Source organism: Xiphophorus couchianus, chromosome 23 (assembly GCF_001444195.1).
Source record: "Xiphophorus couchianus chromosome 23, X_couchianus-1.0, whole genome shotgun sequence".
Lineage (NCBI taxonomy): Eukaryota > Metazoa > Chordata > Actinopteri > Cyprinodontiformes > Poeciliidae > Xiphophorus > Xiphophorus couchianus.
The window spans coordinates 28,114,778-28,186,866 of NC_040250.1; the positions used below are offsets into that span (position 1 = coordinate 28,114,778).

The 72,089-nt window shown below is 38.8% G+C and overlaps 1 long non-coding RNA gene across 5 annotated transcripts; it reads left to right on the top strand.

Annotated features, from left to right (window-relative positions):
* The first annotated feature begins 19,158 nt into the window (after nt 1-19,158).
* Nucleotides 19,159-23,550, top strand: LOC114138741 (uncharacterized). 5 transcript variants are annotated; one of them, XR_003594284.1, is made up of 6 exons: nt 19,159-19,274; nt 19,458-19,571; nt 19,650-19,732; nt 21,584-21,692; nt 22,501-23,030; nt 23,292-23,550. It is a non-coding gene; the product is annotated as an uncharacterized LOC114138741 (long non-coding RNA). The 5 variants fall into 5 exon arrangements; XR_003594285.1 differs by having other exon boundaries at nt 22,501-22,659; nt 22,993-23,550; XR_003594283.1 differs by having other exon boundaries at nt 22,501-23,550.
* The last annotated feature ends 48,539 nt before the right edge of the window (nt 23,551-72,089 follow it).

A 72,089-nucleotide genomic window follows, 5' to 3' on the forward strand; every position in this document is an offset into this window, starting at 1 on the left:
ACTTTACATACAATATCTGGTAACTCTGAGTAAACGTTGTGAATATTTTAAAGAATTAGAACAAAAGAGATTTTAAATATATTTTCAGTTTCACAAAATATAGTTCAAATAAAGAGTTTAAAAGCCCTTCGGACTCCTGGACCGTTTGTTTCGCTCGCTGTCCAGGTTGTGCAGTAAAACATAACTGAGGGCAGAAAAAATAAACTGTTAAAACCAAAAAAAACTTCAGGCTTCTCAAACACGCGTGAGTAAAACTCCAGTTAAAGAGTCAGAATATATTTTAAGGAGCAGCTTAAACGTCTTTTTTTGCTATTTTCAAACTTTAACCAAACTTTATTTTTCCTCTATGAATTCAGTTTTAGTTCATATTAAGCAAAACTGGAATAAAATTAAATTCTCCCAGGACCAGACTATAGGTGTGATTGTAGTGAAATTAATTGATAATATTAATAGTAATATTTGGTGTATGTATGACTTTAATAAATGCTTAATAAATAAGAGGCTCTCTGTCCAGTTTCTGGATAGGTCTCGCTGACCTTTGCATACACGACTGATTTTTAATCAGTTCAGTGTTGCTAACCCACTGTGTTGGCAAGGTGGCCCAGCGGTTCCAGCTCTGTAATTATAGCTGCTTTCAATGTGCTGCTAATTATGTTAGCATGGACATCCAATGCACTGCTTTTAATTCGGATTGCCAGCTTCACTGGATTATAACCATTAGACCCAATTACCAGAGGAGAAGAGGCCACATATACATGTATCACAGCGATGATGGCAATGAGGAGGGGAGTGTTTTAAAACGCCTTACCTCGAAGTTCTGGTAGAGAGAGAGGAGAGTTTGGACAACTGTGATGCTGGAACTTGTACTCCATCAGTTGTTTATCCTGGCAAAGAAAGAAATAGATTTAAATCTGTATCTAAATGACCAACATGCTGGACGGACAAAACAGAACAAGAAAATGAGTTGCTAGCTCATTTTCTTGTTCTGAAAATGAACAAGAAAATCTAGCTAAACACCTAGTTTAGCTAGATGTTAAACTGATTCATCGTTCACTGATTTGCTGCTGCTGTCTGATACTGAAGGCCGAGTCTTCATGATACAGATAAATAATGTGACAGCAGTGCTTAAAGGTTAAATCTATACATGTATTATGTAAAAAATCATTTGCGAGGCTCTGCCTACAAAATGCTCAGGAGTGTTTTGTTTAGCAGCTCCTGTCTTCCTGTGAAGCTCTTCCTCTCTGTGGAGGCTGGACGTCTTCCTGATGCGTGGAACTCCCTGAGGTTTTCTTTCTAGTTAACGTGTGAATATGAATTCAATTATAAAGCATTCATTTGACTCAAAAGAGCCAGTAGTGGGTTATGCAATTATTACTCTGTACGTCATCCATCCTTGGTCATGGATCAATGTGGTATTTACTTTTAAGCAATATGACATCAGGCAGCAAAACCTTTTTATTCTCACCGATTTCACACCATCATGAACTGAAAAAAATGTTTCTTTGAACCAACTTTTAAAAAAATTACTCTAATTTGTTACAGCTAATTTTCTTAGTTTTGCTGAAGTTATAAATCCTGAAATTTTAATTATAGGCGTGAGCAAAGCTAATAATAACAGTAATTTTAAAAAAAGACTACATTTTTTAAAGTTGTTTCAAAGAAAAAAATTTTTTCAGTGTGTCATCGAGTGCAAGAATTTTTTTCAAACTTTTAATCACATGACTTTCTGAAACATTTAGACTAAAAACTTTTTAATACTCAAAAACTCAGACTTCTCCTCCACTCCACACTCCCACCGCTAGGTGGCGCTACTAAGCGTTTTGAATGATGCACTTCCTAAAAAGTTATACACCGCTTAGGTGTTTTACCCTTTTATGAATATATTATAACCAACAAAGTTTGGCGCTTTTTTTGACAAAAAGAATAAAAAACTCTGACATCTAAGTGTAAAATTAATTTCTACAAAATAATAAAAATTAAGTAAAGATAACATCTGGACTCATCATTTTAAAGGAGGGTGAATATGCAAACCCTTTTAATAATGTTATTTTTTTAATTGTCATTATTTTGCATGAAAAAAATATTGATCTTATTTTAAGAAAGTTTCAGTTTACTAACAGTCAACCTGTTAACCATTTAGTTCCAACAGGCGTGTCTTTTCTAAAACTCATCCCAAACCTTTAAAAGTATCTTTAAACAACCCTTCACTACTCTTTACCTTTTGATCAACTTCCCACCCTTTTTCACTTTCGGCTTGACTTTGCGTGCGTTGCTCACGGTTACGGCCAGGAGAAGCCATTGCCTTATATTCACCTCCAGGGCACAGAAAGCCTCTTGCTGCGAGAGAAAATTAGTTTACTTTCAATTAGCATATTACTCCAATTAGTGCATTAGTCTTGAAGTCATTATCGCCAAGGTCTAATGAACAAAGTCTAATTAAAAATTTATCAGCTTTTTTTTTTCTATGTTTGGTCTTCAAATGACCTTTGAGCACCAGCACAGGATAAAAGATTTAAGTTAAGGGGGAAAAAATTTAATCTTTAATTCTTTCAAAGTCGGATTATCATCCCACATGCAAGAAGAAGAACCTATAGAGCTGCAGTTCTGAGCGCCGGTTGAGAATTTCAGAGTTTCTGGACGTAGAAAGCCTGTAAGTTCATTGTGTCTTGCAGCAGGTCATAAACTTGTTAAAGCTTGTTGGTAACCTGGGCTGTGCTGAAGGACACATTCAGCAAAGGAGAGTTCTAAAATCAGCATCAGGAACAGGCAGTGATTTATGCTGAGCTTGTAAGAAAGAGATTTTATTTCTGAAGCTGACAGTAGGAAGAAGGCATCACCACTGTTTGTGAAAATGTTCCGATGTGATTAAGAAAGTCACAGTAATGAAGATAAAGTAGAGCTAATTGTGCAAACGAAGGCTTTGTTGAATGAAGCAGTAACGTACGAGCAACAAACACTCATTTTTACTGCACTTGTGGACACGTTTTATGTTATTGTTTACATCCAGAAATTTCCCGCATGCGCACAACGGCGGAGGGCAAAAAAGACGATTCTTTGACATGCCATCCATAGCCGCGCTGCCGCGATAGAACAACTCTGCTAAAATGAAACCTGGAGATGAAGGTATTATTAATTTAGTGCAATGCGCCACAGAAAAGGGAAAAATAACGTAGAAAAACAACTGGAGAACAACTCAAAACCACTGGATTCTTCCATTTTCTCGCTCTCTGTGTCGGCTACTGCACACAGACCTGTTGCCATAGCAACTGACTGACAACAGCTCCACAACTAAATAATTCAACACTAAAAAACATAACACTTTCCACACAAAGTGTCCATTACAGTCCGTTACAGTTTTATGTTTTCTCAATCGATGTTTATTCTGCAACTATTAATAAATGATCGTCTGAACACAGCGGTAGTTAATTAGTTAATTTAAACACCTGCTCTACTGAGAGTGGGTGAGTGGGTTGCCTTTTTCTTTAACTAAACTGAAACACTTCTTAAGCTACTAGCCCTACGACCCAACCCCGGATAAGCCGAAGAAAATGAATGGATGGATGGATGGATAAACAGAAGCACTGAATTCCACAGCACGTCTACATGTTAAGGTTTTCAGAGTCAAGCTAGCATAACCGACCTACTCACCCTCTTAGGCGTCACTCTTTTTTTAAATAAATCTTTTCACTGACCTGTGAGATGTGACACCTTGTCATCTAGTTGTCATAGTGTTGATCATTAGCAGTAAAGCACTTCGTCCCTTTTTCTTTTATATATCATACGAACATTTAAGATTTATCGAATTATGTTGATAACTTGAACAGTTTTGTTTTTACGTTCAGGGAGCTGTGGGTGGGGCCTGCGTGTGTCACGCCACGTTGCAACGTGTTTGTACATTCTAATGAAAAAAAAGTCTTGTTTTCCTGCTTTAGTTTTGGAGATATTTGTTAAAGTTCAAAGGTCACATACAGTCAGATATTTTGCTGGTTTAGTAGCAATCAAACATCTCTATTGAATCTTTACAGCACATATATTTCTCTGTATACTTTCCCCCTGCATCTGAACATTTTATTTTTATCCCTAATGCCTATCACTCCATCTCAACCCCTCTAGTTAGTTATCTATACTTGTCTCAGCTCCCAGTCCTCCCTCACTCCAATCATATTTTTCCAACTGTGCGTTTATTCATCCTTCCCTCTGGCCATCCATTTTTCTCCACCAGCAGTCCCCGATATCGTTCAGTCTAGAGATTATATATTGCAGGCTCTCGGCCCTAAGTGCGCATAAAACTTTGTGCAGAGTTGGAAATCTGCCCTGTAAGAGATAACGAAGAGGAATAAAATAAGATGTTTAGACCTGAGAAACTAAGAAAAACAACTATTGAGCAGCAGTGAAGAGTTAACAACACTGAGCTGAAAAGAGATAATAGGAAACACTGCAGGACAGACTGTGGAGATGTTGGTGCTTATTTTTATTCACTTTTTGCTACTATTGAACTTAATGGTGAAGCTTTTTGGAATGCTTCAGACTAAAATCCTGATATTTCCTAAAGAGGAAGCTAAAATATTATGTCTATTTGCTGCTGCTGTGATTTTGAAAGTATTCAGTGTTTAGTTTTTTTATAGTAAAGTTCTATAAAAGTTTTTCATTTTTAATCTGTTTTTTTTTTTTTTGCTGTTTTTTAAGTTTTTTTTTCACACTTGATAACACTGGGTTCTATTGGGGACCAAAATTTCAAAATTTGTTACATGTTCAGTTGTTGCAGTTCTCTTTCACACTGCACTGTCAAATGATCCAAACTCTTTGGAAAACCTGTTCCCTTCCTCCCCTGTGGGGGCGCTACACCAAGAACCACTGAAGAAAATGACACAAAAACTTAAGAAGAAAACACTGAGCACAACTTCCCTCCAGCCGGAATGTAAACAAGATTAGAGTTGGGTCAGATTTTAGCAGTTGTAGGATTTCGCTTTTGTCTTTGGTAAAAGACCTCAACTCATTTCTCCTGCTAGCGTTAGACACACAGGGAGCTGTGTGTTGGATTTACCCAGAATACTCTGCACTTTACTCCGCTTCCTGCTTTTGGAGTGGTATCCAGTCTGCTTGGTGTTCACATATGCATTCAAATCGAACCATGAGGGAACTACACCAATCACCAGAGTTCACTTCAACTGAATCAAGACTGAGGCGTGTGGGCAGACCAGAGTTCACTCTATTGGTCCGATGACTCATTCACACATCCCCAAGTGAACCAAACTTTCTACACAAATGAACTAAAACTGACTAAACTGACTAAACACAGCTGGTCTGAATGCAGCTTTACAATCTTTTGTCACAGTAAGGTAAGTGTATTCATTCATACCAAAGGGCTTTAGATGACATCAACAGAATGAGGGAAATAATGTTGTTTAAGGATATCCGTGAACAAATACATGTTAAAATATACATATTAAAGTAAAGTTTGAATTCAAATCTAAACTTAATTGTGAGTTTCACACTTTAAACAGACGGTTTATTGGGAACAACCTTTTGGCTGATTTATAGAAAACTGTTTTCGCACATCTCAGGTTTTCTAGGAGTTTTTTTTGTCATTTTCAGAGTTGAGGAGCATAAAGACAAAATGCTGCCTCCACTTCTTTAGATCTGCTCCTGGAAAAATCGTGAAGGGTCTACACCAGTCACACAAACCAATTCAGAAATGAATTTGACACTGAGACCATTTAGAGCTTCATAAAACAACAGTACAACTTTAAAATCTACTTCTTTACAAACAGGGAGCCGGAGAAATGACTAAAGAACAGGCGTGATTTGATTTTTACCAATAAACACAAACACAAATACAAAGCACATTTGCTACTTAAATGTGCAGCAAATACATTTCTTTTCTTCGACTCCTTGACAACAAAAAGTTGGAGAAAACTCCAAAGGACTCTCTAAATGAAACAAAGCTCAGATTTAAATGCAGCCAGTACGTTTTGCAGAATAAGCAAATGACCGGAAGCTGCTGATGGGACACTTCTCACATTATTATATCAGTTGTGATTTATAACTGGCTTCCAGGGGGTTTCAGGTGTACTGTACACTGCTGAGGCAAAATGAGCGCCGGCTTGACTTCATTACAATAAACTACAAGCACAATGGCACCGCCTTACAGGGATCGACTCCATGGGTCGCAGAAACAATTCACAGGAAAAAAATAATACGTGCCTGGATGAATTTGCTGCAATCTGTTCTGGTGTTACTGTGGGGAAGCTCGCAGTGTTCAGAAGGAACGAATGAAACTCTTCAAAACTTAATTCAGCTGCAGCAAATCTGTGGAGCGGTGTGGCTGGATAGGTCTGGCTTTAGTGTTGTCTCTCTTACGTTTATAGTGTCGTACTTGCAGCTGTAAAACTGTGCAGGAAGGAGATTCTACTGGAACACGGAGTGGAAGGGAAGTAAGGAAAGAGGCACAGAGAGGAAACAGATGGTCGTCAAACTGAATTTGTTTTTGTTTTTTTAGTTCGACAGACTGAGTGTGATCCTCTGAATTCTTCTACAGATCAAATGGCCTTAAGGAACCTAGAAAAATATGTATTATAGTTGTCCTGCGATGGGTGATTTTTAGCGCCCTCTACTGGTTGGCTATAAGTGTGATAGGAAACCGGAAATCCCCCAGTCTGTCTCGCGCTGTGCTCTGGTAAGTCACAAGACCGGCATTAGAACACCTGTTCTCTTCCGAATATTATAAAGTATGTTAAGAAGATAACGTGATATTTGTTCTAATACACACAGTCATGTAGCAACATTGGACATGCTAGCAGAGGAGCTAACCACATTGTTTGTGCTCTGAACCACTCATTTGCAGGTAATTGTGTTACACTAAATGTCAGTTATGACGTGGCCTGCTATATTTTATGTGAACCACCAGAGGGGGCTGTAGAGCAATTTAATAATTACGTTTGACTGCTGTCTGTATTTATTTTTGTAATTCTTTATATCAATTATAAAAAACAGATTGCATCAACTTCATTTTAAATATTTAATGTTAAAACCACTATATGATCACATGCTTCAAAGAATATTGTCAAAAGCTATTGTAAGAAGTATTAGGAAATTCTACACAGTTTGTCTAGCTGTCATGTAGCAACATTGGAGATGCTAGCAGAGCAGCTAACCACATTGTGCTCTGAACCACTCATTTGCAGTAAAGTACTACCTCATCCATCCCATTGGCCTCAGAGTACTTATGACGTGATGGATATACAACTGTTATATATATATATATATATATACATACAGAAATAAAAGAAAATATGGGTTAAGAAGCAATCTTATCATCATCCAGGAGATGAAAGATACAAATAAACTACTACTACTTTTACATGAGAAGTATTTGGAATCTGATGTTCATCTGTTTATTTCATACACCACTCTATACACTGCATTTCAGGAATAAACCTCAGCTCCCTGCTGTGAGGAAGATGAGCTACCAAATCTAACTTTGAAGTTAAGTGTTATGGGTGATGGCATAGTGGAAGTCACGGCACTAGGAAATCGGATCGAGCCAAAGAATCCCAATAGCAGGAATGAGTTGCTGCCGTCTTCAATGCAATGCATCTTCCAGAACAATCGTCGAGGCACAAACGCAAAAGAAAACACAATCTCTGAAAACAGACAGACATTTTTCATATTTTTCATTTCCTACTTCCATCTAATTCTTGCAACCAAGCCATGTAAGCAGCCCAATAATTGGAGGCAGTGCTTCCTCTAATAGCGTAAAGCCTCCCTTGAGTGTGTGACTATCTTTAGCTTTGACAATTGCAGGTGGGGACTGACTGATGCAAGTTTTCCCCTCAGGCTTAGAGGATGTGCTTGCTGCATGAGAAGCTGTTGATTCAGTTAAATAAGAATGAGGCGACTGGAGGCTCACTGGGGGTCTCTGTTAATTCCTGCTTGTGGTGGAGTGGAGGCTGGTAGAAGTAGTATGATATTGCAGCTAAAAAGGTATTGATGAGGGATGTTCTGTGTGATTGGCAAGCTATCATCAAGACGGATGTAATGGATGAGCTGAAGAACTGGGACAATGAGGAAGTCGGAGATGTTACGGGGTACAAATACCACATAACGGCAGGTGGACGAGGGAAAATGTCTTTTTATGGTACTTGGTGCTTCTAGGGTGAAATAGAAGCTAGTAATGGGTTGCATGGATGGTCAGAATTAGGGAATAACAGTTTTAACGTGCAGCCTGCTTTAATCACATTCTAGTTCATGTGCCTAGAAAGTCTGGTTCGTTCATGGAGGTGTGAATGTGTAATTGAACTCTGATGTGTGAACAAACCTCGGTCTCGGTTCAGTTCAAGTGAACTCTTGCGGTTTGAATACACATGTGAACGCCAAGTGGCGTAAATTGGTATTGCACCAGAAATTAGTCAAATCATCTGGTGAATACGAGTCAGTGCCACACAGCATAAACAATCAAAACACAATCAAATAAAACAAAAAATGTTGATGGAATTGACTTTAAATAGTTGGACAGTTCTTCGTTCCACATGTGCAGTAAACACTAAACAAAATGTTCAATGTCTCATCTCAGTCTTGTACATGTCTACTGTCTCCTCTAAACTGCAAACGGAGCCTCTTCTGACTTTCTCTAAACAACGACCTTCCTCTGGTCATTCCTTTAAATAGGCCATTTACCAACTGGGTTCTGAAGGTAGTGTACACTTCATTAGTCCCAGACTCCCAGCTTCCATCATGGGCAGAAGGAGATTATCTTGACCATTGCCTTTAAAGCCCTCTTTAATCTCACTCACAGCAAATCACAGGGAGTTATTAGGAAATTCAGCTGAGTTGTGTCCATTTAGAAGTAAGAACAAGAAGCAAACTAAACGACAACAAAGGTTTGTTTGATTTGTACCTGAGCCACCAGGTTTGTTTCCAGGCTGATTAATACAAATTTGTTCAAATTATATACGGACACCCTGTTTAGAGTCAAATAAATTCCAATAACAGCACAAATCTCTCAAAGAGCAGCAGATTTCCCTCTATCCTTGGGGTGTAAAACCAGAAGAGAATGCTGTGAAAGCAAGTCATTTGAATCTAGACTTTCTCGTTTAGAGATCGGATTACACTGCAGAATCCAATCTTGAGTCTTGAGCAATTTCCTCATTTGTAGGGTGAAGCTGAGCCCTGTGGGAGACCCGATTTGGCTCGGTGTAATGAATCAAGTCCACACACTTATTTGTTTGAGTGGGAATTAATCTATATGCACAATAACCATGTCATTGGGAAAGGCATTGTTTGTGTTGGGTGTTGTAGCAGAAGGTGGGAGTCTAATAATAGATGTTAAATGAAAAACCTTTAATTGGTTTTAGAGGTGAAAAGAGAGCAGGGTTAGGTAATAATGAATTTTAGGAAAGATGGCCGCCTTCACTGTGAAATCACTTAAAGGCACAGTGATGGCAAATCACTGAATTGACTAAAACTGAAACTGTATTGGCTAAAGCGTCATTACAATATAATAAACGATGTTTACACTACTTAACTGGGGGAGGAGGGGGGAGTCCCAAACACATCATACCCATTTTTGAAAAAAGAAAAAGGAAAGATCAAATTTACAGAACTGACAAAGATCTTTGTAGGAGTAATGAAAATGAAAGAAAACTGAATTAATGATAAAATGACACAGCAAATGTTTCAGAAGCATTAATTTAAAATCCTGAGTCTGTTCAGAGTCCAAATATTAGAATAAAATTGTATGAAATAACAGCAACAATAATTGAATAATAATCTAACTAAATAGCATATTATCTATGACAACGTAAATAAGGAAATAAAGTTAAATTCATAATTACAATAAAATAAGTATACTGAAATTATGATTAGACAAAAAGTATAGAAATAAGATGAAATTTGCAATAAATAATCTCACTAAAAGTCAGCCACCAACCATTAACAGAACCACTGAAGACATGGTCACCGTCTAGGTGGAGGGGATACTAAATATTTATCATGACATCATAGTTTTACCACAAAGCTACAATGTTTTGTGGTAATTTTTGTGAGATAGGAACCAAAGTGAAGATAAAATCCTGATTACAATTTCATTGCAGTATTTTTCATCCAAGTGTGTTGCAGTGATTGTGCACCGAAACAATCAGAGCTACACAAACACAAGCATTGCTCTTAAAAAAATACAAACTTTTCACCAGAACAACAGATGCATTTAAAGGAATTCAACTTGTTGACTCTAATCTGCAGACAGTAACAGCATCTGCTCATGTTTTCTAGTGTACTGGCATTTATTGATGCTCTAGTAGAACAAACAAGGAATAAATGGCATAAATAACAATTCTGATCTTTTTTTTTTGAGTTCCTAAAAATTAATTGAAATTCATCATTGTCTTAATAAATCAAAATTCTTCTTGTAGCCTAATGATAAAGAGCCATACCTAACACCATCTTTATATTTTTGTGAGAGTATTTTGGGTAGACAGTCGAAAATGAAACGTTAAAGATGCGAATGATTTAGCACAGCAATACAACGGTTAGCTGCTAACAATGCTAAAGTTAGCATCTGCTTTGTTGGTTGCAAACTAACAGTTAATTTCCAAGGTTATCCATGAATCTGAAGTTCGTTTGATTATCTCTAGTTCAAATGTTTTTAACATTCAAATTTGACCACAATGGAAATGTTATTTTGTTTGCGTATTTTCAGTGCTTTGTGGCATTTAGAGCACTTTGGTGTCACACATTTGATTGGGAGACAGAATATTGTCACTGCTTGCGACAAACATGAGACATACCAGTGTGTCACATTTGTCGTTGCACTAATATGATTCTATGTTAGACTTTTTAGGTTCCAGTTGGCGGCTGAAATGCTATCCTGACCATAAAATAGCGAACCGAACCGCAGGGTTGCTGCGTTTTCACCGCAGCAACCCGGTGAAAACGAGGCGTAATGATGTAATGATGAATGCATTTTAGAGCTGGAGGATGTAAAAGCCACTGACATTTTCCACATAACTATCCTGTAGTTTCAGTTTGAACACTGTAACAGCAGGTTTTACACAAAGAGAGGAACTGAAAAAAAATGAAAACGACAAACTTAGTAAATCTAACCCATATGTAAATAAATAATAGAAATTTTCAAGCCTGCCAGTGACGTTGTCAGCTCTGCTGTAGAAAATCAAGTTGCTCTCACTTACACTCCAGACTTGTGTTTGTGCATTCAATAAGCGTTCTATACAGAAATGGATACTCTTCCAATGGTAAAGCATTTAAGATGAGTTCATTTTCATTGCCTGGAGAATATTTCATACTTGCACACCCTCTATGTGAACCTAGAATGCACTCACTCAGCAAATACTATGGAATAAATGATGCATCAGTTCAGCAGAAGCATAAAACAACTTAAATTTCATTAAGTCGGAACTCAGAGAAACATTACAGCTACTGTAGGAAGATGAAAAATGTCAAACATAGGAAGTTTGAGTTGGATTACTTAAGATAAGTCAAGGCAGCCTGAGCAAAAACAATCTGGGAACGGCCTCAGGGGAAGAGTATTGTCAAAGGAGGTACGTTTGCTACAGCAAATAAAAGGTTGTCCTCAAGATTCTCTTCTGCATATTTGCATTTATTTTTCCCCCAACGATCTGATTTCTGCTGGCTTCTATTTGCCTTCAGAAAAGATCTATCATCTACCATCACAACATCAGCAGAGTTCGCAAGGGACACAAAGTTTTGAGTACACACAAGTCCCATTACAAAGTACCTGGCATTGACCCACAATTCCAGCCACTCGGTTCCGTCGGACCAATACAACCAATTCCCTTTGTGTCCCCATGCAGACCATGAACACCACACAGAAAATAAAACCTGATGGTTCTGTTGACTCCTCAGTCCCCGAACATCCGCGCAGACAGAGTCTCTTTGACCTGCTCCAAAGCAGAGCTGACAATCGCAAATGAAAGACAATGAAAGATGTGCTTGAAGAAAAAGTCAGTTTGAAAACGTGGTGTGAACGTGTTTAGGTCATGAAACGCTCTGCCAGACCACTGGAATTGGTTTGAAGTGCTTCACTTCCATTTCTTTCTGACTGGAGAAGAAAACCCAACAGTTTTTTACCCAACTATAACCCCCCTGCATGTTATTGTATAAATTTGAAAAATGTGTGCATGCATGCCACAGCAAATGTAAATGCAGAAATTATGTCCAATTCAACACCAAAAACCATTTAGGGATACATCTTTCCCACACAAAGAACAGAGTTACAGTGTCATGTTTTTATGTTTATTTTGTGATTATTAATAAGTGACTGCACAAGCCATGTACTAGTTTTGATTGTTGTCGTTTCCTGTTTCCATGGTGTTGATATTGGGACATCCTGTTAACTTTACCAACGTGTCTATGACCCAGTGAAATCAGATGGGACACAAATGAATGTACTCCAAATTCTTTATGCAATTTTTTCTGAATGAAACTTGACTGAAATTGGTAACCTGTGAATTAGTTTGTCCTAGAAAATATGTCTCAGTCTGAACCCTGACCCTGAACCAGGGGTCTTCAGGTCCAGTCCATGAGGGCCGGTGTCCTGAAATGTTTACATGTGTCCAATTCTCCGAACCCAGAATATATTATGCAACTCCTGCTTCCCCCAGTAAACACCTCTCTGTCTGAGCTCAGATGTTCCCGTACTCAATCTTGATTCCTCCATCCCTCTCCGGCCCACACCGCCCCTCCTCCCCCCCCACTCTTCATCATATTTGTTGCACAGCTTTCCCTTCATATGTCAGAGCTGATCTCCAATCACTTGCTGAGAAGCAGACAAAATGTCAAGCCAATTCCATATGTTCCTCCTTCCTCTTGCCCCGCTATTCCCAAATCCCAAGAGAAATCACTCTTTGTCATGCGTGTCTAAATAAAGGTGCGCCTAAAGAAAAAAGGTTGGGTTGAGGTTCAGGGGTTTGGCGTGGAATGAAAACGGTAATCTTTTCTGAACATGTGTGAGAGGCAGACTGAAGAATGTAGAGATGAGAGAGAGAAAGGAAGCAGGGCGAGTTAGGATGCAGGGCGTGATGGACAATCTGGGAGGCGACTGGAGAGGCGCTACGCCTGGGATCAGTCCTACTGCAGTGCTTCCTGAGGCTTCAATCATGGAACAACAGTGCCATCATGTGTCTTGTCAGGGTTTGACAACATTTCTCTGTAATATCAAAGACTGCAGCTTCAGGAAATGAAGAAATGGAGGATCTGGGAGGCTAAGTCTGGGAAGATGATCAGTTTTTCACGCTGCAGTCCCTCATTTATAACTACCCAGCTCACCTCCAGAGGACTGCAGGTTAGTTATCCAAATTATCAGATTCTGTTCACTCGAGATGTTAGTAGTGCAGAATTTTAAGGTGGAAGGAATTTTCGTGAATGCAAATTCTCTTTTAAGCAAGAGCTAAATCCAATGAAGTATTGGGGGTCGGACTTTAACAAGGCACTCGACAATCCTCTCCATACAATCTGAAGGAGCATGAGCTGTTTTATTTAAAGCTTGATCAAGACCTTCAGTCTGTAGATGTGTCCTCTGCTCCCAAAACAACTGCAGCTCTACATAAAGTGAAACTATTGATTCTGAACATAATGCAGATACATTATGTTCAGATTAAACAAATTAGATTAAAAAACTTTGCGTTATTGTTCTTCCTCTTCACTACTTTGTATGTCACATAAAAACATAAAATTCCAATAATACTGTTGTGCAAGTTTAAGGCAGGACCAGAATTCAGACAGGAGTTCAGAAACATCGTAGTAAAGGTCTTTTTTTTTTCTTTCAAGGGTTTTTCCAGCTTTAGTCTCCTTTACTCAATGGTCAGACAGGAAAGCGGGTTGAGAGAGAGGGGGAAGACATGCAGCATTGGTTACCGGGCTAGGACTCGAACCTGTGACCGCCGTGTTAAGGACTGAGGTCTCCATATAAGAGTCTTTCCCGCTGCACCATCGCCAAGCCTCATGGTAAAGGTTTCTTTAATAAAAAACAACAGAAACTTGCAGGTCTTGGTGTGTGAGCATAGAAATAGGCTTTGGACTGACAGGGAAACTCATCGTCTCATGGAAGGAACCAGCAACGACCAACGAAGCCAGAGAGAAAGAAATTACCTCAGGAAGGAGAGGAGAATGTCAGAGAGAGAATCCAGTAATTGGGAACAGCTGCCTATCTAGAATAAATGAAGAAACTAAATACACAGGAATGAACAGATATGGCAAGAATTTTTAAAGCAAAAATAATTAAATGAATATGGCAAGACAAGTTGGTCAGAAATAGAAGAACCAAAACATAAATGACACCCAAAAGAAAAAGGAAGGTTCTGGGGTATAATAGGATAAAGCAAGTGTACACTGGAATTTGTGATTATAATTTTGTAATGCTATAAGCACAAAATATATGACATATAGGTTGCATGATTTTGATGATGACATTTGTGATGTTTGTTACTACTTTCTCAAATTGGAAACTATGACATTTTTATTTGTGTGTTTTTATGATGTAAAGCACTTTGAACGACCTTGTTGCTGAAATGTGGTGTACAAATAAACTTGATTGATTGATTGAACAGAGGTATCTGCTACACCACAGAGCCTGATTGGATTTTCTGTTGGAATTAATTCCAAAAGTAAAATTCTTGCTTTTCACATCTTAGCTCACAAAAAGTTGTAATTTTAGCTGATCTTCATTTCAAATTCAAAAATACTTTATTGACCCCAAAGGAAAGAAATCAAATGTTGTTGTAGCTCATTAATTCAAAGTCTTCAAAGAGTTACTGTAGATAGTGATGGTTGTGACAGGAAACATCTCTTGTAGCAGTCGGTGTTACAGAGAATCTGAAGAAGCCTCTGACTGAAGATACTCTGTTTTCTCAAGACATTCTCATAAAGAGGATGTTCAATAATTTCCTTAATTTTATGAAGAATGCTCCTTTCCATCATCATCTCCAGAGGTTCCACAGTCGTCCCCAGAACAGAACCAGCCTTCTTTATCAGTCTGTTGAACCTTTTTAGGTCTCTGGCTCTGATGCTGTTGCTCCAGCAGATGATGAAGAGATGACGATCTCAACAGCAGACTTAAAGAAGATCTGCAGCATCTTGCTGCAAATCATAAAGGATCTCAGCTTCTTCAAGAAGTCCAGTCTGCTCTGTCTCTTCTTATAGACGGCTTCATTGTTGTGTCTCCAGTCCAGTCTGTTGTCAAGGCGTACACCGAGGTATTTATATTCCTCAACCACCTCCACTTCCTCTGCCATGATGGAAATAGGGTTTGATTTAATCCTGTTAATTCTGAAATCTACAATCATCTCCTTTATTTTGGTCACATTTAATATGAGATTATTGTTCCCTCCATGCCACAAAACGGTCCACCAGATCTCTGTACTCAGCTTCTTGTCCACCTGTGATGCACTCAAAAACTTCAGAGTAATCTGATGACAGAACTTAGACTTGTTGAGAACCTTCAACATCTTCTGGTTTATATTGTGAAATGCTGCATCACCAGGATGACCAGCAACATCATGTAAGAGTTTTAATTGCACGTTTATAATGTCAATAAAGTTGTTTTTTAGCAATCTTCACTTTAACTTTTGGCTTTTTTTCATCAAATGTTAATTTCTTATGTTTACTTTATACATCCAGTCTGTATAAACTACATTTTGTATTGGAGTTAAGCATTTCAGGTGATGCGTAAGGATTTAGAGAAAGACCAAGGAGATTGACCGCCTTTGTCAAAGTGTGCATAATTATTAGATATCTTCTTCTTGTAGGCTAAATTGATCACCACCAGGTGAAAGCACCACCAACAGGCAAGGTAGGCGAAGTGCCTTGCCTGAGGATACAATGATTGAGGCGGAAGGAGTGGAGACTCAAACCAGCAACCCGCTGATTACAGGAACTCCTATCACTATCATCGCCATTGTCCACAATCTTAAAATTGCTAAGATATTGGGACCTAATTAATTAACCCAGCCAATGTTTAGTTGAAATTAGTCAACTGGTCATGAGAAAGGTTTTGACGAAGATATGTCTTCAATAACTCCTAAAGATTTTAGAACAAACGAACAAGAAGCTACAAGGAACCTATTGTCCTCTAGTCCCATCACACTCCAGAACTTCAGTCTACCTGGAGACTGTAGCCAGAAGTACAAGGTGTTCAGGGTTCAGAGACATGGCCAAGGCAAGGGAGGGTGTAACTAGATCATTACTGAACAAGATACACAAGGTAAAACATCAACACTAGGCCAAGAAATATCCAAATACATAAAGATATTTACCAGCTTTTCTAACTGATGAGACTCTGTGGGTGAATCAGCAATGGGCACAGAGGTTGCTTCAAGCAGCATTGCAGGAAAAACCAACAATTTATCCATTGATTTCATCAAAATAGTACTCTGCCCAAAAGATGAAAAAATTAGGACATGGCATCCTTCTTCACCTGACCCAAACCTCACTGAGAACGCGTGGGCCCTTCTGAAACGGGGAAGTTAAGGTGAAAGAAAAGAGTTTGCATATTTGAATAGTATCTGGGAGGCTGTGGTTGCTGCAACACAAAGTTGATCAGTTTTGAATTGAATATAAAAGTGAATCTTGTCTTAAAGAGAGATGACAATGGGTGGATGAAACAAGTTGGAAACCAAATTCATATTTTCCTATGAATATCATTCTGAGCATGTTAAGACAAAGACGGCAAAGGAAGAAATGGGGCAGCTGAAAACACTTCTATTTGGCAATCATAAGGTCATTGGTGAGGTACTGATGAAGTTTTGTCTGTGTTAAATATTTGTTTAAGAGCATGGTTTTCAGAAGAAACACATGACAGATTACAGGCTTGTTCTTCTGTTTTAGAGAGTGAATTGGGGTCATGGTGGGCGGATGATAGTAAGAGACCGATGAAGGTTTTGCAAGTATCAATTCTTGATGTTAAAACACAGCAGATCGCATTTGTCTCGGTTAAGGTCAGTTTTTATGATTTAACAATAAAAATTTGACTGGCCTAAAATAGCCTCCATAGGAGTGTTCCAAGATAATAATAATAATAATAATAATAACAACAAAAAAACCAAACTTTGTGTTGATCCCCTGAAACAATCACTACTCTTCAGAACTAGGATCTTCAAACACCTTTAGGGATGAAGCAGGACAACAACCTAGAGGACACCAGCAAGTCCACCTCCACATGGCTTAAAAAGGATTTTGGCATGGCCTAGTCAAAGCCTAGACTTGAACCCAACACTTTTCATGTTGGAAAACCCTCCAGTATGGCTGAATAAAGACAATTTTACAAATACAGTGAACCAGAATTCATCAACAGAGATGTAAATGACTCACAATGTGTAAGAAAAACAGTTAGTAGGTTGGAGTAGAAGCTACTAAGCAGCTCAAATCTGGAAAAAAATGTTGCAATAACTTTCTCTTTAAAAAGCACATCTTGTTTTGACTCATGTTATCTTAGCATGTTATTAAATTGATCTGATACATGACAAAAAGCAAAAACAGAAGGAATCTGTACAGAACACTTTTCCTCTGCAGCACTTTAGCCTACATCGTTAACAAAGCCACAGGAACATGGCTGCATTGTTAAGTATTGAAAAACAGAGTAAACTCCGGAGTATCCAGCATAAGAAGCTGCAGGCAGTGTCAAGGACAGACTCCAGTAGGGAACAGTAGGTATTTTGGGATCACTCTTACAAGGCAAACATGACAAGAACGTGGCTGAGACTGTGAGAGCAGTACTATGATTTGGCAGCCGGCGGTCGGAAGCAGCCAGGTTCTGGTGAAGCAGGTGGGCGGTGAGCAGCAGCAGCTCACACTTTCACATTAGGCACTGCTTCTGCAAGTAAACACACTCAAAGAAGGAGATAAAGAGAGACGGACTGCCAAAGCAGAGGCAGTCTCCAAGACAACAGAATGCTCTGATGCTCTTGTGTGCCGACTTCACTGACTGTGTGTCCTGTGCAGAAGTTAAATATGGTCACTGTAGTAAAGGCACAATATAAAGGAAATGCATATTTCCTTTATATTGCTGTGTGTTAGCTTAAAAACACGGCATTTAGCTTGGAAAAACAAAGAAAGGTCTGATGTTGCTCTGGTGTTACTACGATGTATAACTGGAGGATGACATGAATTGGAAAATATTTGAGCTGCATGTTTGTTGTGACTTCAGTAATCTGCTGTGAAACATGATAATCATTTCTTAGAAGGGAATGTGGAACAGCAAAAATGATTTTAATTAGATCCACCAGTAAACACTGAAGACTCCCTCTAGTGGTGCATTGTAGCTTTCCATGGAAACGTAATTTGTGATTTAGTATTTGAAGTGATTAAAAGAGTGTTGGGGCGTTCTCAAGTCCCCAGCAGCTGCTGCTGCTCCTGGAAATGTCTCCTATGCGCGGCTTCATAGCAACTCCTGTTGCTCCGGTCTGTTGCCATGGATTACAACACATACTCTTGTGTTTTAAATAGAGAACAGAATAAAACTCCAATGGCATACGGGAGATCATAGACCTCCTGTAAACACAAGCTGATGAAGACGTATCCAGCTGACCTGTTGATACAGACAGCAGCTGCATTTCCATTACAAATGTGAGCAAATCTTTGCTTATATGATGATAAAAAAATGAAAAAGTCCATTTCGCAATTGCGGTGTCTCTGTTATTTAAGAGATGAAATTAAAATCACACATGAATAAGTTTGTTTATGTGATAAATCATTTAAATGATGATGGTGCTAGCACTCATCATCCGTCAGCCAATCAGAGGACACAACAGCGTCTAATTCAGGTGTTCCTTTAAGCACATATTGCTACATGTTTTCATAGCAGTGCATGGCGCTGGCGTCAGTGTTTGGATATAACTGCTGAAGACAGGTCTACAGCCCTTAGTGAGGTTACAGATAAAAAAATGTGGAGGAGGGCGTGCTGTGGTAGGGGATAGATCCACCCATATTTGGAGGCCTTGAGTCCTCGACGCTTTTCACCCACTCCGGTATAATTGACATTTCACATAAATGCAGCATCAAATCAAAGTGAAAGAATAAACAGACGTCTCTGTATCCTGATGCACATGAAGCTGTGAATTCTGACCTAGTTGAGTTTTAGTTTGTCACATTATTATATTTACTTTGAGTTCTGTTTACTTGTTCCTGTTTAGGCCCAAACCTCCTGGACAATAGGGTTCCTCTCCATCTTGGTCCCGCTGTGGGTGTCTTCAAACTGGACCTGACCAGTGGAGCTGTTCGGTTCCTGATCCATGGCGATGAGCTGGGTCAGTTCAGGTTTTCATGTTTCTGTGGTTTCTCCATCTTACATGCAGAATTAAATCATGATTAAATCAAGAATAAACTATTTTTTCCATTTTTGTGCCTGGATGCACGTTGAGCTGTGAATGCTGAGCTACTGTCACAATAAAAGATTTACTTTGGGTTTTGTTGATTTCTGCTTCATTCAGTCATCAGCCTTCAGGAAATTGGGGTTGTCCTCCATTTTGGTTCTGCTGCTGGATACATCAAATGGGATCCGACCCGTGGCGCTGTTCAGGTCACGGTCCAAGGTTTTCTGTCAGGTGAGTTTGGAGCAGAAACCTGATTGAGGAACTTTGACTCCTGAAATCTTTGTGCTGAAATCTGTCTGTGCTCTGCAGTTCTCCCTCTGCTGGACGGAAACAACACTGGGCTCATTTGGACCTTCTGAATAATTAGAAGACGGGCCAACCTGCTGCAAGAGGTGATAAATAATAGTTTAGTGTTTCTTAACAGAGGATGATGGGAAGCAAAATCTAAAAAAGCAGGGAGGTGATGTGATTATTTTGTGGGGATTTTACGTTATAAATGAACTGAACTGAATTGACAATTAAATTGACGGTATGGTTTACACCAAAAATGCAAAATATCAGTTTAAATATCAAACTATTTGCTAAAGAAACTGTGGTCTGTAACATATATCAGTCAGCTACTGATCTCCAACCTCCCATTCATCAGCAAAATGATTGAAAAAGCTGTTTAAACAGTTACACAGCTTCCTAACGACAACTGTCATTTGACGTCTTTCAGTCAGATACTTGAGACTGTCCTAGTCAAAGTGTTCAATGACAGCCACATAACCACAGTGCTGGTTCTGTTGGAGCACAGTGAAGCTTTTGACACTGTTGGCCGTGACATAAATTATTAAAGACTCTGGTCCAATTCTCATCTAATTCAAATCTTACTTATGGTGGGTTCACACCAAATGCGTTTTGCGCGTCTACATTCAAAGTCTATGTGGAGGCATGTTGAGGGAGCGTCAGATGCATCTAAATCGTTCTAGCCCTCATTTTCCATTGCCAGCCTATTTGTTCGAAGCGTTGGATGTGCTTGACGTGGGAAAAGCGCCATGACAGGCTCTCGACCCGCCTCCACATAGACTTTGAATGTAAACCAGATGCGCAAAACGCGTTAGGTTTGAATGCACAGTTAAAGAACAGGGATTTCTTTGTTTCAACAGGAAACTTCTTGTCGAAGCAGACAGAAGTCACATGCAGTGTACCCCAAGGTTCAATCCTTGGACCCCTCTTATTCAATATCTATATGCTCCACTATCTTAGAACGTAACAGAAAATAAGATTAGATATAATAACTACACAGATGACACACAGCTCTACATTACGATGTCACCAGGAGACTGAATCCATTCAGTCACTGAACAGATGCTTAGAACAGATAAATGTGTGGATGTGCCAAAACTTTCTCCAGAAGCAAAACTGAAGTTTTTATCTTTGGACCTAAAAAGGAACGATCTAGAGTCAATGCACAGCTACAAACTAGAGATCAGGCCTGAATGATGAGAGTAATGATGAACTCTGACCTGAACCTTCAGAGCCACATAAAGAGAGTTAAAGTCGACCTTCAATCAGCAGAAGAACATCTCCAGGGTTAGACGACTGATGTCTGAACGAGATCTAGAGAAACTCATTAATGTGTTTATCTTTAGTCGCATCGATTACTGGAACAGAGTCTTCACAGGTCTGACTAACAGATCAATCAGATGCAGAATGCTGCTGTTGACATTGTGACTAAAACCAGGAAGTTAGAGCACATCACCCAGATCTAAAGTCCCTCCACTGGCTCCCTGTAGCTCAAAGAATAGACTTTAAAATACTGTTAGTTTATAAATCAATGAACGGTTTAGCACCACAATACATTAAAGATCTGCTGTTGTTGTATCAACCTTCCAGACCTCTCAGGTCTTCCGGTTCTGGTTCTGCACACAGAATCAGAACCAAAGATGGAGAAGCAGCACTCAGCTTCTATGCACTACAAATCTGGAACAAACTTCCATACAACGGCTGAAACACTGAGTGCCTTTAGATCTAGACTAAACATGACTGAAACATAATCAATGAAACATTAATCAACAATCTGATGTGTAACGACGGCACTGAGCAAAATGTAATGTTTACTGGTTTACTGTGTGGTGTGTTCTATGACTATATTTCTGTTAACATGTGAAGCATTTTGAACTGCCTTGTTGCAGAAACATGCTGTACAAATAAACTTGATTGAAAACAGTCAAAAACTAATGAATTTATTTTATTTGTAGGTCAAACCCAAAGGCTGATTATTACCAGAGAACTCCAGGAAGATTCATGAAGCCGACCCGTCTTCCTCACCCTTAGTCACTCACTGTGAGCTGCAGCTCCTGAACATAGGTCAAATTTATAACTTTGAATTTGAACAGAATGTGTAGAAAGATGTTTCCAAGTCTGTGGAGTATTCACTATCAACTCAGAAAAGGAATTAGAACAAACTTAGAATCCGGAGAAACAACTTTACAGGACAGTTTATTTGTAAACTAAATATACTTCACTCCAAAGGACCTGTTCTTGTATGAGTATGGAGAATCCAGAGGAACCCCCCCATCTACCTTAGATCAACATTATTAGAACAAGAACATGATGTTTTGCATGTCAAAAAAAGCCTTTGTTTTCTATAACATTTTGCCTGTTTTTGAATTTAAAATCTGATTTGTTTTACAAACTTGTTTGATTAAATTACTACACTTCTGCTCAAAAGAATCTTTGATTTATTATTATTATTATTTCTGAGAATTCAATTTAAGAAACCAGTTATTGCGCTTTGATGTCTTACCGTTTCTGTTTCCTTAAATAATATTTTTGTGACACTTTAAACCAGTTTATCTTGTTACATCAGAACTAAATTTATTATTTAATTTCGGAGGTAAATCAAGTAAGCTGCATTTCTGATGGTTTTCTTTATTTTAATCAGCTTATTTTAATAATTTGATCTTGTTGATCATAGTTCTTAGTTTAAAAATGGATGAAATAATGACTATATTATTATTATTATTATTATTTTATTATTATTATTATATGACTAATCAAAAGTGAAATGTAAATGTTTTTCTTTTATTGGTAAATCTGTGTTATTTACACACATATATTTAGAAGTATCTGTAATTTTCCTTTTTTTGTACGGTTTGCAAATCATGTTTCACAGATACAACTGTCTAAAGTCACACACAAAGAGGCTTACACGGATTACAAATCCAGTGTTACGCACGCACAGGTGTTTTGAGACTATTTTCTCTCCATACAAAACAGTCAAGTCAGCATGTAAGTGAAGCCACTACTAAAAAACTGATTCCTGTTTTCACAAGTGGGTAAATGTGCACAGGTAGCAGATATGTAGCACTGTTAGCAGGGTGTCTGTTAAATTAAGTACTGTGTTTTATTGATATCTGAAATATTTCTATGTATACTTCTGTGTATTCTACCACCAGCTAAAGTGCTAACATGCTAATAACTGCCACTAGCCTAAATGCTAGCTGGCGTTAGCATGACCGTTAACCATTGTTAGTCAAAACACTATCAACAGTTAGCATATTTGCAGAAAAAGTTAATTTGGAATCGCCAACTGCTGTAAATCTAAAAACTATGAACTGTTAGCATCTTTGTTGAAGAAGTTTTATGGTTCTCCCTTTGACTCCAGGTTAGAAGGATGCTATGTGTATCTTGTATCCAAAACAGGTAAGTAATTTAGTGCTTTAGAATTTATACAGAAGAATAATGTAGGGGAAGCAAAGTGTGCTAAACATTTTCAATGTTAGCAATAGCGCTTAAGGAAATATTTGCGTCGCTAATAGCGGTTCAGCAGAAGTGTGCCCACCTCTGTTTTTATATCTTCATTTAATAATTTATAGCACTGTGACACCTGTTCTGTCTTCATGAAATATTATTTTGACGATCCTGATAGATAAAGCCTCAAAACTGTTCTTTGTTTCTGTGCAGAAGTGATTATCCGACATGTGCCTGTGATGCACTGATGACCTGCGCAGCGTGCGCCACCTCCTGGGACAGGAAGCAGCTTATTGGAAGCCTGAACAGGATAAAGCACTTAGAGAAAATGGGCTGCTGGTTGGCTGGATATGCTTTGTAATTTGGTGCTATTTGATTTGCAATCTGTCTTGACCGGGACACTCTACTAAATGAGATTCTTAGTCGCCAGAGATTTTAATTTCATGGTTAAATAAAGCCCTAATAATAATAATAATAGTAGTAAAAACTCCTCAATCATCCAGTCACGCGCGTATTCAGATCGTAATCTGTGCACAATCGTTTACAGTAGCCGAACATTAGTACGACCATACAGGCTTTTTCTGTTTGGCACACACATGTATTGAATTCATAATGTTTGTGTGGGAGGGCTGCACAGTGGTGCAGTTGGTAGAGCTGTTGCCTTGCAGCAAGAAGGTCCTGGGTTCAATTCCTGGCCCGGGGTCTTTCTGTAGGAAGTTTTCTCCGGCTTCCACCCACAGGAATTGGGAGGAAGCCTAGGTCTAAATTCTTCCTAGGGGTTTGTCCTGTCTGTTTCTGTGTTGCCCTGTGACAGACTGGCATCCTGTCTCGCCTGGAACGTTAGCTGGAGGTAGGCACCAGCACCCTTCCCACCTTTCCCGACCCCCCTAGGGACAAGGGTGTTAGAAAATGTTTGTGTTGCCTCTACACAGCAGCAACAAGTGGCACAAGGAGGCTCTCTAATCTGTAATTCAGGAACGTTTCTAATTCTGCTGCTAATCATCAAATGTTGGCATGTTATTCCAAAACATTTATCATGGAGCATTTTCACTTGTTCTAACTTCTATGTTGATCATCCTTTGCTTTGTTAGAACATGTTGATGGAATCCAAATATTTCCATAGGAATATTAAAACCCTGCAAACCACATTAGGTGTGATATATAATGATGGCTTGGACAATGTGAAGACAGGGATGTTAAAAGACAAAGAAGAATATTGTTTGTGGTACTGATATTATGATAGGAAAATATTTGTAATATATTGTGCAGCTCTAATTCATGAGAGTATTTACTTCAAGAATTAATGAAAACATGACGGGAAAGAAAGTGACACACCAAAGATTAAAATACATACAGTAAATACGAACATATTGGAAATACATCTTTTGGATGAAAGATGATGCTTTACAAAAATTGTAATTAGGTGAAATTATTTTCATAATTCCAATTTGTTCAATTTCATTGTCAGTGAAAACGCAGCAATAGAGGAAGAAGATGGAACATGTCTGCATTTAGTCTATCGATCGTCTCTTACATGAAAAAGCTCAGAAAACTTTCTGCTTTTGTTTTTACAAGTTTCTGACTTTACATATCAGAGAATATCTTAGTTTTAATATCGTACTTTTATGTGTTTGATCATGCAAATTTTGTACTTATTTCTCACAAATTTACCACTTTTCGACATCGTCGTCAGAAAAGTACTCCTCTTTTTCATCAGACTACAATCGCCCAAATACTTAAAATGACATTTAATAATAACCTAAAAAACCAACAGATACTTGATCATTTCACTACAATTTTACTACAAGTGAGAGCAGAACTCTTGCCTACCCTGGTATTTTAGGGCTATCGGAGATAAACACTAAACCCCAAAATAAAGGACATTCCTGAGTTTGAAATGCTGCAAATTTTCTAGAAAAAACATGCAAATATCCAAGTTTTAAAGTAAAAAAAAAGAAGTGACTTTTGAAAGTTAGTTTCAAAATTATTTTTTTCTAGTAAAATTTCAGCTTTTCAAACAGATTTCCTTGATTTTATTCTCAAACATTTCTGACTCCCCTGAAGTTCAGCCCCTGCCACTCCTCTGTACCCATCAGATGTCCTGGTGATCAAATAAAGATCCTCTACACCAGAAAGTTCAGTTCCTTCTCCAACACACCTGAACCAGCTGAATGGCTGCAGAGCTGAATGACTAAATGCTGACTCAGGTGTGTGTGTGCAGAATGTGTCTGCGGCGCGTTCTTACAGCTCAATGCTTTATTTTTATCAGAACACTATGAGCTGGATAAACCTGCTTGTTTCTGTTCCACCACAGGGAGGCAGTAGAGCTGCGTCGGCGTTTGGTGGCGCTGCAGTCAGAGCCATAAAACACTCCTGTACATTTTACAGCATTGCAGTCAAACCTGGATCTCTCTTTCTTTTATTCCTCCTGTTTATCAATCAATCTTTCCTCTCCCGCTCTTCATCTTTGCTACGTTCTGCTCTGCTCCTTTGCCTCCCCAGGTCGTTTGCGTGTGTGTGCATTTGTGGGGGTACGGAGACGTGTGTGTGTGTGTGTGTGAGCTCACTTCCCCCCGTCCTGCTGCAGTCCCTCATGTCTTATATCAAGTCCTTCCTGGCTGGCTGCCATTTGCAGTGTCTATATTCTATTAAGTAAACAGTCAGTGCGGTGCTTACCGGCATGCTATATGCAGCATAATGTCTGCACACTCTCAAGTTTCTCCCCTCCCTCCACTCTGCCTGCAGCCACACATTACGCCTGCATCCATTTTTACGACGCATAACATCTACGGAGGAACTTCATCGATTACAGGCGCCGTAAAAAGACCATCTGTTAGACAGCAGCTGCACATAACCTCAAGTCACGGGCGACTCAAACAGTCAGTGGCATCGGTTTTTGCGAAAAGGATAGTTTTAGATTTAAAGCCGTAAATCATTTGCATCGTTTAGCTGAGGCGTTCAGGCTGGTTTAATGTTTCAAACAGTCTGTGAAGCGGAATGAGGAGCTGAAACATCTGTGGGTTCAGAGTCTTGAAGTACACTGAAATTGAAATCTGCAGGACAAACAGACAAGACATGAGCAAAGAGATATTAAGTATTGAATCGTCTTGATGATCCATGTGGATCTGTGATGGATGTTATGACAGGAGGATGTAGTTGAGGTGGTCTAATTACTAACTAGAGAAACATCCAAGGACACATTACCATTTATCAGATCCATGATTCCACAGATTATTGTACACGTATATATAGATATATCTATATATACAGTACAGACCAAAAGTTTGGACACACCTTCTAATTCAATGGGTTTTCTTTATTTTCATGACTATTTATAAGGCAAGAAATCCCACTTATTAACCTAACAGGGCAGGTTGACCTATGAAGTGAAAACCATTTCAGGTGACGACCTCTTGAAGCTCATCAAGAAAATGCAGAGTGTGTGCAAAGCAGTAATCACAGCAAAAGGTTGCTGCTTTTGTTTAGTGCATATTTCCACATGTGTTATTCATAGTTTTGATGCCTTCAGTGTGAATCTACAATGTCAATAGTCATGAAAATAAAGGAAACTCATTGAATTAAAAGGTGTGTCCAAACCTTTGGTCTGTACTGTATATATATACTGCTCAAAAAAATAAAGGGAACACTTTAAGTGTTAAACACCTGTTTAAGTGTTCCCTTTATTTTTTTGAGCAGTGTATATATATATATATATATATATATACAGTATATAGGTTATATTATATATTCCTCCATCCATCCATTTTCTACTAGTTATCCAAGATCTCCTCAGCAACAATGTCCAGCTCAGTCTGGAGGATTCTAAGGAGTTCCTAGGCCAAGAGGAACAGCTACACAGCAAAGGTGTAACGGTCTACAAAAATCACGTTTTGTCAAGTATAACATTCACCTTGGGAGCAGAGATATGATTACTTCCCTTGTCCATTGACGTCCTACGCTCGATTCTCATCCCTCTTCAGTGCTCCGTTTGGGATTTTTTCTATTCAGTTGGATTTCTCCAGTAGATTTTCTACCGAGCCAATCAGCGAACAGAAGGAGAAGTTTTAAATGATAAGGTTGATTTTCTGCTCTGTCTTAGAATGGTAGTCTGCCTGTAGTTTTAGTGATGGCAGCAGAGGAAGTGAATGAAGCCGTAAAATCTGCATTGACTACGCTGCTAAATGTTAAAGTAAGATTAGCAGCTGCCCCGTTTGGCTTGGCACTTCTCTCTCAGCAGTGGAGTAAGGTTGTTTGCAACAAAGACAATTTGTGGTAAACTTCAAAGAATCGAACTGGTGTATTAAAATATGTCACAGCCAAAAGGTAAAGATTGAGTGAAATTGCTAAAATAATGGATTTAGCATGAGAAATCTGCTTCAAAGTCATAGTTCAACATGAACAGTGTGGTTTCACCAAAAAAAATATTTTTGCTACTGTTAGCAGTAAAAATAATCTTTTTTAATATTACAATTAAAAAAAGTAATTCTAAAACTTAAAACAGTGAAATGTTTAGCAAAGAGTGGTGATTTGTTTGGATTAAAAAAATGAAGAAGAAGAAAGTAGAAACCGATTTATCCAGGGTCTGAATTATGCAACAATTATCTAAATCCACCATCAGATGAATTTGGACTATTATGGAAGCACCAGTCATGTTTACATTCAGTTCAACGTTATTTTAGGTAAGTAGTTCAGCTTAGTACAAAGTGAACTACTTTAAGTATCACATTGCTGAGGTGTCACTTGTCAAAGATGCACTTCAGAATGTTGCATTACCTACTTAGTTCCACACAAAGACATTGTTTATGTGTGTAAGTTTAAGGCAAAGTTGTGTTCGTCACCAACAGGGTATTTTCAGTGCCAGTATTTGTCCTGTTCCACTCCTTTCTACTGCTGCAACTTCTGAAATTGTGTATCTGTCTAAAGATATTTAGATATACGTATAGTGCAGATAGCTAGATAGTTAGATAAATAACTAAATAGAGAGCTACATAGGAAGCTAACTAGCTACATTAGCTAGTTAGCTACATAAGTAACTAATTAGCTACATCGACAGCTAACCAGCTACATAGATAAAGGATGAAGTTTGAAAATGAAAGTCTACACAGGGGTGTGTTGACTTTGGAGGACCTCTGTATGCTAACATAACTGTCTTCTAACAGCATCTGGAAAGTGCTAAGATCAAACCAGACATCTGTTTTTTTTTTTGTTTTCTTGAAGACACTCAGCCCATTATGCTTCTTTTTAACGTCACATTCATACCTGTCATCCTTAATGTCACAAGACAGTCTGCCGCTAGTGACCACAGCCAAAGCGCATTAAGTGGATCCCTGGGACATCGTTGATTTGGATTTGGAAGGCTCACGTTTCCTTGAAACCATTTCTCTTTATCACTGAAAGGTTTTCAGCACAACAGGGTTTTCTTCCATAAATGTCAGACTGACAATTTAGTTGTTGTTCGGTCTGTGCTGCGTGTTCGGGAGATATTGAAATTAGCTTGCTTATTGCATCAATGGCTCCTTCCGGCCTCATTGTGCTGAATTATAAATGATTGCTTGATGAAACTGCCGTTGCACCTGGTTATAAAACGTACTTGTGTAATACCAATCAGTAGAGTTAGCTGAACAGTTTGGGTGAAATCATCGCACACTGATAAAGCAGAACAATGAAACTCTAGTGTGTGCTACAAATAAGATTTCTCATTAACTTATCAAACCTGACCCATTTTAAATCTGCCAGCAGCATGCAAAATATGTGTGTGTGTGTGTGTGTGTGTGCGTGTGTGTGTGGGTGTGTGTGTGTGTGTGTGTGTGTGTGTGTGTGTGTGTGTGTGTGTGTGTGTGTGTGGGGTGGGTATGCGTGTTTTAGTGAATTACCAAAAGATCAATAGCATTTCTTCCCCAAGCTTCTAGTCAGGAGCGTACATTTCTTCTTGCACTTCTGCAGAAGCAGGTCAACTATTATAATGAGCCAAGAATGAGTCATTATAATAATGTCTTTGTCTTATAAGATGTATTTTGATGATCAGGAACATTAACATGCGACAAAAAAAAAAAAAAAAAAAAGAAAAACATGGACAGTTGAGGTCAAATCCCTTTTCACAGCACTGCAACATAATATTGACAAGTTGTGGGTGATGTGTTGGTAACAAGCTAAGAAGGCCACAGTATTACCTTCCAGTCGCAGCTTTGTGGGCATCAATTATTTTAATTGTCCAAGTGTCGGACGGCGGCATTAAAAGGTGGTAGGTGACTGATGATTGTTGGGGTGGTTGATGACAGTTTAGAGCATCAAAGTATTCACAAAAGTTGGGACTTTATAGCACCTGACCTTCCTTAATGAGGTTTAGAACACAATCTAAATCTCTAACCGACCATTCCTTCCATCATTAAGGTGACTTGTTTATTAACTGTGGCTTTGTGACTGCAGTTTAAATTCAGATTACTTTGCATGAGTGGACACATTGGATAGAGGTTTGTGTTCCAGAGACCCCTCTGAAGAAGTAAAGGGCCCAGTAAGTTTAGACCAAAGTCAACTATCACAGCGCGATCAAATGGTTTGGGGAAACATCCTTTGAGGTCTGCAAGACGTACCGTACCAAGCTCCTGAGAGACTCCTCCCCGCTGAAGCATATGTCATGGTGTTTTGTCATGTGTATGGTTTACCACCCTATAATACACACAGCGATTGACTAGAGCAGGGTGTTTTGGTCCAACAGTATGCACTTCCTCCTGGCGTACCTCAGTATCTACTTCCTGGTCTCTGGCTGAAAAACCGGCTTCTGGAAGTTGAGTAGCTGAGGATGTTTCCTGCATAAACACACCTATGAAATTCTGACCAATCAGGTCAAAGTCAGAACGGTTTTGCATGCAGAAGCAGGTGAACAGCTTATCATGCTGGTTGTGACAAGAAGGGGCAGACAACATGAGGCTGAAAACAAAATGACGGGATTTTCATCGTGACAATGAGAACTGACTTCAGCAGTTTGGCTTGACCATGCGGAGCCTTCTAGTCTCTTAATGGTTTTGAATCAGGCTCAGTATTTCTCTAGGACATAGCCGGTCCACTCTGAATTGTTTTTGGCATAAAGAACAGCAAGAGGTATATAAATGGTTTGGCTTGTAAAATCCCTGTGGAGCTAAAGTCAGACAAGCAATGCCTCATAGATGCAGGAGCCCACATCCTCAGAACATGATGGAGTTTGAAAGGTTTACAGTTTAGGTTTGTATGATATCAGCAGGTCATATCAGGCGATATCAATATCAGGCATTTGGGAATCAATATGTCACATTGTGGAAAAGATGATGGATATCCGCATAGAGCGTGTCATCTTAGATGTCTCTCTCTGGAGTGATGGGGCACTCTGCATTATTGCCCCATCACTAATGCCACAACATCCACACAACGTCCAGAGACAAGAGCCTCTCTGGATGTTGTCTGTCTTGACTGAACTGCCTGAAGACTTTTTGTATTTTGATCATTTGATTTTGAAAATACATCTGGCTTGTGGAGCACTTTGAATAACATTTTGCTATTGCTGCAAAGTGAAAAACCCCATTGCCGCCTTGGGACTTAAATATGTTTCTCTGCAAGTGAAGGAGTTTAAATATAATGAGTTGAGGTTTAAGACAGATAGACTAGGGCAGCATCCTCAGGGGTCCAGGCAATGTACTGATCTAACGTGGTGAAGACATGGTTGGTCTAAAGTATAAATCTTTTTATTTTCCAATAGGTCTGTGTTCCAGCATTCAAACTTGGATAATTACAGAAAAAGGTATTGTCTTTTCAACACAGGCTGCCTAAAAGAGTCAATGACTGGACTCTGTCTTATGAGGGCGTTAGGGTATCCTATCAAATCTTGGCTGAATGAGATTAGCCCAGCAGCAAATTCTTCACATCAAAATGAGCCATAGTATTCTAACATCCTCATCCTGTTGGATAACCCAAATGTACTTGAGCTAAACGTCATGAAATGACAGACAGACTTTCTCAACTGGAATTCTCTGGACAATTCATAGCTCCATCTGTTACAGCAAGCTGCACATGTTTAGAAGAAGCAAAACAGCTGCAGATCATCACACTACCACCACGTTTGACTGTCATTGGTATTTTTGTGCTCTGTGTCAGTTTTGCACTACATGTGAAAGGACACACACCTTCCAAAAATGTAATGTTTTCCCCCAGTCGTCTTCTTCTTTTTGTTGATTCATGAACCTTGACCTCAGCTACAGTAACTGATGTCCGCAACACTTTAGATCTTGATTTGTTTTTGTTTTTTTGTGTGACTTTTTGGATAAATTGTTAATGAGCTCTTGGAATAGCTTGGCAGGCCCCACTACCAAATAAAGGTAGTTTATCATCACAAGTTAACAAGAGGAGGAATGACTTTTTCACAAAGGCCAAGTTGGTTAGAGTAGTTTTCTTTTTCTATAGATAAATGAAAGCACCAGCTGACTATGTTTTTGTATCAACTTTGGTTATGTTTGATAGCACATCTAGTTTCATGATTCAAGGCATTTCAGGGGGAACAAAAAAAGCAAAAACAGAATAAATTTGTAAGGGGGCAAACACTTTTTCAGAGCACCGAATGTATTCACATGTCATTTTGGCTTCAGTCTGTGTGAGTGAGTGAGGTCCACCCCGTTTCCCTAATGAAGCTGTGCTTTCCTCTGACTAGTCCTGCTCTTCAAAATGTTGAATGATCAGACACAAGCCTCCTTATATCTGTTTGTTATGCTTAGTTTATGAAAGCAGACCTGGCCATCAGCACCTGCTATTTCAGTCTCAGATACAAGAAAGAGGAAGTAATCAAAACAAGAAAAGTTCCAAGTCTCCTTAATTACTTTAGAAACCAACAGCACAGACGTTCTAAACCTTTTCATAAACCCGTAACAGCTTTTCCAAGATGAATCGTACAGACTTTCTATCACATAAATCACAGAGTTTACTGAGATTCAGTGTGTATTCATAGGAAGAGACTCGGATTGGTTTCTCTGTTGTAACTGTTTTACATTAGACAAAGGCAACGCTACTAAATACTGAGAAAATGTATCTAAATTTCTGATTCTGAAGATATTAATAAACACATCTCTGGTAAATTCTCTCATTATTATTTACTATTTGGCAAATAGAAATATGTTTGGTTATTCTAAATGACCTAAAACAAGAAAAGTCTGTTCAGACATTCAGACAATATTGAAAGAAAAGGTGTATTTTTGGTAACATTTTGTTACCAAAAGCCTGGGACATAAATGGTTACATAGAAAAGTAGAAACATTAGCACAGCGTGTTAGTTTTCTAAGATATTCAGACACAGTTGGTGAAAAATAAATTCACTCCTGATAGTCTGCTAAACTCGATTGAATTTGAATTTAGATTTAGAAAAGTGAAGTACTACAGCCAGGGTGAAAGTAGTTTTAAATTCTTGGGGGTACTATAAAAAAAAAAAAAAAAATATATATATATATATATATATATATATATATATATATATATATATATATATACCGTATATATATGTATACATATATACCGTATATATACGGTATATATACAGTATATATACACTTCTTTGTGTGCTTTGTAGTTTCTGTGTTGATGAATTTTTTTGCAAAGCGATAAAAGCTGGGTACTTCTTGCTACAAACTGGAGCTGTATTTCCCTCAGCCCACTGGCTGCAATGCTGTCACCTCCAGATGCCATGAGACCCAAAGCTGAACATCATGGCATGGAGTGCATCCCAGTTTTCCATGTCTGGCATATAACAATTCATTTTAGCTTTTAAACTGATTATATTGATCCTGTGTCCAGATAGAGGGATAATCAGTAGGTTTAGCATCATGACTTGATTGCTCTGAAGATCCTGCAGATTCCACTTCGTCTTCCTGACATGGCGCCTCCTCAGCCTGAGTTTCATACTGAGAGGAGGAACCACAGAGCTCTGTTAAGTTAAAAGCGCATCTTCTGAAGTTGGGATGTTTTTCCTCCAACAGGTTCCAGAGGAATCACCTCAAACCAGATGTTGGACTGGAATTTATTTCAATGTCATTTGTGAAAGTTAGAGCCTCATTTTCAACAGTCGAGCTATGAAGGTTGGTAAAGGTTATCAAGAGACAAAAAAACTGTTTGATAGCGGAAAAGCCTCAGACTCTGAGCTCAAAGCGAGATACCCAAACAATTTAAAAAACAATATTAGACCAATAATGTAATTTCACATAATTATCGTGGCGTTTGTTGAATACTTAATAAAACATATTTACCGAGTTTTATGTTTGTTGTGAATGACGTATACTCGCAGACGAACTAGGTCATTAGTCCAAGTTTGTTGTTTATTGAAAGTTCAGAAACTCCAGCGGCTGTAATGAGCCACAGCAAAGATAAACAAAGGTAAAATAACCTGAACAGATGATTAACTCAAAACTACTCCTACCTTTTTACTCTCTCTCTCTGTCATTTAAGCACACCCGTTGCCGTGGCAACCGCCTGCGCCCGCAAGCCAAGCAGAGATTACGTTAAAAACATAACATTCAATCCGTTACGATATTAGGTTTTCAGACTTGACATTTACTTAGCGATTATAAATAAACGCTGCCCTGAACACAGCGATGGTTTATTAGTTCATTTTAAACTCCTGCTCTGCTAGTTACTTTGTTATTGGAACTGAAACGTATAGAATTGCGCAACACCTTATTGTGAAACACGATAATTACTGAGATTATTATTTTTGTTGGGCTATTAATTTGAACACGTTTTGTTGATTTTTTTTGTTGTTGTTCTTTAATAAAGCTACGAACGTTTTGATAAGTGAGTCAGAGGAGGACATGCTGGTCTCAGTCCAGGCGGCGTTCAGTTTGTCACCTACCGCCGAGATCGACTCAAAACCTTCCGCGATCGACGTAAAATGGGTCAAAGGTCAACTCACAATGTCTGTAAAGTAATAAAACAATAATTGCAATGACTGAGACTGGATAGAATTTGAAAATGTTCTTAAATTTCAGCCTGACTTGAGAGTAAAGCGTCTGTCACAATGCACAAAATGCTTTAGAGAAAAATGTACATTTTTCCGATGTTTTCACTAACCTAATTTATTGTTGGAATTAAAATTTTGACAATTTCATGGTCAATGGAGTCTGTTTATTTGATGACCTCCAAGAGGGATTGTAATCATCTTAAGTTTTGCTCATTTTAAGCAAAATTGATTTGGTTTTAATCAGTTTCAATTCAATTCAATAGCGTCAATTCATAAACCTCTCAAGGCAATTTGCAAAAAAATGATTTCAGTTCAATCACTCATTTATCCTACTTATCACACATTACAGTAATTAATTATTCAAAGTAGTTGAAGACGTTTCTAGCAGACAGTATTGAGTCGTTGACTTCGCAGCATCCGCTCAGACCCCGCATGCATGTAGCGACAGTGGAGAGGAAAAACTTCCCTTCAACAGCAAGAAACCTGAGTCAGGTTCAGCAGAACCAGAACCAGAACCCGACACAGTACAAAGTTTCCTTTTGCCAATAAAATTCAACTATATAAAAAAGCATCAAAGTGCTTTATCACCTAAAAATGTTTGTGTGCCCTAATTGACTAAGTAAAGAAGTTCGAGTTTAACTTCTGCTGTGTGCGTCAGAATTCTTCTGTGTGTTTTAATTAGACAAATCCCCGACACAAAAAGCCACCGTTGCACAGCTTTTCTAATTTAATTCAATTTTCCTCTTGGACCACCCGACTGTGATACTCTGGAGGGTTATAGAAAAATCTGCTCACTAATTAATGACTCCCTTTTCCCTGGTGTTTTAATAATAAATGACAATAGACCCTCGTATGGCTTCCTTTATTCCGACTTCTTTAGCTCTGAGGTCTGACGGTGTATCATCTCTGTGCACCAATGGGGAGTAAAAAAAAAATTGAAAATCCTAACTTGCATTCCCAGAGCTTGTGGTAGAACGGTGTGGTGTTTTCAGCAGCTGGAATGCTTTACGTGGTCATTGAGGACAGGACATAGGGAGCGCCTTGGGACAACCTTCCTGTTCAACACCCTCTAGTGATAATGCTCAGACAGAGCAGATGGACCGCTTTAACATATGCTAATTAACCTCTTAATGCGGTCATTTAGCAGAGAGTCGCAAGATTTATGGGAGATAAGCAACGAGAGTCACAGAACGGTAAAAGTGTCAGACCAAGTCGCAATTTGATGAAGGTTTCATAAAAATAAGTGGTGGGGGAAAAAACAGGAGATTTGGCAATGTTTGAAAAGTCAGTGTGATCTATGCACTTATTAATAGGAAGGAAGTCACTACTTTCAAGGTTAATTAGATGTGAAAGCATAAATATCCACATGTAGGTTCATTCATTTTTCATTTTGTGGGGTCGCTTGAGTTCTGCTGTGAATTTTAAAGTAAAAAAAAAAGTCGTTGAGACTAGAAGTTTTAGTGAGGTGAAAATACAGTTTTACTGCATGGAATAATAGTAATATTCACAATGAATGGGAAATAAAGTGGACAATGAAAGTGAACAGAAACCTAAGCTAATGTATTTATCTGCTGATACAGATCAGATATGGGCTGACCAACTTAAAAACAAGTTCAAATTGATTTCAACCAGATATAAACTGTTAGCTCAAGCCTCTTTTATGGAGCAGAATCCCTGACAGGAATGAGTCAAATCAAAGATTCAGGCACACAGGTGACCGTCGGTGTCCGTACCGTTAGAAAAATTCACCAACAGCTTTCTAATTTTTAAAACAGCAAACCAGAAATGTACACACACCAAATAAAAATATATCCACCTTTTTCCCTCACAGATACATATACATTTGCTTAAGATGTGTGCTTTGATTCACAGAGTAAAATTAAAATTTAAAGTACATGACCAAGCATGAGTCATGTGGAGCTCCAATAAAGAAATTGAATTTCATGAGCTATTAATCAAAATGTCATGATCATTTCTTTTTAGAAGCCGATGAGTCACACACACACACATACACAAACTTTACTTAGATTTCAAAAACCATATAAGTGATTATAAATAGTTTACAATTTTAGCATCCTTCATTGAGCTGACTTGAATGAATTTTTTTTCACCTTTTAAAAGAAGAAATATCTTGTCAGATGTTTTGTGTAGGTGTTCTCATATTGCTGCTGCCGGTTCAATAATTCATATTGCTGATGTAGCTGGACTGTTTGTTTTAAACAGATATAAATGGGGATCCATATGACAAACATTTCAAGTGGTTGTTTACAATTTTAAATACATATTGTCAATTAATAGTTCTAGTCTTTTATACTGTTTCTATCTATCTATCTATCTATCTATCTATCTATCTATCTATCTATCTATCTATCTATCTATCTATCTATCTATCTATCTATCTATCTATCTATCTATCTATCTACCTATCTGCTTTCATTATTTGCCAGAGTTCTACCCTTTACACATCGATTGCTGAATATTCAGACATCAGTAACAAACATCTTATCCACACCATGAGCTAATATCCTTAAGAGAAAATCCTTAGCGTAATATTGAGAAAAGGAAACAAGCTTTTAATCGCTCTGCTCTCACTTGGAACAGTCTGCACATATTTACTTGATAACATAATCCTTTCCAATCAGTTCCAGTCCCCTGTGGCTGCCATAGATTATTTAGAATATTAATTGAGTTGCTGTTTTCTCCAGTTTGTGATTTTGTCGAACCAAGTTATGGAGCTGATTTATGGTCTGATGTAAGAGTTGCTCACTATTTAGAGCGTTTCACCTGGAGTATATTTCAGTTGTCAAAGGGTGTGAAATGCAACAGTGGTCTGGTTATAACTTTACATACGATGTGAAAACTCCGTACGGTCTGCCTTCATTCCTCATTCAGGATATGGAAATGGTAAAAAAAAAGACAATGAAGATTTAATGGTTTGCTGATCTGGAGTATTCAGTCATTGTTGTCTTTTTGGAACCTGCCTCTGTAGGGTTGCCATATCACAGCAGTGTGACTGGGGACTAAAATTGCACCTATTCTTAAATTTTCAGCCGGTTTAGTTCTCTTTCACACTGCACTGTATCAAACGAACCAAACACTTTAAACAACTGTTCCTCCTTCTCGCCTGTGGAGGTGCAGAACCAAGAACCACCAAAGGGAACTGACACAAAAACCTCAAACAAAGACACGAGCACAACTTTCTTCACAAAATGTAAAAGAAAAAAATTAAGTGGTGTCAGATTTTAGTGGCTGTAGGATTTTTGTTTTGCATTTCTTTAAAGATCATGATCCATTTCTCCCTCTAACGCTAAACTAGCATGTTTGTTTTGGTTGTATTTACCCAGAATGCCCTGCTTTTGGAGCGGTCTCCGGTTCGCTTGCCGTGCATTCGAACCGCACCAGAGTTCACTTCAACCGAACTGAGACCAAGGTTTGTGGGCAGACCAGAGTTCAGTTTGTTGGTCTGGATCAGAGTTTGATTCCACATCCACACATCACCAAACCAATCAGACTTTTTAAGCAAAGGAACTGGATTTCAATTAAAGCAGACTAAGCAGGGCTGGTGTGAATGCTGCCTTCGTCAACATGGTGTAAATGGTAAATGCACTGAAATAAAATGCCACAGTTTTTTGTCATACTAACCACTTAAAGCCCTTTACACTATATAAGGGGTGGGCAACTCCAGGCCTGGAGGGCCGGTCTCCTGCAACTTTTAGATGTGTCTCTACTTCAACACACCTGAGTCAAATAATGAGGTCATTAGCAGGACTCTAGAGAACTTGACTGCACTTAGGAACTGATTCAGCTGTTGGATTCAAGTGTGTTGGACCAGGGAGACATCTAAGAGTTGCAGGACACCGGCCCTCAAGGACCAGGATTGCCCACCCCTGCTTATATCCACCATCACCCAACCACACTCACTAACACACCAGATGGTGGACAACTTGGAGGTTAAGGGATTAATTCCCACGTAACTTGAAATTAACCCCAAATTTTCGGATTGTAAGACAACTACTCTACTCACTGATCCACAGTCACCGCAGTAGAGAACGCCAAAGATATTAGAGAAGGGAAATCAGGGACAATCAGGCCTTGTATACAAGGCCTTTTCCAAATTACTATGAACTATTAAATTTACTCATAAGCCCAGAAGATTCCAGTAAGTTCACCAAAAGTCTCACCATTGCACTGCATCCATCCCAATTTCATATTTATATTTCAAAGCGTATAATTAAAACGGATACATTTGCGAACACTTAGTTTAGTGATTACGATGTTACGGATTACTATCACTGTCATCATTCAGCAATGCAAGAAAGGAAAATGCATTTACCTGGTAGAAACTGCCGGTGATCAGCGTTGGCTGTCATTGGGTATTGAGAGTCTGTCAGTAGCTCTTGCTGATGTTTCCCAAAATAAGAAAAAGCTGTCTGGATTAGGGTTTTGTATAAATCTAAACATCTTACACTGTGGAATAATCCTCTTCTATTCCTTCACCAGACGGGCAGCTGCCTGCAGGTGATTTAGCGTCTCTATTGTATACAGTAGAAACCGATTACGCTGCGGGTGCACTCCTTGATGAATTTGCTAACACTTGTTCTTTTTCTCCTCTGGGACTGATAAATGGGAGAAGCATGGCCATTCTGATTTGCTTTTGCTCTGGCTGGGGTAAACTGACACACAGGTAGGGAGCCGAGTTTTTATTATATTATCTGTCAAGGAGCTGGGAAAGCATAAAATTGGCTTTTGTTGCCTTGTATAATTTGGACAATCTCCTGTAAAAGTATTTTTGATGCTTCTGCTCTCTTCCTACTCACCAGACATGTTTTGAATCTCAGATATCTTTTTCTATATCTGTACCTGTACCATACTCAACCACAGCCACATTGTAGCTGTCTCTTGGATCACCTCAGGATGCACTTATGTACCAGGTTATTGTTTCACTACTCTTCTGTTACAGGTATCAGACCAGTATGGCCAGTTCTGCTTAAGATTCTTGATACCAAAGTGTGCATCCCCCACATCAGGAATACTTGTGTTGAACGTATTGGCAGTATAGTCCAACATCACTTACCCTCACTCATTCTGCTGTCGTACAGGTAACCATTGGTAAGTACATTTCCCCTAAGGCGCCAATAGTTAGTTAATGAGTTAATTTTCATTCAGCACCAGAGAGTTCCCCTAAATTATTTTTTATGAATATATTGATTGATAGCGGCGCAGAACGATCATTATTAAACCTACAACACATGGCAGTAAAATCTACTGGTGGTTGAAGTTAACACTTTAGCATTAGCTTCAGGGCCGGCCCAAGCCTCCATGGGGCCCTACGTGAAATGTGGTTTTGGGGCCCTCTAGTTCTGCTAACAATGTGGACTGGCTGTAATCAGCAGTCTGATCATTAGATCATTCACACACCTACTATAAACTTATTGCATCTCTGGCATTGCTGTTTACATCATATACATGTATAATATAGGATACATTTATTAGCCAACTGATTTCTGGGTGCCGATTTCCTTAATTTTGGGGGATCGTGATTGGCTGATGCTTATGTGAAGTATGTGAAGCCCATCTTATCCCCTAATCTGATCTTCATCAGCAGAGGTTTAAAAATCAGCCTCTGTCCTCTTCTGCTCTGCAGTGAGAGGTTAGACTGACAGACTGGCCCACCAGGTCATGCCTGCACATGTCAAACTTTTATCTTGGCTTTTTTCTATTCTTCCTTTTTCTTTTCTCCCTCCCTGAAGCATAAGTTCTTTTTGAGACATTGTTTTGCTTACTTAACTTCTGACCGGAGCTTTGAACATTTGGACGCACATTGCACGGCAGCTCAAGTTACCGACGAAGCGTGCGGTACCTACCGCGGCCACCAGGGAACAATTTACTTTTTTTCTTTTTATCCATACAATAATAATTTCTGGGCGTGCCGTGGTGGCGTAGTGGTTAGCGCGACCCGTATTTGGAGGCCTTGTGTCCTCGACGCGGCCGTCGCGGGTTCGATTCCCGGACCCGACGACATTTGCCGCATGTCTTCCCCTCTCCTTCCCTGTTTCCTGTCAGCCTACTGTCATATAAGGGACACTAGAGCCCACAAAAGACCCCCTGGAGGGGTAAAAAGTAATAATAATAATAATTTCTACATACATTATTGTAAAAACAAATCACTTCATAGTGAAATTGTGTTTTTGATATCATGACATAGAAATTATTATATATAAAAAAAAAATTGTTCTCTCTCAGTTTAGCTTGTTCTTGATAACCTTGGCAGAACATATACTGTATCTTGAAGGTTGTTGGACAAATATGACGTGGTTGTGCCACGGTGGTCGTCCTCCTCCTGGAAGTTTTTTACATTAGTTCTTGTGAAGTATGGAATAACTTTGTTCATGTTCTAGCAAGAACAAAGTTAGTAAAATGACTCATTTTCCCTGTTCTTGCAGAGTGTGTTTTTGGCCTTAAGTCTGACATTAGGAGCTGTCTGAAATTTCTCTTGCTTTGATTAATGAAGGCACAAACTGCAGGTGGCCACAAGCTAGTTTCTGTTTACTCATTTCAGATTTTAACGCTTAATGAGGGCACCAATACTGACGTTAAAGGCACAATCTACACGTTCAGAGAACATTTAAACATTTCTGACAAAAACCCAACAGAGAAGGAAGTGTTCAGTAGATGTCATCTGTGAACTTGTCTGGCGAAGACATTCAAAGTTAAGCTAGTGAGTTTAAAGTAAGGAACCCTTTGTGTATTTTGAGGTTTTTATTTTGAGATAGCCTTTTGGGCGCTAAGTAGAAAACAAAAATGTTAACAGAGTGACAGAATACAAATCACTGACAAATAGAGGCTAATGGTTAGCCATAGCAAATTGTACACTGAAGTGAGATTTCATCAAATTTAATTTGGTTAATTTCCCTTTGGGATCAGTAAAGATTTTTTGAATTGAAATCTCTCAGGTATTAATTAAAAATATATGCTATTTGTGAAAACATAAAAATATGTTATTGCTTTTTTGGCACAGGGATCCCACTAGAATTAAACAACCATAACAATAATTAAACATGGAATGAATTATAGTGGATAAACATATAGAGAATAATGCAGCTTCATTTCATCTACATGTCAGATTTTTAATGTACTGGATTGGTTTTCTATTTAACCGTCAGGACTATCTTAACTCTTTTTAGCATTGCACCAGTTGCGAGCACATTATGTGTTTATGTCAACAAGGGAAAAGTCTTTAGTAAATGTTTGCAACACCTTTGTAAATCTAAGGGACCAAAAGTGTGGCAAGGAAAATGTTCCCCAAACAATAAACCCAACATGATCAGCCTGAAGAATTGTCTCAAAGTAAGGGGGACCAAATTATGACCCCCAAGCCTCAGAGTTGAAGCTAAGAGACCAATAAACAGTTTTTAAATATGCTAATCGCAGGGTGAGTCTGTCTAAATCCTGCTCTCCATTTCCTGTTATAAGCTGTGTGGCCTTTTATGGCTGAAGCCCAACCATGTCAACAGCCTGACCTCCAGTCTGGACTGGAACATTTCTCTGAGGTTTGTGCCTCTGGTAAGGCACAGACCACCAACGGGATAGGAAAGTTTGCTACGTCAGAGGTTGTCCGGCAAATATGTTTCCATCTCCCCTTTGGAGTGATAACTCTTTTTCAGAAAAGCCAAAAATCACCTCAAGTGAGTGTAAAAACTTTTTTTCTGCTAACTTGAGGAAGTTATTTGAAATTTTGCTGTTCCCGTCAACCTTCTCTAGTGCGATACCTAAAAATGCACATTAAAAAATGCTGATAGAAACACAGCTTGTGTAGACAAGCAAATGAACAGGTGTACCTAATAAAGTGGACGGTGGATGCATGCCTCAAGAATGTTCTTCTATTTTTTTTGCCATTAGATTACCACTTTAGGAAATTTCTACTTTTTAATCAAATAACCCATTCTTCACCTTTTTTTCCCCCATCACCACATATTTCTCTTTATCTCATTCGGCTCCCAGCTGCACACATATCTTTTATTCTCATGCCATTAAGCACATTACATTTGAACTTTTATTCTTCTGTTCCCCTTTCCCCCATATTTGCATGCAGCAGGAAAAAAAACCCCATACAGCTCAGGTTTTCCTCCCTCAGTGCCTATCCACCCTTTTCTCTTCCTCACTCAGAGACTCGCTCCCTCTTCCTCTCCTCATCTTAGATGTCAGAGGAAACTAATTTAAGCTGGAGGTTTGAGCCTTCAGCTCTTTCAATCTGTCAAAACAGAAGAACTGCTCCGAGATGAAAGGGTAGATCCAGGTCTCAGGATATTGAGAGACAACTTCTGTGGATTTATATAGAACTTATGTAACTTTCACAATGTGGAACAGAAGACTTTTATAGCATATTGTATCACAGCTGTCCTTGTAAACCCCCCAATCCCTCCCAAAAAACACCCAGGTTTTATCATGCTAAAATGCTCTGCTGATAGCAAACTGTCATGCATAGCAAAACAAGTTACATAAGCAAAACATACAGAATAAAATAACACAGCCGAAGCATCAACACTAATTCAATTTTGTCTGCAGGTGCTGGGAAAGATTTCTATAATAGGGAGGCGGAGAGTCAGACGTCTCTGCAGTGGAGCAGTGCTGCATATTCAGGGGGCAAAACTTTAAAATAAAGTTACTGAGATTACTGAGAGTGAACAACTGCCTCGCTGACCGCTCCCTGTACGCCGCCGTCACCAGCCACTGTCATTTGAGAATGCGGCCACCATCACTCTTCGTCTCACGCTCCACCACACTCGTGTTGCAGGCCAGCACTCTTCTAATCCGCTCATATGCATCAGTTTTAATAGAGGAATCAATCAGTGATAACCTCCCATAGCCAAAGGAAACGCAGCGTTCTCTGGCCAGGATGTGTGGAACACAAAGTGTTCCTTCATCGTATTAATGCTGCTCTGGCAGCGAGAGTAAAATAAAAAAATTAAAAGAGTTAACATGTGGTTATGGCCAAAAAACAAATTGACTTTATGTTTAAATGGCAGTATTATGTAAAATTAACATTTTTACATCATGTTATGATGGTATTCCCTCATTAAAAACATACCTAGAGTGTTGCTTTGGTTCTTTCATGTATTTTTTTTTAGAAATCCTTTAATCTTCTGTAGCAACCATTCAGCTGTGCAAAACAGCTGGGTGGACCTAGCTCCGCCTTCGAGGACAAAACTCCTCCTCAGAGCTGCAGTTTCCAACCGATCTTCCGCCTCACAGAGCTGCCCTTCCCACTGCTCCCCCACTCGGCTCTTTCAGACTAACCAGCAGCAATTAACAAACACCTCGCAGAACTGCTGAGCTGTTTATATGAGCTACTTCTCAGTGTGATGCTAGGAAAAATGTTCTTAGAGGGTGAATGCGGAGCCATGACATAGGCCTAATTTCAAGGTGTTCAATTATAAAGTCAAATTATGTTCGAGTCATTTTTGATATTTAAAGCATTTTTATAACAACCGTAGGTAACTTGATTGTGCTATAAAATGGTACTATGTGACTGGAAAACATATAATATTGCCCCAATAATTTATACCAATAACATACAATTTTTATATACTAATTTCTTTTATTAGGGAAATAGCCATCCAAACGCAGTCTGTGTCTTATAGAATCAAAGCCTGGTAAAAACCAGACAATTGTTTTATGCTTTACTTCGTTGTGTCTGGATTCTCTGCTTTTGAGAAGCGATCGCTTCTCAGACATGTGGACTCTGAAGTTTTAAATGACTAACCAATAGCTATCGTTTAGCCATGATATATGTAACTCGTCAGCTCGACCATTAAGGAAGCTACACTTTGAAGCTGGAAATTGTGTCTCACCTCCTTCCTTTCTCCGAAACTCCTTGGGGAAGTACGACCACGACATCTAATGTCTTAAACATTCTCTGTGTGCGCATGCTTCGAATGTAGGTTTCTGATTTGGGATGTTTAGCACCCCCTGGTGGTGTCAGTGAAAATACAACGTTCCAGCACAGCGGATATGACAGAGCTCTGGCTTTTCTGTCGATATTTGGCTCATATAAGTCACAAAATGATGTTGTTCAGTTTATTTGATGAAATGATCTATAATTATAGTGTGTCTCATAAAATAGTGTTTAGCAACGTAGAGAAGGTTTACATGGGCTTATGCATGCTAGCTTGTAGTGAATTTCATGCATTAGCTTTAGTGGCTAGTCATTTCTCATAGGTTTACATGTTAATTAGCATTATCGGTCAGCGCTATGCTAACGTTAACACCTGCAGCACAACAGTGTGTTCTGTTTGTGTACATGTTTATACCATTCTACTCAGAATGATTGAGTTTACAGACAGTATTATTTGTTTATTTGTAGTGCAATACACTAAGCCACTTTATTTGTTTATTTGAGTTTTCCAAGATTTCTATGGAATAAAGCAATGGAAGTAAATCCTTAGACTGTCACTCATGCAGTCAGCTTCATGTCTTGTGAGGACAGAATAGCGTTTGAACAGCCAATCAATGAGCTCCATTCATTTTTCTTAGTGTTCATTGGCTGTAGATATGGACGACTGTAGACGTTTGGTTCTGGTGGTTTCCCGTTTGTATAATTAATGCATATTATGGTATACTTGGAGTTTGAACTATTAAAATAGGAAGCTAAAAGTGTTTTTAGGAGGCTTAGTTGGATTAGCTATTCTATATTACGGCTCCTATGCCCTGTGAGTGCCAGGGACCCACTGTATAGCAAGATAAACAGCAGCTTAAAGGCTTGAATCCTCTCAGATCTTGTTAGAGGTCGTTCCAGGTTTCATTTGTTTTGCAAAACTCTTTCTTGAAACAAGAGAAAACCTGAGAGAATCAGATTCTTTTAACAAAGGCCATGCCTTGAAGGGTGTAATTTGTTTCCTTCTCGGTTATTTTTTGTTTTGTAAAATAGACCTCCAAATGCTTTGGTCCTGAAAATCTTGAAAAATGTTGAAAGTTTCAAGCAGAGCAATAAAAAAAGTGATTTAAGCCAAAACTCTGAAGGAAAGCAGGGCTGCAAAGACACATGTTCTATAAAGAGAGTGGTGCTACAGGGTAACACTACTGAAGTTTAACTTTATTAGTTTGATCAGCCGACCCGGAGCCTAAATAACGTGTTTCACTCTGATTGCTGTCTTGCCTTGAAAGACAAAATTCACCCCTCTGCTATTTTTCATTATGTTGGCCTGAAACCTTAATGGATTTCTTGGGGGTTGACTGCACACACGTAGACTTGATTGAAAAAAAAAAAATCATTTGGCTTCTGGTGGTAAATGGCTCCACATTATTATGTTTTAGTGCATCAATAGAAAGAAGGTGAACATATGTTCAATCATTGACTTTATCTATTCACTGTCAATTCACTGGATAAATCTGTCAAACATATTGAATTAAATAAAAGGGCAAAAATGCAAGAAAGCCTCAAGAAAGCAACACGACTTGGACTGGTTTACTGCAACGTTGTACAGGTTTGAACTGGTATACTGGGTTAACTTCTAAAACCAGGACGTGGCCTAGAGCATATACCTTACGTTTTTCACCAGACTTTTAAAATTTCTAAATCTGATGTGAAGACAGAAGATAAAAAGTTTGAAAACAAAAAAAGGGAGCATGAGGAAAGAAGTCAAAAGTTTTAGAAGGGTGATGACAGCATTTGAGCGTTGATCCGTCGCATTGACACAGAACGCAACGGTCAAGACAAAAGGAATAGTGAAGCTTCGGCTCAGAAACTAAAGACTTAACTGGTGACTTTTCCAGGTCAGGATATATATCTGTGGACAGACGTTAGGAGACCTAACCAACCAGCACTCTATGGAAGGATTATGGAGTTCAGAACCTGTGGTTAGACTTATGCTGCATTACAGTTTTGGTCAGAACTGGGAAATTCTGACTTCCCCGTCGGATAAATCAACTAGGACATCCTCTGAAGTCAAATTTCCTGGGAGCAACTTCAAGTACCCGCAGTTATGATGGTTAAGGTGAACTTTGCAGTTCAATAGGGCCGCTGCTCGCATCAACAGTTTGAAGATGTAGGGGAAACATTATTTTACATGAAGCACATGTAAGAGTGCGTCTAACATCAATGATAGTTGCAGATGCTACCTGTAACTATAAACTGAACAAATGGAAAGTGTTGTGTGATTATGGAAAGAAAAGCTTAAAATGATGTTTGTAAAAGGTATTTTGACCAAAGTCTAAAGGCGTCGCCATGTTGGAATCTCAACTTCTTTACAGAATGCAGTTAGTTTTTGTGAAAACCTTTATAAACAACTTCCACTCTTCACTTTTATGCAGTTGGGCAGTATTTTGTGTTGGCCTAACCTAAAGCTCCTCTCCTAATACATTTTCAGAATAATAAAAAAAGAAGATAGTTGAACAGAAGCCTTGGCTCCAGCAGTAAATATTTCTCTACAGATCCAATCTGCTTTGTTCTCTTTCTAATTTATGAGAAAAACAGTTGACTTGCTCTTGTGCAATATGTTGCGTAAGTCGATGGCTCTGCTGGTTCCTGAGCGAGGAAAGTGAAAGTCCTTTGTTAAAAAGTGTGTGTTGAAGCTGGTGGCAGTTTGGCACAGAGCTGTCCCATCACTGGTTAATGCATTCTGGGGCAAGATGACTGCACACTTCCTCAGTTTGAGAAATTCTGCAGCTGACACTCCATCAGATTAATTGTGTACTCATTTTCCTCGAGGCTCTTTCAGAAACTAACTCACTCTGAACGCCACACAACAGTACGGGGTGTGTGTGTGTGTGGGTGTGTGTGTGTGCACCCCTACATTGTTATTGTAATTTGTGAGTGTGACTGTGAAGCCTCAGATTAATGCTGACATATTTGTTACATAGTGTATAGCGGAGGCTTTCTGTGAGTGCATCACCATCTCAAGGCTGTCCACAGGCTATATTACCTTCCTAAGCTGCGCAGTAACAACAAACAGCATCATTGTGCATCAGCAAAACACACAGGTACACACACAACCCCGAGGTGCGTGTGTTCACAAAACTTGTGTGTTTGTGTGTTACACACAAACACACACGCGGTAAATGGTAAATGGCTCGTACTTGTATAGCGTTTTATTAACTCCAGAGGACAAGAAAGTTCTTGACACTACATTTAGTCATTCAGACATTGACGGTGGTAGGTTGGAGGCTGCCATGCTCCTGTACCACCAGCAGGAGAGGCGGGTGAAGGGTCTACTCCAAGGAAACGATTACTGACAAATTGATTCGAACTCGACATCTTCAAGATGAACTCTCACCGCCCTCAAAAATGTATTATACTGTATGTATAATGCAGGTAGATGTGGTGGTATTTTGTGAATCGGATTAAACCAGCGATGAATCTGATCTCTCAGTCAGTTTGAATCTCCGTCTTTAAAAGGTAAAAATAACTGAAACACTTTATGTTTTATATGAAAACATAAAGTAACTACAGCACAGACTCTGATCTCGTAAAAATGTGTGGTCAGTCTGTCTCTGAAGTCAAAAGAAGCAATTATGGACTGGTTATAAAAAAGCTAAGAGTTCCAATATTAACTTAGGTTCTCTGTCAAAATGTTTCCAATGGGGCATGCCGTGGTGGCGTAGTGGTTAGCTGTTACCTGTATTTGGAGGCCTTGAGTCCTCGGCGCGGCCGTCGTGGGTTCGACTCCCGGACCCGACAACATTTGCCGCATGTCTTCCCCCCTCTCCTTCCCCATTTCCTGTCAGCCTGCTATCATATAAGGGACACTAGAGCCCATAAAAAGACCCCTGAAGGGGTAAAAAATAAAATTCCAATGGTTACAGCCCTTTAAAATACTGTATATAGCATTTTTTCTAAACGTGTTTTATTATATGTGGAACTGTTGACTGTACAAGGGTCACTAACAGAATTAGGAACTGACTTGATACATTTACTTAAGAAATAATGACTTCTATAAAAAGTCTTCCTTCACCATCCCTTATACTTCAGGGTCAGTAATATCATATTTAACTAACAATAACATGGTGCTCAACTCACCCCCAGTTACTCCACTGTATGAAGAACACGTCTGACCAAAGATGAAACAGACATCTTATATTAAAGAGAGAAAACCTTTCTTGCTTAGTATAATTTTTTTTTTTATTACATGACATGTGTAACTATAGTTTATCGCATTGTTCTATTAGATAGCTAGATTAAAATATGTTTAGTTGCTCCAGTCTCAACAATATCACGTCGTAAAACCATCTGAGCAAATGAACATTATAAAGACATTGGAAATGTTCATTTTAATGAAAATATGCTTAAAAATACAACACTTTGCCATGATTTTATCTATAAAAACTTTCTAATAAATCATATTGTACTAATAATTGTTAATTGTGAGGTGCTGAAATATCCAAGAAAATTGGAATCAGTGATTCGTACAATATTTTGATATTAGTTGCACATCAGGGAGTCCAAGCATTAGAAATTTTTTTTGCATCAATATTTGGTTGTGTGACCTGATTTTTTTTAAAGAGTAACTCTTACAAAAATGATTTTAAATATTTTGAAAAGTATGGAAAATTATTAAAGTATATATAAATATACCAAAAATATACATTATATCTCAGGGCCACCGTAACATTCTAATCCATTATATTACCTATTGAATTTCTTTTTCTAAATACTAAATAGAAGCCTTATTTTAAAGAAAATAATGTATGTTGATTTAAAATAAAAGACAAATTGCTGCAGGCAATAAAAACAGCTTGAAATTTTTAGGAAAAATTCTTTAAACTAATCAAATGCCAATAATTAGAAATGGAAAACTTATAGTATCCATGGTAATCTCAGTGTATTCCGGGTTTTTTGACTGAAGCTGCATTAAATGCGAGGACAGTGGGTGGGACCTGCGCTTCCAGGAGTCACAGATCAAAACCAAGCAGTGGGAGGAGAACAGTCACACACAATGAGTTCCCCTAGAAAAATGGCTTCATGAGCATTTCGGCTCGAAGGTAAACTTGTATAGTGAGAAGTGGGACGGCGGCCAAAGACGGAGAGCCTGCATTAATTTATAAGAAGTGACTCTTTAAGTAGTTTAACCTTTCCATTTTTAAAGTATCACTTAAATCTCCTCGCACTCAGGACTGATAAAGTGACCCGTGATTTCTCTTCGCCAATACCATTTGCAAATTAATCAAACCGCCTGCCTGATTAGAAAATTACTGCCACCAGATGGGTCCCTTCATTTATGAAGAGGGAGAAGGACACGAGGGAGGGAACCTAAAGACAAACGGAGAGAAGAGGCAAAGGTGGAGAGAGAGAGAGACGCAATGAGAAGGAGAATAAAAGACAAGATGGAGAAGAGGCTCCGGCTGAAACTCCTGCAAAATGAATGCAAGGTCGGAACGAAGCAGGAAATTAAGAAACTGGGGAGGCGTGTGTGTGTGTGTGTGTGTGTGTGTGTGTGTGTGTATGAACGGGGGGTGTAGTTAGATTAGATTAAGCAGTAATCAATGTCGGACATTAATTGCAGAGTTGAATTAAAAGTCTGTAAATCAGCTGATTAAAGTCATTGTCTAAAACAGAACACCAACAGAGAGCGTTACTCCTCCAGCAACAAAGCAAAAACAAAACACATTTCAATTTAACATTATTGTATGTTAAACCTGTACTTAAATTATATAAAAACCTTCAAATATAAAGACACAAGATTCCTAATATGTGATTTATATTACTAGGATTTGGATCATTGTGGAAGGAGAATGATACATATTTTGTTGTTCATTTTGTTTTTACATTTTATATACTAAAAGGTGAATTTTTGCAGTGTATTTGTATTCAGTCAATATTTGCGTTGTTTTCTTTTAACCCCTCCAGGGGGTATTTTTGTGGGCTCTAGAGTCCCTTTTCATGAAGTAGGCTGACAGGAAACGGGGAAGACATGCGGCAAACGTCGCTGGGTCCGGGAATCGAACTCGCAACAGCCGCGTCAAGGACTTAAGGCCTCCAAATGTGGGCCGCGCTAACGTTGCTGTCATCTTTAGATCCTTCCACATTAATATCATTATCTTTTACATTACCCTTTTGCTATTTATAGATTCCTTCAAATCCTCGTGTTTTATCCTCTCATTGATGGACATTTTTCTCACCATAAACATTTGGTCTGGGACTTTAACATAATCTTGATCCCCCTGCTTGTTTTTGGAAAATACATCTTTAAGTTATCTGAGAACTTAAAGAGAACTTTATATATACTCTTGCTTATTTCTCTCTATGTATTCCTCATTTGGAGTTTTTGAAAAATTCCTCACAAATTCCTTGAAAAATTTCCAGACCTCAAGAAATCCGGACTTTTCTTTTTCTCTCATTATTCATCTTTATGTTGTCTTTCTGGACAATTAATTCACCCTGACTGGGTGGATTAATTTTTGCCGTAGCATTTGTGTTGTATCTCGTCAATCTCAAGTTGTCATAGCAGTTGCCGTTTGCGGATGTTGGAACACTGAGCTACTAGTTGTTTAGTGCTTAGTGTTGACTGGGGATGTCGAAGTAACCATTCCTTCACCAGTCTTTGCATGTAACCTCTCTGATCAGTGTTACTTGAGTAGTAACATTCCAACAGATCCCCATTTTCATCTCTCGCCCATTTCCGTCTTGTTCCAGTAGCCCATTTGTCATCAAGGTGAAATGTGAGGTTATAATTCAGATATTATTTGAGGTTTTGAGTTATTACGTTGTGACATCAATTGCTAAAAGTATGCTTTCTTGCTGTGGTTATGCATGTCAAAATAAAAAAATAAAAAAATAAAAATTCTTCAACAGCAGAGGAAAAAGCACTCCAAGAAAAGCAATGGTTCAACTCAAAGCAGAAAGAGCGAAAGTTTGAAAAAGAATAAATCAGGATGAACACAGCAGAGCTGCAGGCAACAAGCCGCCACCTCGAGCCCAACGGCTCATTTCAGGGCTTGCTGGAGGATTCTCAGATGCATAAAGTTTTCAACCATCAGCAGACTGTCTACATCTGCTGGTTCATCCATTTCATCTGAGGTGAAACTCCAAACAGAAAACCAGGGAACTAATGGTCAGAGTTAATGAGACACAGAGCTCTGTTTATTAGAGCCTAAGGTTTGAGAGTGTTGGGCTTAAAGCAAAAATTTTATGCTGTTCGCTAAACACTGATATATATATATATAAACTTCCCCAGCTTAATCAGAAGCCAGGTTTAATTAACAATCCAATCTGGGCCATATGTGATCCCTGTACCTCAATAAGGAAGTTATTGAAGACAATTAAGGAATTTGCTGAAACCCAATTGTCTTTTTAGTGTGATTAAAATGGAGTCTGGCAGTAATGAAAATTAATGCATCTGCATTTCCACAGCCATAATTCCAAGAAGCTAATAATTGTTTCTGTCATTCTTGGCAAAAAAAAAAGTGATAAAATCTTCAATTTTGCATAAAAGTCACAAAGATGAAGGCACCCTTTCTCACTTCCAAAGCATTACTTTACTTGAGATAGAAAAGAGACGTCTTTGCTTTAAGGGTGTGACAAACACAGTTTGTTCTACAGGAATAAAGTGGGCAAACACTAGCATGATCATCTGCAAATGTAAGAACCTTTTAACAGTCATAATTTAGCCATTTTGCTCTAAATACAATGAATCAATTGTCTTTAAGAAACTCAGGTTGCAAATAATTTCAAGACCCCATGAAGGTTTGATGATTTAGTTTCTCAATTTAGAACGTAAAGGCATGTTTTAGGTTTGTTACTTTGGATTTCTGATTAAAGGTTATTGTTAAGAAGTAGTAGGGTTTTCTCTAACCTGTTTAGTTCTATAGTGTGTAAATGGACATTTTGTGTCTGTCCAGATGAAATGTTTCTTACCTTGTGGATACCTTTTTTGTGGCAGCCATCTTGGGTCCCTGCTGAAGAAGAGAGTCAGCTCTCTAATGGAAAGTACAGTGATCAGAGCTGGAGTTTGATTGGTTGAACCTTAAAAAATTAAAACAATAAAATGACTTATAACTTGTGCATTTGCAGACATAAAATGTTTGCCAGATATACTATTAGTGATGAATAATTGTCAGTGTTTACATTATGTACTGTATGTGGAAGCTAGATGAACAACCTCGCAACTCCAGTCTGCAAGGCCCAGTGTCCTGGCTGATTCAGGTCTAACACACCTGAATCAAATGGTGGAACCATCTCCTCGGTATCCAGTCAAGCCTTGCTAATGACCTGATCATTTGACTCTGGTGTGTTATAGCAGAGACACATGTAAAAGTTGCAATACACCCAGCCTTGTTGCAGACCCCTGGCATACACCATTACAGGTTAAAGACATCCAACATTTTGGAGAAGCAAAGTTGAAGCCTGAATAAAGTTATTAAAAGACTTTATGGTTTCTATCACAACAGAAAGCAGCAGTCATGTCGCTGGTGTACCAAGGATCAACACCGAATATAAACATGTTCCTATCATCATCTGTGGTGGCCACTTGACTGGATCTCACTTGGTAAAGTCTCTATTGGTGGCACTCTGCTCTCAAAAACTACTTTTGAGTTGTTGTCCAATGAAGAACCTGCCTCTAGGCATCATCATCATCATGATGGATCCTGGCAAGACTTCCAGGCACGTACCTCTGGAAAGAGACCCAGGATGTTATGGAAGGCCTTTATATCCTTTCTGGCCTAGGAACGCACTGGGATCCCCTACAGTGAACTGGAGAATGTAACTGGTGAGAGAAGTGTCAGGGTCTCCATCCTTGATCTGTAATCCTAGACAATCAGAACACAATGGATGGATTCAATTGATAGATTTAGACACTGGTCATATAAAAGCCCAGTAAATGTTAAGTGGTTGGGTGTTTGTTGTTGCCAAATTGGTTTCAATTTAATCTTCATACATCACTCTCTAGTGTCCGTTTTATATGCTATCGCTGCTGTTTCTAGTCTAACTGTGAAAACCTGTATTGTTTCCTTTGCCATAAATCAGAAGTTGATCACACACACACACACACCCCTCTTTATCTTGCCGCTTTCTCCCAAAACAAACCCCACATGTCAACCCCACGTCGTTTCCCCCGCTGCAGTTTATTTCAGTCACCCGCTTGTTTCCTCTGCCACTCCCCACTCCCCATGTTCCTCCATTATCTTCCTATTTAATGTGACAAGGCCTTTTTCCTGGAATAATGAGACTTAAAGAACGCCTCACCCTCTACTACTACACTTGTTTAACACCGTGTTATCTGCTCTGTGAGGGTGTGCAGAGGCTGACAAGTGATGCGCAGATCTGCATGCCCCTTCAGCTATTTTAAATGGTAGCATGACTCATAATCCACACACACATACACCTCCCCCCTCCCCGCACACGCACACACACACATGCCTGGAATATGAATTACAGGCACGCGCGTTATCTTCAACACTTTACACAGGGAATTAGTCGAACTCGCTTTGCATGAAAAGTGCGCTAATGTGTGAGGATTACAGCAGCATTTTTGCTCAAGGACAATTTGGTGGTGGAGGGAAAAGTGGAAGGAAATGGATGAACAGTTAGGCAACCTTCACTACAAATGACTAAGATGTGGGTTTTTTTAGGTGCAAGCATTATTTTATGAGGAGGATTTTTAAATAACGGAAAATCTTGGGTGAATTGAATCTTTGTCCACTGATTCTCAACCCACACCAGAAAATAATTTAGTAGACTGAAACTTCTTCTTTTCTTTTTTTTGAGTATTCATTACACTTGAATTGGAGTCATAAAAGCTAGATGGAGAAATTAGCCTTGACACTCTAATGGTAATGTAACAGGCAGTTATTCACAAAAAAAACCCTCATCCTTGCCCACTATTTAACAATTACAGTGACTGTAATGGCGGCTCAAAGTGCAGGGGTAATTGGCGTAATGGCCAGCCTAGAAGTGGCTGGATGGAAACATGAGTGATGTGCTGCACCTGCAGAGGAAGCTTGTGCTCATCGAAAAACAACACAAATTGTTTACAGAGCATTTAAAAGATAAATGTCATTTGTTTGCACTTCTGACACTGAGACAGAAAGACACAAAAACAACACATGAGGTAACCATGACAACAAATGGACGGTTAGTGGCAGACACGTGTAGGAAGCTGGATGGTGTGGGGCTTCTGTCTGCTGTTTCAGCACTTTGAAAATGCTAATGTAAAGCTTTGCACATTTTATTACATTACAACCAAGAACTATAATGTATTTGATAGAAACTACATAGGATTGATCAACACAAAGTAATGCAGAATTATGAAGTGAATGGAGGTGGTGGTGGCTTTTACCATGTTCCACTGTACACATGTTGAACAGAATTAGTTTTTGGACGTGAAGTTATATTGACCACACAAGATGCACATTCACACATATTCACACACCGACACAGTTACACGGTGGGAAATGTGGGATTGATTGCCTTGGCCAGTGGCACATCAACATGTGACAGAAAGAACCGGGAACTGGACACAACGTTTGGATGCAAGATGGCTACTCCACCCACTGAGCCACAGTCAACCAGTCACAGTGGTGTTCAGTGTTCGTTTCTCTTCTGTCATGGTGCTTTGATCACATCTTTTATGGCTTTTTGGGTAACTCAACATAACAAGACAATAAGCATCACACTACTTGAGGAATTGTTAGCAGTCGAGAACCAAAACTTCAACCCAGATGTCAAACTTGGTTCAATTGAAGGTTTTCACTTTGGAATTTACTGTATAGAGAAAAATGTATTTCAGGGACGCTGAGTGTGCTGAGTTTTTCAATGTTAGCAAAAATGCTAAAGCGCTAAATGAAAAATTTGCTCTGCCATTACTAGAAGTGTGTCCACCACTCTTGTCTTAGTTAAGGCCTAATTCAATAACTACAAAGAGGCCAGGTAAAAATAACAGGGTTCAATGGTCAGAACTCCTGACCAGAAGAAACAGTCTCACACCTTGATGTCTGAAGCTGAAGGAAGTTTGATCGTCTCAAATGTTCTTGTGACAAAAAAAGACTAAAGTTCTAACGGCAAAAATTTAAAGTCTTTAAAGTTTTAAGAATCGTTGTTGTCCAAAGTGTAGAGATTTAAACAGGTTTCACAACTTTTGTAAAAAAGTTCCAAGTTCCACTTTGTTGAAAAACTGAAGAAAAAAAACATTGAGGTTTTCTGAAAATAAATATATGCAAAAATAATATATGTACAAAAAAAAAGATACTGCTCCACAAGAGTTTATAAACGTTAGTAAGAAAAGCCTCAGACTTGCTGCTGGAAGACTTCCCAGAAGCCCCAAATGTAATACTGCAGCACAGTGATTACAGTGAGAATCATAAAACGGCTTCAGTGAAAGAATGATGACTCAGAAAGATCTGACAATAACAAAGTGAAGATGGAGAAGACCTCATTGTCCGTTTGTGTTTGACAGCGTGAGATGTGATTACGGTCCAAATGGATCGGTGTTCATTTGGGTCCAGCGTTTTGTTGTTCTCTGTACTACTCAGCAAGATCAAATGCGTCTTCAAAGCACCACAAGAAAACTTTTATCTCAACGCAGTGACTTTGTTTCATATTGGTTTGAAGTGCGCATCGCAGCTCCTGGAAGAAAATCAACTCATAACTGTTTCGTCTTTCAGAGTTGGAAATGGTTTTCTGTTAAACGTTGTTATTTTCTGTAGCTGGAGAACTCTTTAAAGCTCTTTGTATTCCTGCTGCGCTCCCAGAACACTGGCATGTCTGTCTTACATGACTCCTGCAAAGCTCCCCACCTGGTTCAGTCGGAGATTAAGTGTTTTGCTCAGAGGCACCATGACTCTTTTTAAGGTGCAGGAAGTGGGATACAGTCACGAATATTTCAAATAGTTAAAAACCATTTTATTTGAAGGAAAATCATAATGTAAACTAATATTATCTTATTGGCTGCTGCCTTCCTACGCAATTCTGCCAGATTATCATCTCCTCTCGGTTCTCTGCCTGGGATTTCTCCCCTTGACTCAAATTCTCTCCGGTAGAATTTTTTTTTTCCTCGTAAAGTATCAATTTTCCATCTGCAAGTATCGATGCATTCAATCCTACTCAACTCCCTTGTGTTCCAACTTGCACATGTACATTAAAAATGACATGTAACAAAACAACTGGTTACAGTGATTTAAATAATGAAATGAAATAGATCAGTTCCATTATCTAATATACTAGGTGAATAAAACAAAAAAAGATTCCTTCTCTGCATAACCAAATACACAAAGCCACACAATTAGCATTTAAACAAAGCAAATATATAACAAATGTAAAACCAAACATTTATTACACCAGTACTATGTCATCACTTCAATTAATTTAATGCAAGTCTATGGAACAGTCACAAAATGTCACCAAAATTACTCTGTCCCTCTGAAATCTTTTAGAAAATCTTAAAAATGCACCAAATTATACTGTTTGCTGAATACCATGATATATATTGTATTGTGAGTAGAACATCATGTATCGTATTGAATCGTATCGTATCATGAGATTAATGCATCACTAGAGGAGTGGAGAATGGTTGTTTACAGTGAATGCAATTTTTGGTAAGCTTCATAGCATCAAACTGGTACTTTACATATGTCCGGGGCAAATGTTAGCAACTGGGTAAAATTCAAAACTTCAACAGAGTACACAACTCCAGGAAGTAATCGTTTTTCAACAGCTGAGAGTACAGAGCCTGTGTACGAAACAAAGTGTATATTTATTTTTCCCCAATGTGTGTATAGCAATAAAAGAAAGCCCTCTGACGTTTTACTGCTGTCAAGCTTTTATTGGTTAGAATCTTTAGTGTCTGTGTTGATCATCTTAAAGTCAAACATTATTTTTTCCCACTTTACTTCTAATGTCTTTGTGAAGCTGCAGTTAAGCTTCTAAAGGGTTTCAGCTGAAATGACGCCACTCAGATGATGCTTAAGTGTGTTGATGTCTGCAGACAAACATAACCGAAGTGTAATGCTACATTTAACACCAGCAGAGCTATCAACATCGTCCTCGCTTATCCACTCACATTCCAGGCGGCTACATGCTTATTAGCATGCAAAGCAGATACCGAGATCTGATCACAAAACTGTGATCAGATCGGCAGTTTCAATTCCAGATGTGAACAGTTCTGCATTTTCTACTTGATTCCAGGTCTTAACTAGGTCATTTACTTGAATTATGTAATATTCATTTTTGAATAATCTTGGCAGCTTTTGTAAACATAGTGTATTCATTCCTGCAGGCTTGTGATGTTGTATTGTTACTTCACGTGTTTTAAGACTTTCTACTATCCTTCTTGTTTTTATTTTAAAGATGAAACGCACAGCGGCTGTTTTTTTCTCTGAAATCACATCACAGAGCCCTGTTATGTCCCTGCAGCATGCTGAGGTATTCTCAGACACTTTTCTCCTCACTGCCTATATTGGTGGATGAGTGAGAATGCAGAAGAAAGCGGTGTGTACTATTAAGGAGGAAATTTATTAGGTTAGCTTAAAATTTGGAAAAAGCATGGCTCTCTTTTCCTCCTGTTAGCCCCGGTCCCGAGCGGATGTCGTCACGGCTGGAAGACGGCGAGGCTCGATGACGTCACAGAGATACAGAGTTTAATTCAATAGAAAACACCGTATGAATTTAACAAGAAACTTCAGAGTACAAAGAAGTACATTCTTTACCTGAGACAAAATTAAAAGAATAGAACAAAGGCGCCTTTGGAGACAGCTGTTGCTTAAAAGCAAAACAGGGCAGTTGTCTGAATTCCTATTGTTGCGCATTCCCTTTTTCTAGTGAAGGCGTTTCTCTTTGTTAATATATGCAAATAGGGCGTACCCCTGTTTTGACCAACCAAGAGCTACCTTGGAAAAACTTAGACCTTCCCCTGAGTTTTAATGACAAATATCAAGAGTCATTTTAGTTATTAAAGTTATAAGTTATTTTCACAAAACCTATCTTGCTCCTCTGCAGTCAGCTTCTCCAAAGATTTGAATCTTTGCCTTATCACAAACAATAATGAGATAGAAGTCTTTTTCAACCTGTAAAACATAACATTCAAATCATTCCCTTTTGATTCCGATATTGTCATAGTTAGTACATTTTCAAATACATTCGATTTACTAGATTAGTACTTGTAGCTTGGGTAATATACTTTAATCTAACACACTATTGCTACCAATATTAAAAAGGTGTATCAGAAATTAAACCTAAGTGTTTCCAAGATTCCTAAGCTGTGATCAACTCCAGATGCAACTCTGAGCTCCTGGGAAACCCCCGACCTCTGACCTGTGAGCCGGGGAAGATATTCTTTATGGTCTACTAATTTAAAGCCTTTCAAGAGCATAGTATTTTATGGCTGCTCTAAGTTACAGCCCTGCCAGGAGACTGTTTATCTCTGACCCTTTACCTTGCCTCAGCTTATCCTTTGTCCAAATAGGAATGTTGATCTACTTAAACGCACATGGCATTAGCTTAACTATATTAAACAATCAAAAAATAGCCATATTTCCTTAACAGTACACAGGATAAATACGTGACAGAAAGAACGGTGCGGTGTGTGGGTGAATGAGGAACATAGTGTAAAGCACTTTGTAGAAGCTAGATGAGGTTAAAAAGGTGCTGGTTGTGTGCAGCTTTCTCAGCAGGAGGGCAGTAGAACACCACAACCTGTCTGATGAGAGCTAAGTGTTTTATCAGATTGTGTGATACAATAAATTGAAGAACTCAATTGAATTTTCCTCTCTAGTCAATATTTTTACTATCACAAATCTATTTAGATTTGTTTTACATATTAAGGTCCTAAAAAGTAAAAAAAAAATAAAAATAAGATAACTCTAAATAGTAGGCAAGAAGCATCCAAATCTATTTTTAACCTGTTAAGATATAATGTATGACAAAATATACACATGGAATTAAAAGCAATTTGGCAAATGTGGTAAGAAATGGTGAAAATATCTTCATAGTGTTTCATGTAATCAAGGGAATTGTAATATCACACAAAGAGAACTTGAACAAACACAAACATTGCTTTGATTAAGGGAAAAATAAGTCATCTAAACCAATCTGCTCCTTTGAAAAAATTCACACAAATTCTACTTAAATCACAAATAATATGTGATTAACCACATCATCATGGTTCAATTTTCACCAGCCTCACCAGGTCTGGTTTTCATCAGACTTGGTGGAATCAAGTAACAATTTAAATCACTAGTCACAGAAAAACTCACCAGTGATTTTGTGCTTCTAGTTTGGTTGCTGGCTCCGAGTTGTCAATGACTCGATGCAATCTGTTGTGTTTCCTTAGATAGAAAACGTCTTCAACCAGCTTGGAAAAAAAAACTGAACTTGATGAAATATCTGATAGCTAGGATTAATTAGAATGGATGTTCTTCTCTTGAAAGTACAAGTATTGAATAGACTTGGATTGAATAGACTTTTTGTAAAGTTCCCTGAGACGACGTGTTGTGACATGGCACTAATAATCCCAATTGACTAGAATTAAACAGAACCTGCCGTAAAATGTAAAGTAGGTTAAAAATGTTCAAAAACCAGTAACAGCATGCCCATAACTACAGAAATCCGTCAGCAGAAACAAAGTCCTTAACATCCGTCAATCTGGAGATGGGTGCCAAACTTTTCCTGAGGCTTTGGGATCCCAGCGAACCACAGTGGCAGCCATCATCCACAAATTTCTCTAAAAACACATTGTGACCTCTTGGCGAACAACATTTAAAGCGATGTCTAGCTTCCCTCTGCTAAGGTTAGTGTTTATGTCTCGACCAGCCAAAGATGTCATCCAAAACCACTGCTGTACTGGAGATGATGACCATCTCCAGTACAGGACAAACAAACGTGCACTCACACTCACATCTAGGGACTAATAACATAATGGTCATGGTTTGGGACTGTTGAACAAAGACAGAGAGCGAACCCACACATGCATAGGGAGAAGATGTAAAGTCCAGAAAGATCTCAGAAAGGGATTTAAACCCAGAACCTTGGTGCAGCTCTCTATGGGGGTAATTGAGATTCAAATGCATTTTCTACCCTCATCTACGGATGGATGTTTTTATAATTTATAATGACATTAAAATTTGTTTGATGATCCGTCCCACTGTATTGCGACAAAGAAAAGCTATATCAGAAGAAAACTCTTGCACTCTCTTGGTCTCAGGAGAATATCCCTGGCTTTGTCTTGCTGACTCCAACTGGTGAGCAAAGGAAAATATTTGTCATTGCTTCGCAGATAAATAAAAAAAACTGCAGCATGAAGCTGTTTTATTTGCTGCTGGAATTTACTTAACATCAGAGGCTTAAAAGTTTGAGGAGACGCTCTGTTCATTGCAGTGTTTACGCGGAGTATGAGTTAAATCCCATACAGCTGTCATTCAGAGCTGCCGTCACCTTAAATAGCAGAGCAGCAGCTCTGACTTTATATTCAAACCTCCCCACAAGGTGGCACTATAATATTTGAAGAGAAGCGTGAAATTAAGAAGCGCAACAAGAATGTGAGAGCAACAAAAAACAAAAAAGTAGAAGTGACGCAGCACAGTTGAAGACTTCAATGCAACAAAGCAGATTAAAGCTGAGGAATGAATAGAGGAAACAAGAAAGTGACAGAGCAGAAGCAAAGGAAACGAGAAGACAGCACGCTTTGTCAGGAGCTGTGTTTGTAAGCTGCGCACGTCGCCTGCAAATTAGATGAGACAGAAGTGTATCTGTGCATGTTTACATGGGGGAGGGTGTTGGAGGAGCGGGCGTGTACTGGAGTATAGAGTCCGACAAGTCAGCTGATGCACAATTATATCCTTCTATTCTCAATTTAACGTTCCCCGCTGGAAATGCACAAAACACTTGGAGCAGGCACACTGATTATTGACCAAACACAGATACATCTATAGGACATCTATGATTCCACTTGGAGAGCGGCTGCCTTCTTCTTCTGTCACCGGGTAATCCCAGCAGGCAGCTGAAAGGCCTGTCACAGGAAACCTGAGAGGAGAAGAGAAGCTCCTCCAGCTCTTTTCTGTCAGACCCCTCAAGAGAGAGCCACAAACAAAGCTGTTTCCTGACAAGCACGCTAGTTTTGGAAGCTTTTCGTTTCATTATGATCAATGCAGCCATCTCTTTTCACTGTAACAGTACGCATCTGTAAGTGATAGTCCCATGCAAGCAACTAGTGTACTTCCATCTCTGAACCATTAACTATAATACAGGTAAACCCAACAAAAGTATCCATCCATCCATCCATCCATCCATCCATCCATCCATCATCATGCACATCTGTCCTCTTCAGAGCTTGCTAGCAATATATAATTAACTTCAATATTTCTATTCAATCCTGTGTAGGTTAGCTAGCAATCTATTTACCTCCTATACTCTATTCAGCTTCCTGTAGGTTTGCTAGCTTGCTAGCTATCTATAATTAACTACTATATCTCTATTCAACCTTATATAGTTTAGCTTGTGGTTAACTCTGGTCTGCCTACAAACCCAGGTCTCGACTTGGTTTAAGTGAACTCTGGTGTTCACTTCAAGAGGACTGGATACTCCGCTGTTTGTTTTTGCTGAAAATGTAACAAATGTTGCAATTTTGGTCCCCAATCAAACAGACTATCTGACTATGATACCATTTCAAATGGATTTTTACATTATTAGTAACTACTTATGAGTAGGATGTTCAATGTTTTGGCCTCCATTAAAATCGGTTGAGACACAACAGATGAATAGACTTTATCAACACAAATTTTATTTTCTCACAAAATATTATTCTGAGCAACAAAGCCCAACAAAACTGTACCTCGATTAATCAGTTGCAGTATGTGTCCTAAGATTGTGTAAACACAGAAGTTCAACATAGAATGTGAGAATCAGAAACGAGTGGGTGGTACTGCCAACAAAACGAACACAGTAACAGAACTGACAGCCACAACAGTGTCCCAAGTTAGGCCCCTCATGAAATGTAGTTTTCAGTCACAAAACTGAAACACATAATTTATGAAGGTTGGATTCAAGCGCTGGACAAAACCCGGCCTGGCAGGATGCTGGTGGTAATGGTTTGGCAGTTTTCTCTAACCATTTGCTTGCCAGGACTGGCAGATGGTTGTGTCTAACACATCAGTAGCAAATATTTGGGATGCGCAATTAAATCATAATTGACTATCTGTTCAGTTGAATCTGTCCTTAGATGTGATCTCTGGCTGATGCTGTAGTTATTTAATGTCCTCTGTGAACACTGGCAAGTTTGACTCAAAAACATAAAAATATACAGTATATTATTTTGTATACTTTGACAAAATAATTTTTGTCAAAGTAATGTGGACACAGGGTGTCTAAAAGCTCTCTGAAGGTTTATGGACATCAGATTTAACTTTAAATTAGGATGTGAACTGAAAATGAAACACACTTGATAAGTGTTACGTTGTCTAAGTACAGTTGGGCTATAAAAAGCACATTGACGAATCTAGTTACTTGATTCCCTGTTGATTTTGTGAATTCATGAGCTGCAAAGAAATGAGTGTTTCTTTTGAAAGTATGTATATCAACCAAAAATGTAGAACAAATGTCTCACATTGAACCTAAAAAATAGCTTTCTATCTCAGAGATAAAAAAAATAAGTCAGTCTATCAATAAGCCAGAATGCTGGCTCTCATAGTGATTATCTATCCATGTAGCAGAGATCAATCAATCAACTGTAGATATTTTCAACATGATCCTGATTCACGTCTAAAGCTCACCTATCAAAAAATCAATTTGGACCTCTCCACAACCATTAGCTACTGCTGGACAGGGTCATACGGTCTAGTCCAACGCATAGAAAATGAAGTCAGGGACAAGATACTAGCTCTCCACACGGTTGGAATGGGCCATATAGCCATTACCAGGAAGATCGTGTAGAACGTAAAGGAAGAGCTGTTGGGGAATGTCACTTGACTACCAATCATCATCATTCAGGAGCTTTTTGCAAGATAAAAAAAGTGTGAAGTTGTTGATTAAAAGTATTGGAGACTAAAGGAACTCAGGAGGAACTTATGGTCAAAAGGCAGCTTGGGCCACAATCATCTTGACCCAGCCAGGATTCTCTTCTGTGGTCCAAATTTGTAGAAAATGGGTTGAAAAACGGTGCCATGTTAATTTACTGTGTAGGTTTGAAACTTAACTGTGGACTGAAGCTCCAAGACGGAGCTTCGGGTGAGCAGGCGGTGCATTGTAGGAGCAGGTGTTAAGGCACCACCGAATGGCTGCCATGGAAGATAAAAGGTTTTCTTAAACATCCTTGCTCAGAGGATGTTGTGATGTAGGAATAACATAATAACATGATACACAGCTAAAAAAAAGGTCAATTTTATAACCGCTCCTTTAAAACCCAGCTAAGACCAATCCAAAGTGTCCAACCAGTTTTTCGGACATGTGTTGTATTTAGACGAATCAATTGGGTGCCATGCAGAAAGCCCACCGAATACTTCTCCAGACTGCAAAATCCACATGGGGCCACACACAGGTTCCCTGACTGGTAACAGATGGAAACCTTCCAGCTATAGACAGTACATTAAAGACCTGTTAAAAGTTTGCCATTACTGAGACAGACAGCACCACAGGCCCCTACAGTGGATATGTGGATATCATAAATTTCTGCTATTGTCTCAGTCGAAAAATTGACCCATGATCTTCATCAAAAGTCGGACAAATTTTGGAGGATCTGGAACCCACTGCAATCTTTCTTACAGAGACTAACTTTTTTCCTTCTTCCTTTTTATTCTTCTCTTTTTTACATTCAGTATATCATTCATTTGGTTGTCCGACAGTTTCGACTACCTTGAACTATGCCTGGGAATGTCTATCTGTATTTTGTGTAGGCTGTATGTATGTTGTTATGTGGACACTGCAGTGCTCCTTGTTGATTTGGGGTGGGTTGTTTTTTTGTTTACTTTTGTTGATGTTTACATAAAGTTATGAAAATCAATTTTAAAAAATAAATACATAAATAAAAAAGTTTGCCATAGAGCAGGAGTCTTCAAATTTCTCAAGGGTCAGTGTCCTGGAACTTTACTATGTGTTCCTGCTCCAATGCACCTCAGTCAAATGACTGAATGACCTCAGAAGGTAGCTAAGTTCTCCATAGCCCTGCTAATGACCTCGTTCTTTGACTCTGGTGTGTTAGTGCAGAGATTTATCTAAAAGTTCCAGGACCCCGGCACTGCAGTACCGGACTTGAAGACCTCTGGTCTAGAGCATGTAAATGATTACAAGGAGGCAGGGAAGAAAGTGTTGTTCTTCAACATACTGAGATTAAAATGGAACTCTTTGGAATCAGCTTGACCAATCGTGTTTTAGGGAATAAAAGTGATGTGTATGATGAAAAGAACACCAATCCGTGTTGGAGTTGGTATTAAAACCCGCAGTTGGAAACCTAAAGCTCTGAGGCTGTTTCACAGTTAATGACACACAGTCATCATGGGTTCATAGACTGGCCTATTTACCACAAAGGCTTGAGAACTTTCTCTGTCTACCAGAACTGAAGATGGGTAATAGAGTGTTTTCCAGGATCACAATCTAAACGTATATAACCAAAATAATCAAGCAGTGGCAATAAAAGACCTGTAGGCAACCAGCAACTTCCCACAACTCAAACTTACAGAAATTCATGTGAGGAAGCTAAAGGTTGTCAAGAAAACTGGTTTGGGGTTGTGAGATCTTTCCAGGTACACGCAGAAAAGTTGAATGGAGGCCGCGAGGAGAAATAAAACAATCTTGTAGTTTGATTAAAATAATAAATTCAGTTTAATGTGTATGACTACGATTGGTAATAAGTATATCAATAATCAGTACATAACTTTATAATCAGTACATAACTCTCAGAATTGTATTACTGAATGTTGATCTGAAATGATAGTGACAATGTAATGATTATGTTTGATGACTTATGGTAAGAGAAAATGTGATTAATTATATGGTTTTAATACAATGATTAAAGGTTTGTAACAAATGATAAAGTGAGTTATAGAAACGAGGGAAAGTCATAACGGTAGAGTCAGCAGGATGACTGAGGCCCTGCCGACAGGATATGTTGCAAGCTGTGAAAACACGGGACTTTCCAGACCTAGAAAACAGGGTGGGGGCCGTCGGGGTTTTTCCACAAGCAACAGCAGATGTTCAGGAAGTCACGTGGACCAAGCCACATACACCCACACGGCCGAGAAATGTATAAAAGAAAGCTGAAAGGATTCTGAGTTGTTCTTGTCCGCGGCGTTGGAGGAAAGTCAACACAGAGGAGCAGATTGAAGAAACGTCAGGAGACCGCACCTCGGAGCCACGGGAAGCTGAGACTTCGCGCCGCATAGAAGGGACAAGATCCGATCATCCCAAGGCCTGGTTCCTGATTTGGCCGCCGGCCCCGCCTCCGCCCAACGATCTCTAACTTTGCAACAGACTTGGAGGAAAGACAAAGGTCCCCGAGGGATAAAGATCTGGGTTTCCAAAGGATTTGGACCCATTCTGCTTTGCATCTATTCTAAGGAGGATTTTTCCACAAAAGGACAACGACTCTGACCAAGGACTTCGGATGTTTCTGCTGCCAGGATTCACCATCAACTGGGAGTGAGTTGAGTCTGCTCGCTAAAAGTTCATCTCAGTATTTGCGACATAGGTTAGGGAAAAGAGATAGTATAGTATGATTATACATGTTGATTTTATTATACTGCTCTGGAATTATATACAATTAATTACTGATTTGTATGTCACATATCCCTGCTTAAGCTTGCTCAATAAATTTATATTATAAAATTCTGATGAGGTTGGTGGACATTGGAATTAATTAAGTCATTTAATTAACTTTCAGTTCTTTTAATTGAGGTAAAACTAATATACATGATTCCAGTAAATAGGAGGCTTCGTAATTTCCTTTAGTGAGGATAAATAATGACCTTGGGACTTACATCTAAGTCACTAAAATTAATCTAGCCGGTTCCAAGAGCGAGTTATATTTTAGGAGGTGAGCTACCGTTAACAGAAGCGGTTATTGGAATTATGCAGCTGTGAGGGCTACTCAGCTGATTGTTTCTTAACTGTAAAGGGTCGTAGCTTCTGGATTGGAGGTAGTTAGAGCTAGACGAATCACCTTCGCCACCAGTTTAAACAGATTATCTCTAATAGATCTCTTTTGGGGTAATACTTGGGCCTTAGAGATTTTCCGGACCTGTTAGACAGAGAACTGGTCAGTAGTCAGCCCAGGAGAGTTGTGAGGAATGGGCGGGGCTGGCTATTGCGCAATAACAAACAAGGTTTGAGTGTCCAAGAAACCTGCAAAGGTTTAACGAGTTTCTCCACAAAGGATTTTAAGACGTTTGGAAAAACTGGTGATGATCTACAGCTAATGTACTAACAATGTACTTCCAAACAAATCTTTCATTGTTGAGGGTTCAATAATTTTTGAACTCCTGGATTACCGACCAATGTCGTTTCTTCATCTAAAAATGAACAATGATTAAAATAATTTTTTGTATTTTAGCAAACTTAATTTGAAAGATAGGAATAAAAGATCTGAATTCCTTTTTCCCCTCAATCCTAGTTCCTGTAGGCTGAGAGTTTTTACCTTCCAGAGTGTGCTCCAGTTAGTCTCTTTCATGAAATCTCTTGGTCACCACATTTTCCACGTGATTAACCGTCACTTTAGCCAGGCAGGCATTGAGATGGTCTGAATCAACCCCCCCAATAGGCTTTGGTATTACAACCACAAGTGTTTGGTGTTGGAAAACTTTGAGCACAGGCTGTTATCGCAGGCAGAGAGTACTGTTGACACAAGGCCGACTGGCTTAGAGATTCACTCTTCTGAAGACAACGTGAGAGTCCAACAACCCCAGCCTCAGCAAAGGAGATTAATCAGAATTCCCGTGGCCTCTGTTCTCGGCTGACAGAGGATGAACGCTCTGCTCTATGAGTCAATGTTTATGGGAGTGAACAGACTTTTATTTAGGTCCATCTTTTTGTTCACCAGAATTTCATAAAGTTCTTATTAAATGAAACCCCACTTTGCCTGGGTGGAACGCTGCTTTTTGACTGTGCATTCATATGCATGTAATCTTACGCATTCATCTCGTCATAACACTGAGCAACATTAAAATAAAATGCACTTCAAAAAATATAATCCATGTCAAAATACTCCTTGGAGGGAATAATCTTAATATATTAATCTTAATTATAATTTAGAACTAGCAGGGTTTTTAATTTAAAGATTTTAATTCACAATCAGCTATGAGCTTTTCAGCCTTAAACCAGTGTTTGAAAAGAGCTAGTAGATCCTGACAATCAACATGTTTGTCCTGTTAATATATTATTAAAGTATTTATAGCAGAAACTTAACTTGGTTTCAAAATAAACAGCTGTATGATCCAAATGTTGGAACTCCCATGTCTTGTTTTATGGTTGCAGTGATTATGGATTGAAACTGAAGAACCTAAAGTTTTCTTTCTCATTCTTTTAATATACAAAAAGATGGCTCCCTCATTGATTTTAAATTGATAATAAGGCTAATAGAGCACATTTTCAAAAGAAGACTGATAAGATTTTGTAAACATAACATAATTAAGTTAAACAAGGGGTTCTACTGTACACAAAGATCACAATTTGGTCCATTATTCATTGGCTTTAATCAAAAGACATAAAAAAGTTTGTATGGATGGATGGATGGATGGATGGATGGATGGATGGATGGATGGATGGATGGATGGATCACAGAGATGCATTCATGTGTTCAAGTGCTGAAGTGAGGAGTGTTGGAAAGAGTAAAAGATTCTTAAAGGGACAGAGCATTTCAAATACCCCTGTGATGCCAAGTGACATCTCTTTTTTTGTTTTTGGTATATACAGCATCTTTATAACAACTGGAGTTGATATATTTATTTGATTGTGCTAGAAAATGGCACACTGTGCCTGGAAAGTACGTAATACTTTCCTCTATAAGATAAGATATATTCTGGGAAGTGACGTGCGGTGAGGTTCATAGCTGGTGAGGCACTGACTTAATCATAATCAGATTTACAAATATAGACCCCCTGCATGTTATTGTTCATAAAAGGAAATTTCATGCATGCGGACAACGCTGGAGGGAAAAAGACAATTCTTCAACATGTCAGCCATAGCCGCGCTGCCGCCGTAGAATAACTCCGTTAACTCAATCAAACTTAGACATGTAGATATTATTAATTTTGTGCTGTGCTCCACAGAAAAGGGAAAAACTATTACAGTACAACTCAAAACCACGTCTTTCTCGCTCTCTTTATCAGGGCAGCTATGCACAGACTCGTTGCCATAGCAACTGACAACAACGCCACAAAAAAGACACTGAAATATTTCTCACACAAAGAGCAGAACATTTAGTCTGTTGCAGTCGTATGGTTTTAGGCTTAATGTTGATTTTGTGATTATTAATAAGTGATTGCTGCGGTACGAGGAGAAAACTATAAACATATCGCTGCACTTGACTTTACTGTATGGCTAGCTCCATGGCTAGCTCGCTGTTACTGTCTCTTACTCTGTAGTTGTGGAGTCACAATGTCTGGGATCATGAGCGCCCCCTGCCATGAGGCAGGAGAACTGCCTGCCTCACCTCGAATCTGTTCTCTGCCTTATGATCGCTCTTCAACACACGAAACATGTTACACACAGTTGGTGACAAAAAACACTGTAAATCATATACATAAGCTAAATTATGGAAAATCAGTTCATATAATAAATGTTTTTTAACCATTTTATTGGCGACGTACAGAAAGGAGGAGCATGCTGTCATAGAGTGGCAGCCAGTGCAGTTAGTGAGAGGTTGATCAATCCCAGGTGAGGCTCAGCTTCCTGCTGCCTCACCTGCTGCACTTCTGAGCATTTGAATGGGAAAACGCAAAAATTCAGTGATTCTGCTGGTATTGTTAGTGAAATATAACATATTAAACTTGCTCAGTTGTCTGCTGTAAATTCAGTGTTTGTCTACTGATGTTATTTTCAAATAGTTAAAATGACATGCCACACTTATATACTACGCTCTACATTTCAAAATCCAATTTTTTTTAAGTTTGGTTTTCCTGTAAGATTAAAACCAATAACCATGCTAACACCGGTATGATGTAAGCTAATTAAAATGATGCTAGTAACAGGTGTGTCACACATTCAGAGTAGCCTGGGAAGGAGAAGCGTCTGATGTTGACCTGTTGGTATGAGGGGCCTCAAATGAGAATTTGCTCAGGGTCCCAAAAAGATTTGGGTTGGCCCTTACTACAGTCAACCTATTTTTGAACATATCTTTCCAAATGCCCCTGAAAATGTGAGCATTTATTAGTCCAGAGCGTAGAAAACTATTACCATAAATAAAATATTTATTCATTTAAACGTCCCCCAATCAGAATGAAAGCTGGTCAGGATTAGTCAGGATTACTATATTGTCATCTTGGTATTTTAATTCTTTTTTTTTTTTTTTTTTTTACATGACCTTTGAAGCACATTTGTGTGTATGTTCTAGTTTTTTTTACTTCAGTGTCCATATTTCTCAGAGAGATGAATGACGACCACTGTTAATAACGGCTGAATTGCTGGATCTCATATCAAACTCAAATTTTATGACATTTGCCACTGACCCCACTGTTGTCATTTAAAAACCATATCCTGCAGGGCGTTATGGATGAATAATAAACCAAAGAAGATACTGTCTCTCCCATCACTCCTGTCGCTCCTCTTCACCTTTTAAAAATAAAACAAAAAAACACAAACCTTGACAAAAAGAAGAGAATAACCTCATTCTAAAGAAAGCTAGCCAATAAGAAATAAACTACACAATTTAAATCTGCATAATGATGATTTCTAAGTGATAGACAGAAAACTTTACCACCACTCCACCTGTCTTGTGAAAGTTGTCCCTGCAGTCATTTTAGAAGCTTGTTGCAGCAAACGAGTCAATACTTAGACTGCAGATCAACCCTGTAATACATTTTAGATTACATGGAAGAAATCGATGTGGAGGAAATCATTCCCTGCGTATATTCTTAGAAACACCAGACTGAGGAGGAAGTCATCAGTAGATCTAACATGACAGTCTGGCAGCATGTGGAGCCTGGCAGCAACTACGCAACACTCCTGTGCCTCATTCCACTTTGGGAAAATTATATGAATAAAAAAAGCGAAAAACGGTTTACTATATGTGTCTGCAGTCATGTGGGGGAAAAAAAAGAGGGAATCCTATGTAACATTCATTTGTTTTAATGGAATGATTTGAGTAATTTCTTAATGCAAATTTTGTTTCATTTATGTATCTTCTATCGAAAGGAAGTGAGGTAGCTACAGATTTTTTGCATCACAAATCCAGAACAAACGTCCAGAAAACCGCAAAACAGCCGAAACGCTGAGTTCCTTTAAATCAAGGAGAAAAACCCACCTGCTTAGTGTTGCCTTTGATTAGCAGTAAGTGGAACATTGATCAACATATTTAACATATATTTTCTTGATGATTATGATAATGTCGGTTGACAAAAAGTAATGTTTATTGTTCGTTTCACAATTTGTGACTATATTATGTTTTTATGATGTAAAAACATAACCTTGTGGCTGAAATGTGCTGTACAAATAAACATGACTCAAATGAAAATCCTTGTTCTATTTACCAAAATTAATGACAAAAAAGTGTTTTCTAACTCAGATTAAAGTTGGGACACACTCAAAATTTCGTGGTACTTTTGTGATAATAAAAGTAATAAGAACTATTTATAACTTTTTTTTTTTAGATAACTGTACGGCTACGACTGCATGACACAGCAATAACATTCAATCATATTTTTTGGAAGTTATTTAAACTCACTGAACAAACTATAGAGGAAATAGTAAAAATGACAATCCTGACAAATTCTTATGACGATAAATGATAAACGAAACAATAAATGCTGTTCAAGTCACCTTACATCAGGGGTCTACCACTCCAGTCTTTGAGGGTCAATACCCTGCAACATCAAGGAGAATCCCTGCTCCAACACACCTGGATGAAAAATTTGAATTCAATTTTTGTCATGTCAGCAAGTTTTGCAAAAGCCCGGTCATTAACCGTTCAGTTGACTGGATGTCTAGGTTCCCTCTGGGTATTTTGGCTTCCTTTGGTACGGCCAAGGAAGACCAAAGGCCTCTTGCTCAATGACTGCTGAACAAAGGCACCCCGCCCCCGAGGACACCAGCCTGCAAGACCAAGCAGATGTAGACAATAGATGGAACGTCTCTTCCAAGTAGACAGTCTGCAAGCCAGTCGCCCTTTAATCCACCTCAACAGGGTTTTTTAAGGAGTCGACAAGACTCAAGAGTGAACAGGCTCGCTTTAGATAAGCTTGAACCCATAAGCAGTCCAAGCTTATTTCAACTTCATTGTGTTTTTGGCCTTTGAGAAATCAAAAGTAGCGGTTACCTAACTCTGCACAAAAATGATCTAGCCAGGAGTCAAGCAGAGTGGTAACAACCAACAACCAGAGCCAAGAAACCTTAACATCAAAAATGCCTTTCTTTTACACATCAGTTGAGTGAAGTCAGACTCTTATTTGACCCTAGCTCATAGAAAAGAGAAGAATGAAGCAGGCCCAGTGTTTTCAAATGATCAGAAACAGCAAGGAGTCAGAAAGTGGAGTTTCAGGGACATGATTATCTCCAATGGAGGACAGGTGCTGGACATCCCGCTCTGATCTCGTTGCACTTAGTGCCGTCTCTTCTTGTGATTCCAGGAACACTTTGGGCATTTTATTGATTTCGCAGTCAATGACACTATTTTATGTTCCATTCCTTGGTAAGTCCTAAAACCTTTGTGTCGACTATAATGGAGGACAAAATGGATTTAAAAATAAAAGTTTACGACTCGATTATCATCAGAAAACAGGCCAAATGGAGCGGTGTCATCTTGCTAAAATCAAAGGTAGCTATTTTAATGCCTCCAAGTGTGGCTCGGCCTCACTTATCCTCCATCTGTTGTGGAGGCCTGCTCAGCGCACGACAGAGCACCATTCATTATGATTTCAAGTGTCATAATGGTGACAGTCCTACACCAGCGACGCCGCACGTCAATACACAGACATTCTGTCTTTCA